This window comes from Vigna umbellata, chromosome 1 (assembly GCF_029865625.1).
Source record: "Vigna umbellata cultivar VRB3 chromosome 1, Vumbellata_1.0, whole genome shotgun sequence".
NCBI lineage: Eukaryota > Viridiplantae > Streptophyta > Magnoliopsida > Fabales > Fabaceae > Vigna > Vigna umbellata.
Window position 1 is genome coordinate 22,349,396 of NC_142165.1, and position 72,089 is coordinate 22,421,484.

The 72,089-nt window shown below is 31.5% G+C and overlaps 4 protein-coding genes across 5 annotated transcripts; all 4 read left to right on the forward strand.

The window, feature by feature from the left end:
* The first annotated feature begins 3,813 nt into the window (after positions 1 to 3,813).
* LOC124827907 (pleiotropic drug resistance protein 1-like) lies at positions 3,814 to 12,184 on the forward strand. 2 transcript variants are annotated; one of them, XM_047301083.2, is made up of 24 exons: positions 3,814 to 4,259; positions 4,550 to 4,670; positions 4,761 to 4,849; positions 4,962 to 5,046; positions 5,163 to 5,322; positions 5,447 to 5,523; positions 5,592 to 5,645; positions 5,742 to 5,832; positions 5,929 to 6,230; positions 6,326 to 6,607; positions 6,757 to 7,073; positions 7,148 to 7,308; positions 7,382 to 7,485; positions 7,584 to 7,740; positions 7,845 to 7,949; positions 8,041 to 8,201; positions 8,392 to 8,724; positions 9,156 to 9,446; positions 9,548 to 9,631; positions 9,734 to 9,867; positions 10,145 to 10,372; positions 10,469 to 10,640; positions 10,832 to 11,086; positions 11,639 to 12,184. In XM_047301083.2, exons 1-24 carry the CDS (start codon positions 3,940 to 3,942, stop codon positions 11,894 to 11,896), a joined length of 4,341 nt encoding a protein of 1,446 aa, XP_047157039.2. In that variant the 5' UTR covers positions 3,814 to 3,939; the 3' UTR covers positions 11,897 to 12,184. The 2 variants fall into 2 exon arrangements, with proteins under 2 accessions (XP_047157039.2, XP_087956664.1); XM_088100538.1 differs by having other exon boundaries at positions 4,550 to 4,849.
* Positions 12,185 to 14,612: 2,428 nt separating this feature from the next.
* LOC124827906 (pleiotropic drug resistance protein 1-like) lies at positions 14,613 to 24,037 on the forward strand. The gene is made up of 24 exons (XM_047301082.2): positions 14,613 to 15,038; positions 15,744 to 15,864; positions 15,946 to 16,034; positions 16,154 to 16,238; positions 16,377 to 16,536; positions 16,629 to 16,705; positions 16,813 to 16,866; positions 16,946 to 17,036; positions 17,127 to 17,428; positions 17,516 to 17,797; positions 17,975 to 18,291; positions 18,682 to 18,842; positions 18,924 to 19,027; positions 19,131 to 19,287; positions 19,373 to 19,477; positions 19,572 to 19,726; positions 20,007 to 20,339; positions 20,457 to 20,747; positions 20,868 to 20,951; positions 21,342 to 21,475; positions 21,901 to 22,128; positions 22,425 to 22,596; positions 23,164 to 23,418; positions 23,628 to 24,037. Exons 1-24 carry the CDS (start codon positions 14,719 to 14,721, stop codon positions 23,883 to 23,885), a joined length of 4,335 nt encoding a protein of 1,444 aa, XP_047157038.1. The 5' UTR covers positions 14,613 to 14,718; the 3' UTR covers positions 23,886 to 24,037.
* Positions 24,038 to 32,973: 8,936 nt separating this feature from the next.
* Positions 32,974 to 34,169, forward strand: LOC148204922 (uncharacterized). Its single transcript, XM_088103458.1, has 2 exons — positions 32,974 to 33,853; positions 34,129 to 34,169. The coding sequence occupies exons 1-2, from the start codon at positions 32,974 to 32,976 to the stop codon at positions 34,167 to 34,169; spliced, it is 921 nt and encodes a 306-aa protein (XP_087959584.1).
* Positions 34,170 to 45,358: 11,189 nt separating this feature from the next.
* On the forward strand, positions 45,359 to 48,256 carry LOC124827904 (putative indole-3-pyruvate monooxygenase YUCCA4). The gene is made up of 4 exons (XM_047301081.2): positions 45,359 to 46,251; positions 46,733 to 46,981; positions 47,090 to 47,212; positions 47,736 to 48,256. The coding sequence occupies exons 1-4, from the start codon at positions 45,634 to 45,636 to the stop codon at positions 47,949 to 47,951; spliced, it is 1,206 nt and encodes a 401-aa protein (XP_047157037.1). The 5' UTR covers positions 45,359 to 45,633; the 3' UTR covers positions 47,952 to 48,256.
* The last annotated feature ends 23,833 nt before the right edge of the window (positions 48,257 to 72,089 follow it).

Consider the following 72,089-nt stretch of genomic DNA (forward strand, 5'->3'; position numbering starts at 1 on the left):
ACACACATTACGTATTGCTTGCATAAGATAAGGAGAATAAACATAGTGCATTCATGTGGGGTTCTTGATAATGTTTTTCCTCTTCTTTTTCTAACAATGCTTTTGGCATGTTATTGTTCTACTTGAACAATAATTGCCTTTCACATGAGAACAATGGTTTTGGAATCAAAAGATGAAAGATGCACTTTTTATGGAACACTCACTATTATAACTACTAGAATTTGTATGTGCAGTGCGAATCCACGTAACACAATTAAGATGAATAATGCACACCATGTGTTCGTGTTATGTATCCTGAAAGCTTTTAGACCTTTTAACTTTCTCATAGAGTTTTGGTTTTCTTTCTTTGTAAGGTGTACCAACCTCCGTGAAACCCTTTTTCTTGCTTGTAATGATGATTAAGGGTTCATTCTCTTCTCCAATATATTGTCTATTCCTCTAACAACCTTCACACTTCATGGATTTGCCTTTTTCAAATGGTCTTTCACATGTTTCAAGAGTGTCTTTCTTTCTCTAGAAAAAATGAATTTTAGCCAAAATTAAAGAAACAGAACAAATGGGTGAAGATCACTACTGGATTAAAGATACTTATTGTCACATATTTCTTTTCTTTTTTTTTTCTTTGATGAAAGAGAAAGAAAAATCAGAAAAATATATACTACAAAATGAGTATGTGAGGTCCTAAAACAAACAAGGAAAAAAAGTGGTACTACATCTTTGTTGCTTTTTTTACATGCAACTAGCTGTATCAAATTAATTTTTATGTTTGACCTATGCTAAATATTTAGTTATTAACATACTAAGGGCACCACCATGTAACCTCCATGCAAATCATTCTAAACATACTAAGGGCACCACCATGGATTCCCTCCTTGAGGATCATGGAATTACGTCCAATAACATAGGGCACCACCATGTAACCTCCCTTTGAGATCCATGGAATTACGTCCATCAACCATACTGTCCCTTTGAAACTTAACTCAAGACATGAACAACCAAATACCATAATACTATCACATTGAATACAAACATATAACCTCATTGATCATACACTATCATAGATACTTCTACACCATTCTAATAATCAAAACACAGTTCAAGGTTATCAGAAAACAAGAATAAAAAGAATAAAAACAGGTTCTAGGCAAGCCGCTCAGCGCACCAAACTCGCTGTGTGAATAACAGAAACAATGGATTTTACTCACTCACATTCGCTCAGCGCACCAAGCCTGTGCGCTCAGCTAAAGTCCATTCGCTCAGCGCACCAAGTCTGTACGCTTAGCTAAACTGAAAATTCTGCTACACATTATCAGACCCTAAACCCTCGCATAGCACCCCAAATTCGCTATTCTAATTAAACTAGCATTTTCCTAGGCAACCACCATTTGCGCAGCGCCCAGATTCGCTATGTGAATCACCAAACAAAGAGCAACACCCTCCAGTCATTCGCATAGCGCACCAGCTCGCACGACGAATGAATCAAACAGAGAGCACCCTCGATAAGGAATCGCTATGCGAGACAATTCACATAGCGCTCTACATCATCTGAAGGACGCAAATTCTGCAGAATTATGCACTCACACACCCCCTTACCATTTCTAGGCCTTTTCTCCAATTTCTAACACTCCTAATTCATGTTTTACACCTAATTAAACTTGTCTAGATGTTCCTAAACCCTCCTAATACAATTTTAAAGTGATTACAACTCAACTTTTACTCCTCAACATCAATTTCCACAACTTGAGGATCACAAACTCAATTCTAACACTTTGCACCTATTTGGACCACTTTGGTGACTCAAACAAGTTACGGTATACTGGTTAAGTATGCCCCAACAGCCCAAAAACACTCTAGATCTCAAATGCCCAAAAACACTACCTCACTTCCTCTCAAAATGACCTAAAACCCTACTATAACACTAAGTTTTATATCTAATCAATGTTACAACAGATTCTCACCCCAAACACTTCCAACATGATTAATTACAGCAATTAGATAAATCCAAAACAGTTTACAATCATCACATTCCAGTTTCATAAATCGTACAGTCCAACACATGCAACCCAACCCAAAACCAAAACACAACACCAACAGCATAGCAGTACAAGAACTCAGTATACATACACCACATGCAAATAATTTAAAGAAATATCCTAGCTCCCCTTACCTCAGAGGTCTCACAGTACAGCTCACTGAAACGCCCCAACAGCTCACACAGCAAAGCACTCAACCAAAATCCTACAAACCACCAAATTGGTGATAGGAACAGCTCTTAGAGCTAGGATTGAGTGGAAAATGAAAAAGAGGAAAACACAAGACACATGCAACCAGCAAAGATTTCATGTGCTAGGTCGAAAACAGTGGAGGAAAAGGAAAAACAGCTTATCAGTTAGAATGAAGAAATTGATCGGTCAAAGACGGAGTCCTCTACATCGTGGACGCTTGGGCACCACCTGATCGAAAATCAAATGGCTTAGAGAAGAGAAATGGTAGAGAGAGAAAGCAGAGGAACTTGAAGAACTGAGTTCTAGAGAGAGATAGAAGGATTTGGCTAATGAACCAGGATGTTCTAAAATTATTTTTATACTGATAAATGTGTGTTAACATTAAAAATCTGGTTTCATTAACGTAATACACCTATCAGCTTTCTAATTCTAATTTTTCATGTCCCCACACAATCCTTACCCGTGAAATTGTTATCTCTAATAATTATTTAAACGTAAATTTACTTTTATAAAAATCAAATGATAATAAAAATCAATTTTTAGTGCCTTCTATTAAGTAAGACCAAGACATTCTCCCAAAATAATAGAATGGAAGTAAGGTAGTAATGCTTACCCTATCTTCTCACATAAATATATGCAAATACCAAGTTTACAATTTTGTTTACCAGTTATTCAAAATGTATGGTAACTTTATTTAATTATTAATTAATATAATTATTTCAAAAGTTATGCTGAAAATAATTCATAATTGATTGATAATATATTAACTTTTAAACTCAGTAGTCATAAATAAAATTGAAATTAAGAGTCAAGAAATATAACAATTTTTCATCTAAAGAAATGTAATAATTATATAAATATTAACAATAATAATAAATACATAAGTATAATATATAGAAAAATTAGATAAAAAAAGTAAATATATAATTAATATAAAAAAATAGTTAGTGGTATGCTGAACTTAAATGTAATAAATAAAAGAAAAATTTAAAGAAAATCACAATTAAAAAGGTACAGAATGATTAATAGGCTAACATAAGTTGTTAATACTCTATTTCTTATGAACTACTACTTTGGTATGACATAATGTCCTTAATTATTTTAAAAATAATTTAGGTATATATTATAAATATTAGCGAATTCTGACTAAAATGATCTTATTTAACAAAATCATATAAAATGTTATTTATTCAATTGGCATTTTCTTGTAGATGAAACTCTTCTATTTTTTATATTAAAATTTTATTAAAGAAAAATATTTATTTTAAAATAAAAATAGTATTACTAATTATTGGTGATCTTTTTAAATTTGAAATAGGAGGAAGTTCACATTTAGAAAAATTAAGGTGATATTTGGAAAGTGAATATAAAATGTGTAAGTAAAGTGATATTCCAGCATAAAGAGTTCAGCACACTTTTACTATTACACTCAACAACAAAATTTTTGCACCCACTTTACATCTATTAGTTTCCCTTTTAATATTATTCTTTTCTTATAAATATTTTTACAAATAAAAATAAGTTAACTTTTTTCAATAAAATATCCCTTAAAATAGGTTGTGAAGTGCTCCTGAAAAAAGACATTTTCAGAATACTAAGACAAAATACATTGTTGAGAGGGAACAAGAATGATCCTGTGACATGAGATTGAAGAGCAAGAAGATGGTGAAGGTTTGGTATTTCTGAAAGCTAAGTTCTGGTTTGTCTGAGATCAATGGAGGGCAGTGGCATATCCACAGTTGACAGTGGAAGAGGCAGTGGTTCTAAGATATGGAGGAACAACAGCATGGATGTTTTCTCAACTTCTGAACGTGAAGATGATGAGGAAGCTCTCAAATGGGCAGCAATAGAGAGACTTCCCACGTATCTTCGCATTCAGAGAAGTATTCTTAACAGTGAAGATGGCAAAGGGAGAGAGGTTGACATCAAGCAACTAGGCCTCACAGAGAGGAAGATTATTGTGGAGAGGCTCGTCAAGATAGCAGAAGAGGACAATGAAAGGTTCTTGCTGAAACTCAGGGAGAGAATGGACAGGTTAGAGTCTTGTTTTTGTGAATCAAAGCACCAGTTTTTTTGCAGCATGCATTCAAACAAAAGCTGAAAACATGGCCTATTGAAGCATAGTTTCTTTTTGAAAATATATCTCAAAAGGGTCGCAATATTTGTATGTAACTTTCCTATAGTACCAAGGATTGCCACAAAACTGTGTCAGTAACTACAATTTAAAGCCTTAGTTCTTGGTGGATTTGAGACTATATGATGGTTGAGATTTGAGATGCTTGTGATTGTGAGTTTGTGACTGATCTGTTGGACTGAATATGCAGAGCTGGGCTTGATATTCCAACAATAGAAGTTAGATTTGAGCATGTTAATGTGGAAGCACAGGTTTATGTTGGAGGACGATCCTTACCTTCAATGCTGAACTTCTTCGTTAATGTAATCGAGGTATTTCGATATAGCACATGCTGTTTCTGTAGTGTTTTTGGTTTTATCTCAGGTCGTTTAAACATGAAATCACCTCTTCCTTTTGCCAAGGGATTCTTACATTGTCTTCACATAATTCCAAGTCCAAAGAAACGGTTACATATACTTCAGAATATCAGTGGAATCATAAAGCCTCGAAGGTGAACTCATCATCACTCATTGTTTTTTTCATTGTATAATTATGTAGTGATTTTACTCAAATAGCACCTTTCAACCAAAAGTTTTAGTGTTTTGATGATGAGTCTTTTGCAGAATGACATTGCTTTTGGGACCACCAGGTTCTGGAAAGACCACATTGCTGTTGGCATTGGCTGGAAAACTTGGTAAAGATTTGAAAGTAAGAAAACCAACTTTAATCATGATAATTATGAGAGAATAATTCATATAATTCACCAATTATTATAACTATACCTTGCATTTGAGTAACTGACATAATTGGTGATGGAACCTCAGCATTATGGGAGAGTCACATACAACGGACATGGGCTTGAAGAGTTTGTGCCACAAAGGACATCAGCTTATATAAGTCAACATGATAACCACATTGGAGAAATGACTGTGAGAGAAACACTGGCTTTCTCAGCTAGATGTCAAGGAGTTGGACAGAATTATGGTTTGTTGCTTCATTTTCAGGAATAAAATCATAGTTTAAAAAAGCAATGCAGAATACCTTTTAACCGAATCTTAACAATCTTAAATTCTCTAAATCAGAGTTTTGAATTTAACTTCGTTTGCAGAGATGTTGGCTGAGCTACTAAGAAGAGAGAAACAAGCAAAGATTAAACCAGATCCTGATATTGATGCCTATATGAAGGTGAGAAAAAAAAAGTTTGACAAAGAACTTTGTTTGAAATTCTGAACACATAGGATCATATTGTGTAGGCCGCAGCATTAGGAAGTCAGAGAACAAAGGTAGTCACTGATTACATTCTTAAGGTAAAAGAGTTCAGATTCATCAAATAAAGAAAATATTGATGGTTTCTGAAGAAACAGCATAATATTTTTCATGTTTTCCCTTTTTAAATGATGTAGATTTTGGGACTTGAAGTGTGTGCTGACATTATGGTAGGAGATGGAATGATAAGAGGTATATCAGGAGGGCAGAAAAAGAGAGTCACAACAGGTAGTATATGTTTATCAATAACAGCATGAAAAATAAAACAAGAATTGGGAACCTATAAAGAGTTTGATTACTAAAAGTTTCTGCGTAATAATGAAGGGGAGATGCTGGTTGGACCTGTAAAGGTGTTGTTCATGGATGCGATATCAACTGGTTTGGACAGTTCCACAACTTTTCAGATTGTCAACTCGATCCGGCAATCCATCCATATTTTGAATGGAACTGCACTTGTGAGCTTATTACAGCCAGCACCAGAAACTTATGAACTATTTGATGATATAATACTATTAACAGATGGGCAAATTGTGTACCAAGGACCAAGAGAAAATGTACTTGAGTTTTTTGAATCTATGGGTTTCAAGTGTCCTGAAAGAAAAGGAGTAGCTGACTTCCTACAAGAAGTATGAGTGTGATTCACTTGGTGTTGGTTTTAAAGATTTTTTTGTTCGTATTTTATGGATTGAAGGTTAATTTTGTTCTTGTGGGGGTGCAACAGGTTACATCAAAAAAGGATCAGTGGCAATATTGGGCACGTACAGATGAACCTCACAGCTTTGTCACTGTCAAGGATTTCGCAGAAGCATTCCAATTATTTCACATAGGTCAAAAACTAGGAGAGGAGCTAGCCACTCCATTTGATAAGTCTAAATGCCATCCAAATGCATTGACCACAAAGAAGTATGGTGTTAACAAGAAGGAGCTGCTGAGGGCTTGTGCTAGCAGAGAGTTTATGCTTATGAAGAGAAATTCGTTTGTCTACATATTCAAAGTCACACAAGTGAGAAACATTCAAGCACTAATTTCTTTCATATTATCTGATTTGAAACTAAATTCAATCACAAAATAGACTGCTTCAACTTTTATGTATCCTTTTCTTCTTTTCTTTTCCTTTTGGAACCTTATGCATGTCTTAATCCTTGTTTTCAGCTCGTCTATTTAGCTGTCATGACAACAACATTATTTCTACGAACTAAGATGCATCACGAGACCGTGGAGGATGGAGGAACTTACATGGGTGCTCTTTTTTTCGCAGTCGTGGTAGCGATGTTCAATGGAATATCAGAGCTAAATATGGCCATTATGAAACTTCCTGTCTTTTACAAGCAAAGGGACCTTCTTTTCTATCCTGCATGGGCTTATTCTATTCCACCATGGATTCTCAAAATACCAATAACCCTTATAGAAGTAGCTATTTGGGAAGGAATCTCTTACTATGCCATTGGCTTTGATCCAAATTTTTTAAGGCAAGAAGCCACAACATCATCAATTAAGCTTCTGGTTATTCATTTTGGAATCTAATGAGAAGTTCTACTGGCAGGCTTTTGAAGCAGTACTTGATACTTCTGTGCATTAATCTGATGGCATCTTCACTGTTTCGGTTGATGGCTGCATTGGGAAGGGATGTTATAGTTGCAAACACCGCTGGAGGATTTGCATTACTTGTAGTTCTGGTTTTGGGAGGATTTGTGATTTCGAGAGGTAAGAAAATTGTAACTTGAAATTTGGTTTTTGTAATGAAACCTTTTTATGATAAGTTTGTTCTTTGTGGCAGAGGATGTGCACAAATGGTTTGTGTGGGGTTACTGGTCCTCACCTCTGATGTATGGACAGAATGCCATAGCTGTGAATGAATTTCTTGGTCATAGTTGGAGAAAGGTAACATATTTGTTTGCAATGGTTAGCATATTTCATGAGAAACACTGAGCCTTGGAAAGTTAGATATGTATTTATGAGATGATTTGTTGATGCTGTAGGTTACTCCTAATTCCAACGAATCGTTAGGAGTTTTGATACTGAAAACTCGTGGCCTTTTCCCAGAAGCTTATTGGTATTGGATTGGAGTAGGAGCATTACTTGGTTATGTATTTCTGTTTAATTTTCTGTTCACCTTGGCTTTGCAATATCTTAGTCGTAAGTAATATATATTCATACATCTTTTAACTGAGAAATTTACTTGGATGCTTTTATATAACCACAGACTTAATTTGTTCTCGTTGAATATGTTTCTTCTGCAGCATTTGCAAAGGATCAAGCAGGGCTATCCCAAGAGACATTGCTGGAGAGAAATGCCTCAACAACTGAAGAGTTAATTCAATTAACAAATGGAAAGAGCTCCTCTGGTGAGTCCTTGAGCACAAGTTACAGTTTCTGCATTTTCAGCTTGTGCTTTGGTAATGAGGTCATAACATATTGAATGTGATGACAAGTCAGAAATAAAGACGTTAGATGAAAGAAGTATGTCATCCAGGTCATTTTCTGGAAGAGTAAGTGATGACAAAGCCAACAGAAGTGGAAGGAGGGGTATGGTTCTTCCTTTTCAACCTTTATCCCTCACTTTTGATGAGATCAAATATTCTATAGACATGCCACAGGTACTTTGTTTTTAAGTGTAATCTTCCCATTTATATGGTATTGTTTCTATTTAAAATATATTTTTGAGCATACTTTGATTATTTTTTTGCTCCAAGTGGACAAGGAACTTGCTATAGCACTGAACTTAGTCTGATCTTTGTGGAAAATAATTAGAAATGTTGTACATTTTGACTGTTATATTGATTGTAGGAAATGAAACAGCGAGGAGTTTTTGAGGAACGTCTAGAACTTTTGAAGGGTGTTAGTGGTGTCTTTAGGCCAGGAGTACTAACAGCTCTGATGGGTGTAAGTGGTGCTGGTAAGACTACTTTGATGGATGTTCTTGCTGGAAGGAAAACTGGTGGATATATTGAAGGGAGCATCACAATATCTGGATACATAAAGAGGCAAGAAACGTTTGCACGCATCTCAGGATACTGTGAACAATTTGATATCCACTCACCTAATGTTACAGTTTATGAATCTTTGCTATATTCGGCCTGGCTTCGTTTACCTGGTGAAGTTGATGGCGCAACTAGAAAGGTACAACTTTCTTCTATCTAAATTGAAACATGAAACTCATTACTTAAGACCTGAAAGAATGATCAGGTTCTCTCAGGAAAACTTGAAAACTTCTAAGTATAGAGAAAAGAAGAAAGAAAAATGAAATCAACTTCTCCATAGACTAAAATTAGTTTCAGAATGCTAAAATTAGCTTATAACTTCTATAAATCAATTCGTGTATAAACTGATTTGTAGAAGTTATAAGCTAGTTTTAACATATGGAGAAACTAAACTTAGTTTTTCTTCTTAATTTTCTCTTTTAGAAGCTTTTGTGAAGAAGTTTCCTCAATATTGACCTTCTCTCTTCACCGTATCTTATTACTTGCAATGGTTTGGAATACTTGTTGTCATCACATCATGCATGAGGACATAACATCTTGTAAACTTGAACTCAATTCAATGAGCTGTAGATGTTCTTGGAGGAAGTCATGGAGCTAGTTGAGCTTAACTCAATAAGAGGAGCACTTGTTGGCTTGCCAGGAGAGACTGGTCTTTCAACTGAGCAGCGCAAGAGGCTTACAATTGCAGTTGAACTTGTAGCCAACCCATCAATAATTTTCATGGATGAGCCAACCTCAGGCCTTGATGCTAGAGCAGCTGCAATTGTAATGAGAACTGTGAGGAACACTGTGAACACAGGACGAACTGTGGTTTGCACCATCCACCAGCCAAGTATTGATATATTCGATGCATTTGATGAGGTAAGTACTAACTAGTCTTCACATTGAGATAAAGTTGTGTAAGCCACCCTTTTGGAAACTATGTTTCAAAGAATAAAGTATTGCCATCTTCACTTTTTCAGCTGCTACTTTTGAAATTGGGAGGGGAGCAAATATATGCTGGTCCATTAGGCAGCCACTGTTCCCATCTGATTCAGTACTTTGAGGTGAATCTTTGGTGTAAATGAGATTCAACACACATATAGAGATAAGTTGCTTCTGTAGCGTTGTAAATCTGGCATATTTACTGTAGTTCATGATTGATATAGGCTATTGAAGGAGTTCCTAAGATCAAGGATGGTTATAACCCTGCAACCTGGATGTTGGAAGTTACATCAGCAGGAACAGAAGCAACTCTTAAGGTCAACTTCACCAATGTGTACAGAAACTCAGAACTATATCGGTTAAACTTCTAACTCATACTGTAATCAGTAGTTGTTTGGTTTCTTTTCACTTTTCCTTTTTGTGTTTCTAACTCTCACTATCTGTTTTAATCTTCTCTTGTCAATTTTATATACCTTACTGTCACTTTTTTTATTGTGGTTCCTCTTTCCAAATCTTTGGTTAGAAAGTGAACACAGATCTGTTCTCAAAGCAAATGGATTCAATTGTTGATGATTTTAATGTAGTTGTTTTTCAAGATTTTGATCAATCACTCACTGATGCTTCCAATTGTATAGGAGAAACAAAGAATTGATCCAAGAGCTTAGTATACCACCTCAAGGTTCAAAGGATCTTCATTTTGATAGTCAGTATTCACAGACTTTGGTGGCACAATGTAAAGCTTGTCTATGGAAACAACATTTATCATACTGGAGGAATACATCATATACAGCAGTTAGACTCCTATTCACAATACTAATAGCATTGTTATTTGGGATCATATTTTGGGACATTGGCCTGAAAAGGTATGAGATAAAATAAACAAAGTGATGCGAAAATGAAATTCAAAACAAATAATATCACCTAGATGGTTAATAACGGCATGATAATGAAAATCACAGGAGAAAAGAGCAAGATCTTTTCAATGCTATGGGCTCAATGTATGCTGCAGTTACCTTCATTGGAGTACAAAATGCTGCCACAGTGCAGCCTATAATAGCTGTAGAGAGAACAGTTTTTTACAGAGAGAGAGCTGCTGGAATGTATTCAGCTTTGCCATATGCAATTGCACAGGTAAAGTACTAACTTGATAAAAAGTTTGAATTTAGTAAAATGAGTGTTTATAAATTATCTTTGATCTTCTATTCTAAACTACTTTTCTTTTATGTATACATATCTGTCATACTCCAAACTCCAAAGCCACAACAATTGATTGATCATTGAACAGTAAAAGTTGAACTCTAACAATTGTTTTGTACTTGCAGGTTATTATTGAACTTCCCCACATCTTGGTTCAGACCCTGATGTATGGGATTATAGTATATGCCATGATGGGATTCGATTGGACCACATCAAAGTTCTTGTGGTTTCTTTTCTTCATGTTCTTCACTTTCTTATACTACACCTTATATGGTATGATGACCATGGCCATCACCCCCAATCCACATGTTGCTGCCATATTGTCCAGTTCATTCTTTGCAATATGGAGTCTTTTCTCAGGCTTCATCATTCCCTTATCTGTGAGTCACACAACCATGTTTACAATTTTTTTTCTTACATGTCACTGCTCACTCAAACAAAATGCCACATCCTAATGATTACTTGGGTTTGCTTTCTTTTATCAAACACCCTGTCCGCATAGAAGTTGTGAATTTAAAGTAAGAATTTGAAGCATATTAACATGCAATTCTACTGGTATACACAATCCAATGTTAGAATTCTAAGAGTGAGTCCATGAATAGAAAAGAGAAAGTAAAACATGTGAAGACCCATTAATTTATTATCTTAAGGTTTTTAAGTAAAAAATAGTTTCAATCCCTTGTATGGTTAGGTTCAGATATTATTGGTGTTGTGTTTTCCCAGTGAACCTCTCCTTGATAGATCCAAGATCCAATACCACTACAAAATTGCGTAGAGTCACTTAAAAACATGTGAAATCCACACCTTTTGTGATTTCTGATCAGTTTCAACCAGTAAGAGATTCTGCATGAAGAGAAATGAGTCAATGGTGAACATTTTTCTTATTTATTTTTTTCATTTGCAACTAACTTTGAAAATGAACACAATTACAGAGAATACCAATATGGTGGAAGTGGTACTATTGGATTTGCCCTGTTGCATGGACCTTGAATGGATTGGTGGCTTCCCAATATGGAAATGACATGCACAAGCTTGAGAATGGCCAAAGGGTTGAAGAATTTGTGAAGAGTTATTTTGGGTTTGAACATGATTTTCTTGGAGTGGTTGCAATTGTGGTGGCTGGTTTCTCCCTTTTGTTTGCACTCATCTTTGCCTTTGGAATCAAAGTATTCAACTTCCAAAAAAGATGAAATCATCACAATGCTTCTCACTCTAAATCATACAATCATACCCAATTTTTAAGAACATTTTAGCTTGTGAAAGAAAAGGTATTTATGTACATTTGTCAAAATCCTAGATCATCTTTTCCTCTAGAATTTGCCCTAAATCAATAGTATTACATGATCTTATATAATGAGTTGTTGTTAATTTTGTCATCATCTTGTAATTTAGTATATTGCTTATAAAGAACAATTATTGTATCATATGTCATGAATATTGACATGAAAGCATTTAATTTTAATTTTTATGACATATCACTTTCGAAGTTGTACTTTAAAATAATATTCTCGTCTTAATAACTTCTTTTATATATTTAATTAACCTGACTTTTTATGTTGGTTTTGTTGAAAAGGAAGTGGGAATCGGTACACCCAATACCTTTTGCCCCAATCTTTTCATTTAATTTAATATAGTTGAATTTAAATATAAGAAAAATAAGTTATGCATAATAGATTTAAATATGAATAACCATATTTAATGGTATTATTCTTAAAATACTCATGATAACTAGGATAATTAAAAATAGACATTTTTTTAATTTAAATTAATTAAATTAAATAGTGTAATATTTACCACTTTTGAAGTATCAGTTGTTAAAATAATATATCATAAAATCACTCTTGAAATAGGACTTTAATGTTTGTATTCTTTCTGTCGTTAACTTTATTGTTTATATTCTACAAGAGACTTTTAATTCATATTATTAAAACACCAACATGAATAAATTCTTTCACATTATTCTAAAACATGGTTTTATGTTGGAAATTCAACACAAGAAAATACTATTGATAGCCATATCAAAACAAAATTTATTCAACAAATTGATCAATATATCTCCTACTCTATTCCTTGTTGGAAGGTTTGAAAAATTTTGATAAAAAAAGGTTGAAAACTATTAGTGAGGAGATAACAAGTTGAGGTGGCTTGAGACACTAAAAAACAAAATTATGAGTATATATATTGGAGATGACTACAAGTTTAAGAAGTTTAACCAATTGTTTTTAAATTTTAATATTCATATGTTCCCACTTCCATGAATAAAAATAATAGAAAAAAATGAAAGGAGACCCCAGAAAACATAAAAATTTTAAATTAACAATTTAAGGATATCAAAAGTTTTCTTAAAAACAAAGAGAGAATTTATTTAACAAAACATGAACTTTAATTTTCAAGAGATATCCTCAAACTTGTCTTGGTTGTGTGCTTCGATCTGAGTCACCACTTAACAATATTTCATGATAAACAAAGTCCTAAGTTATTTATTGACAATACATTTCCATTTTGTTCTAAAATTCAAAATATTTTTAATAAATTCATATCAACTATATAAAAATTATAAAATGTTTAGTCTTTTGAAATCTAAATAGTTATATTTAGTTTTTATTTTTGTATTTATTTATAAAATGTTTTATTCCGATTGTTCTCAAAATAATGACGTACTTTTACTTTTTACAAAAATATTATAGAGTTTTGTAGTTTTATTATAAATACTTTTTAAATAAAAAATAATAAAATTATTATTATAATTATAATAATAAATTTAAATAAGTTTTATAATTTTATCGTAGGTAATATTTATTTATTTTAGATAATTTTGTTATTATAAATATTCATTTTAGTTTTAATAAATGAATAATTTTAGAAAAGAAAACGGTCAAATGAAAAAAATAATTAAATTAAAAAAAGTCACTTAAAAAGTAAAATTACACCTAAATATAATAGTATAGAATAGAATAGATAATTATATTAATTTATCTTTAAAAATCGAATATCATTTACTTTTTAATAATTTTTGTAATCTATTAATTTAAGAACAATAAAATAAAAAGGCTCTATTAGTATTTACTATATTATATAATTTATTAAAATAGATTATTCGAAAATTAAAAGTTATTTATTATCATTTTTGTACTCTAAGTTTAGTTACAAACATTACATAAATGATCGATAATTCAAATTTATATATATTAACAAATATATATTTTTGTCAGACTTCTTTATACGTTTAGTTTTTCCATTTTTATTTTCAATTTTATTCACAAATAGAGTTAACCTAATTATTCGTTCTTATTATAAATAATGAAAAAAATTATCATGAGTATTTGTATTCAATCTTTAAAAAGGTTTTTCATTAACTAGTTTTAATCCAAAAAAGTGCCCACTAATTTAGTTTAGAAATTAGCATTTGGTTTGAAATCAATGAAAGCATGAATATTCAATTTGATTCAATTACATCTTTGATCGGCACTGTGTAAGTATATCCAAGAGTATAAGACAACATATCATTGTTGAATCAGTTGAGTTCTCACTTCCATAATTTGAACTGTGATTAAAAGAAACAATATAGAGTTATCAAAATTCTGATGACGTTGCAGGAGATAATCATGCACATTTCTTAAAGCTGAAAGAGTTTGAGAAAACTGAGTTTGAGTGTGGAAAAATATAACCATAGTTTACTACTACAATTTTGTATCTTTGTCCACCAACAACTTGTGTTATTGCCAAACACAAAATGACAGATAAAGTCTTTGACAGTCACGCAGTTTTACTGCTATAGTGCAACTGCTACAGATGCCATGCTTTGTTTTCATCTCTCTTTTCCTTTATCCATTCAATCATTAAGTGTCAACCCATCTTTAGATCCCTCTATAAATTCCAACAAACATGGATTCATTCTTCAAAAGTCATTCATATAAGGTTGAAAAGGGCAATCTTGTGTCCTGAAAAGTGGGAGCAACGTTATGGTGTAAGGTTTAGTTTTGTATCACTGGTGTTTTTTTGTGTGAGATCAATGGAGGGTAGTGAGACAGAGAGAGTAGAGGGTCAACGAGTGAGAGGGTTTGACATGTGGAGGAACCATTGCATGGGGGTTTTCTCAACTTCTCAACGAGAAGAAGATGAGGAAACTCTCAAGTGTGTGGCAATAGAGAGACTCCTCGCAAGGGCATGCACCAAGAGAAGTGTGGTCAACCAAGTTGGAGGGAAAGCAGAAGAGTTTGACACCAAGCAGTTGGAGTTATCAGAGAGAAAGAGCCTTCTAGATAGACTTGTGAAGATAGCAGAAGAAGATAATGAGAGGTTCTTGCTGAAGCTCAGGGAAAGGATGGACAGGTGAGTCTCTCCAGGATTCATGATTGACACTACCAATTGGATCATATGAAAATGTTTTCAGTTTGTTTTTATTTCTTTCAATTAAAAAGTTGTTCATGAAAAGAAAATAAAATGAATTAACTCATTTTAACTAAGGAAATAAACTTCGACTTAGATTCATTTTACACGTATATTTTTTTTATTATAGAAAGTATCATATCGACCAGAAATAAAAATCAATTTACAATATATAAGTGGACGTAGACTTCATCTTACAAAAGTAATATTGTATGAAATTCACTTCTTAAGGTATTATAGCAATGGATCAGAGTCCATACTGGTGAAATTTATTGTTTGTTAACTTTGTTTCACCAACTATCTAATTTATACTCTCACGTTCAATATGTATATAATATAATATGTCTTTCTGTTTTCACATTTTTTTATAGAAAACAATAAGAAAAGCAGGCTTATTTTTCCATTTTCATAGTTTCTTATGTAAATTTTTGGAATCAAGGTGAAAATTTTGTATTAAAATTGAAACATAAGCTAAAATCAAAAAAAAATTTCTCAAACTCTAGAGAAAGTTACCTCAAAAGAATAACTAAATTGTTTGTGTGTAACTTGGGAGCTGAAGCATACTTCTTTGTGAAGCATCCAAATCCTAAAGTAATGAATAGGAAGATTTGATTGAGATATATTTGCAATGTTAAACTAAACTCACAGAGTTGGGCTTGAAATTCCAACAATTGAAGTTCGATTTGAGCATATAAATGTTGAAGCACAAGTTTATGTTGGAAGCAGAGCATTGCCTACAGTACTCAACTTCTTTGTGAATGTGCTTGAGGTAATTCAAATCTCACACATGGTTCTTTTATTCATATAATGGTTTTTATCTATTTATTTTTTCGGTCTTTCTTTTCTTCAGGGGTTCTTAAATTCTCTTCACATAATTAAAAGTCCAAAGAAACCGTTACACATCCTTCAGAATGTTAGTGGAATCATAAAGCCTAAAAGGTGAATTCAAAACAATCTCCTTTGTTTGTTTTTGTGCAATTTTTTTACCTTGCTGAAAAAAAAAGTCATGTAAATGAACAGCTAGATATTTTCTGGTTCTGATGATGAGCTTTTTGCAGAATGGCATTGCTTTTAGGACCACCAGGATCTGGAAAAACTACATTGCTGTTGGCATTGGCTGGAAGACTTGGTAAAGATTTGAAAGTAAGGAAACCAATTTTAGTACTAAAACTTTTGATAGAAGAACTGTTATATCTCTCTAATTATATAGTAAGTAACCTTAGTTTTAGTTGAGTAATTCCTGAATTATATTAATTAATATCATTTGAGATGAAACCTCAGCATTCTGGGAGAGTAACATACAATGGACATGGTCTTGAGGAGTTTGTGCCACAAAGGACATCAGCTTACATAAGTCAACATGATAATCACATTGGAGAAATGACTGTGAGAGAAACACTGGCTTTCTCAGCAAGATGTCAAGGGATTGGAAAGAATTATGGTAATTGTGAACAAAAGAATGCATAAACCTTTTAAATATATCTAAAAAGTGTAGTGTTCTTAATCAGAATTTTGAAATTTACTACTTTACAGAGATGTTGACTGATCTGCTTAGAAGAGAGAAGGAAGCAAACATTGAACCAGATCCTGATGTTGATGCATATATGAAGGTGAGAAATAAGATAGAAAAGAAAGCCTTGAATCTTTATGTTTGAAATGGAGAGCACACTGAATTTTGAAGAAGCTTCATTGTTTCATTACTTGTTGTTCATTGTAGGCAGCAGCACTAGAAGGACAGCAGAACAGTGTGGTCATTGACTACATTCTTAAGGTAAAAGTACAGACTCATCAGATATAAAAGAATAGTGAAACAAGAAAAGGTTCACATATTCTCTTATGGAATATTGCAGATTTTGGGACTTGAAGTGTGTGCTGACATTATGGTAGGAGATGAAATGATAAGGGGAATCTCAGGAGGGCAGAAAAAGAGACTCACAACAGGTAGACTCTATTTGGCAAGAAAAAAAATGACAAAATGAAACTTATGAAATGATGTTGATTGAATAAAATTGCTTGATGAATAATGCTTAGGGGAGATGATGGTTGGACCTATAAGGGTGTTGTTCATGGATGAGATATCAACTGGTTTGGACAGTTCCACAACTTTTCAGATTGTCAACTCTATCCGGCAATCCATCCATATTTTGAATGGAACTGCACTTGTGAGCTTATTACAGCCAGCACCAGAAACTTATGAACTATTTGATGATATAATACTATTAACAGATGGGCAAATTGTGTACCAAGGACCAAGAGAAAATGTACTCGAGTTTTTTGAATCAATGGGTTTCAAGTGTCCTGAAAGAAAAGGAGTTGCTGACTTCTTACAAGAAGTATGAGTGTGATTCACTCAATCTTTTCAAAAATTTCTTTTGCTTTCATAAAGATAGAGTAAATTTTTTTCTCTTCATGTGCAATAGGTGACATCAAGAAAAGATCAATGGCAATATTGGGAACATAAAGATGAACCGTATAGCTTTATCACTGTCAAGGATTTTGCTGAAGCCTTCCAGTCATTTCACATAGGTAAGCAACTTGGAGATGAAATGGAAAATCCTTTTGACAAGTCTAAGGGCCATCCAAATGCATTGAGCACAAAGAAGTATGGTGTTAACAAGAAAGAGCTGTTGAGGGCTTGTGCTAGCAGAGAATTTTTGCTTATGAAGCGAAATTCCTTTGTCTATATATTCAAAGCCACACAAGTGAGTAACATTCAATCACTGATATCATTTACATAATCTGATTTCAAGCTATATTTGGAGTCCAAAAATGCTGTTCAATTTATTTGTTCGTGAATAAAAGGTTAAATACAGTGTTCTTTTCTTCTTTTTTATTTGTGTTTTATGTGCCCTTAAGCATGCCTTGTTCTGGCTTTTCAGCTTACTTATTTAGCTATCTTGACAACAACATTATTTCTCCGAACCAAGATGAGTCACTATACCAAGGAAGATGCAGAAGCTTACATGGGTGCTCTGTTCTTCACAGTCACTGTTGCAATGTTCAATGGAATATCAGAACTGAATATGACAATCATGAAACTTCCTGTCTTTTACAAGCAAAGAGACCACCTCCTTTATCCTTCATGGGCTTATTCTCTTCCACCATGGATCCTCAAAATACCATTAACCCTTGTAGAGGTTTCCATCTGGGAATGTATCTCTTATTATGCCATTGGCTATGATCCAAATATTCTCAGGCAAGAAGAAACTAAGGACTTGTCTGATTCTTATTAAATTTTTGTTTGAAAAAGAAGACGATTGGAAATTATTTAGCAAATCAAGTCTTGAAATTTTTTCCTAAAACAAGCGTTTTGGAAACCAAAAAAGGAATAGTTGGAAGATATTTTCTCATCCGTTTTTTTGTTCTCTCCAAAAGTTTTGTTCAAGTACTCAAGAAACAATCTTCTAGAAAACAGATGTGTCCTTAGAAGACACATTTTCATGTGCTCGAGGGACAAATAAATTTTAGAAAATAGAAAATTGCTTTTGAAAACAATGAACAATTAAGGCCTAAACCATTTGTCCTCACCCTTCTACTATCCTATTACTCACTCACTTTTGGAATGTAATGAGAAATCTTATTGCAGGCTTCTAAAACAGTACTTGGTAGTATTTTGCATTAACCAGATGGCATCAGCACTGTTTCGGTTGATGGCTGCACTAGGAAGAGATATTGTGGTGGCAAACACTGCTGGCACATTTGCACTGCTTGCAGTTACAGTTTTGGGAGGATTTGTGATTTCCAGAGGTGAGAAAGTGGCAGTGCAACCTAAAAGTTGGCTAATCTAACTAACGTTTCTTATCATAAAACTTTTATCTTTTGAATCAGAGGATGTGCACAAATGGTTTCTGTGGGGTTACTGGTCCTCACCAATGATGTATGGACAGAATGCTATAGCTGTGAATGAGTTTCTTGGGAATAGTTGGAGAAAGGTAATGAATACCCTTTGTTTTTAATGGTGAAGAAGTCCTATGAAGAAGAATGAGCTTAGGAAAATAATATTTATATAAGATAATTGGGTGAGATATTTTTCAGGTTAGTCTTAATTCCAGTGAAACATTGGGAGTACTGATACTGAAATCTCGTGGATTTTTCCCACAAGCGTATTGGTATTGGATTGGAATAGGAGCTTTGATTGGTTATGTTTTTCTCTTCAACTTTCTCTTCACCCTGGCTTTGCAATATCTCAGGCGTAAGTGCCATCTTTGAGCTGTGATTTTTAGTTGGACTTCTTTTCTGATAACAAATGCATTCTGATAATTGAATATGTTGCTTAGCATTCAGAAAAGATCAAGCAGGGCTATCCCAAGAGAAGTTGCTTGAGAGAAATGCTTCAATGGCTGAAGAGTTCATTCAGTTACCAACTAGAAAGAATTCTTCTGGTGAGTCCTTAAGTTCTAAGCTATAAGTTGTTCTGTGCTTGTAACTTGAAGTTTGGAATTCAAGCCATAAATAACATAACATGACTATAAACAGATACAAAGATGGACAAAGAAGCAAGTCCACCATCCTCTGGAGAATTTGGTAAAAAGAACATAGCCAGTGACAGTGGAAGGAGAGGCATGGTTCTTCCTTTTCAACCTCTATTCCTCGCTTTTGACGAGATAAGATATTCTGTAGACATGCCACAGGTACCTTTGTTGAATTTATGTTTCAATTGACTTTTCTTTTTATACATAATTAGTTACATCTAAGAGGTTAAACTTTTCATTTAGTCCTTGTAGGTATCACTCATTTAGAAATGTATAAAAAAGCTTATGTTTTAGTTCCTATAAGGGTGTATAAGGATTGAACTCAACTTTTTAAGATAAAACTTTTTCAGATAAAACTTAAGAAGCATAGTAATAGAACATAGTATCTTTACCAGTACTGGCAACGCTGTATGAGGACTAAAACAGAACCTTTTTATAGGAAATGAAAAGTCAAGGAATCAGTGAGAATCGTCTAGAACTTCTGAAAGGTATTAATGGTGCTTTTAGGCCAGGGGTGCTAACAGCTCTGATGGGTGTAAGTGGTGCTGGCAAGACTACTCTACTTGATGTTCTATCTGGAAGGAAAACAAGTGGATACATCGAAGGAAGCATCACAATATCTGGATACCCAAAGAAGCAAGAAACATTTGCTCGCATATCAGGATATTGTGAACAACTTGATATCCATTCACCCAATGTTACAGTTTTTGAGTCCTTGCTATACTCAGCATGGCTTCGTTTATCTCCAGAAGTTGACAAAGAAACTAGAAAGGTAGCTTTAAGACAATTTTCTTTTCAAAAGAGGCATGAGTTTGATGATTTAAAACTGATTCAAATATCATAATATTGTTCAACAATAACAACAGAAGGTTTTATTTCACTTATGCAGATGTTCATTGAGGAAGTTATGGAACTTGTAGAACTTAATTCATTAAGAGAAGCACTTGTTGGATTGCCAGGACAGACTGGATTGTCAACTGAACAGCGCAAGAGGCTTACAATTGCAGTTGAACTTGTAGCCAACCCATCAATAATTTTCATGGATGAGCCAACCTCAGGCCTTGATGCTAGAGCAGCCGCAATTGTGATGAGAACTGTGAGGAACACTGTAGACACAGGTCGAACTGTGGTCTGCACCATCCACCAGCCAAGTATTGATATATTTGACGCCTTTGATGAGGTAAGAAGTCTTACTGTTTGGATCAATTGCATTCTAAGTGTGATTTGATTCTTCAAAGGTTCTTACCATGTTACATATATGAAATAAGAATTAAGTACTTTTTATTATCCACCTTTGCAGCTGTTACTTCTGAAATTGGGAGGGGAGCAGATATATTCTGGTCCAATTGGCAGCAACTCTTCCCATCTGATCCAGTACTTTGAGGTGAGTCCATGTCAATAATTTCAATAATTAAACTTTTAAAGACAAAACTTTAAAAAATTTCACATTATAAAGATATGATAGGAGATTTAATAAAAACATTCTCAATAAGACATATTATCTAGCATATCTGTGATCATATAGGATTTGTTTCTTATTTCTATAATCATAATAGATACTTATAGTATAAGTTTATGAGCTTATAGAAAGTCAATGCAATTATCCTTATTAACATTGTGTTGGAGTCGTGTCAAAATTATGTCAGAGACAACAAAAAAGTCTTTTAAATTGGACACAGACTCAGGAACGAGTCGTATACCTTTTAGTGTAAATGAGATTGAACATACTAGTTGCTTCAATAACATTAACATATTCACAAATTGATTACTATAGGCTGTTCAAGGAGTGCCTAAGATCAAAGATGGTTATAATCCAGCAACCTGGATGTTGGAAGTCACATCAGCAGCAAAAGAAGCAAGTCTTAATATTGACTTCACAGATGTGTACAAAAATTCAGAGCTACACAGGTTAGACTCCTTAGTTGCACCACTATCACTGATAACAAGTATATGAACAACAAATATTTGGGTGGAAATAAGCAATAATTTTGTTTCTTTAGATGTCTTGAGCCAAAGCTTCATAGTCCATTGTTCCATACCGATGAAAACATAAGGGTTTTTTTTTTCTCACAAATTATTGCAAAATGTCATCTTATTTTACCTTCTTTGATTCTAAGGTTTTGTACAAGAAACATGCTGTTGTTGTTTTCACTGTCTCCTTACAATAAGATGACACATTTGTCAGTGATTGTGAAGACAGGAAATAAAAACAAAATCGTTTTCTCCAACCAAATTGTCCTTTTAAAAGTTACATATTCCTCGGCTTAGGATGTCAATGCAAAATGTTCTGAAAGATCATGAATAGGTTCTGATGCTTCCCATTTGTTAATCAGGAGAAACAAACAACTGATTCAGGAGCTTAGTGTACCATGTCAAGGTTCAAGAGATCTATACTTTCATAGTCAGCATTCACAGAGTTTCATGGCACAACTCATAGCGTGCCTATGGAAGCAACATTTGTCATATTGGCGGAACACATCATATACTGCAGTTAGACTCCTATTTACTACAACTTCGGGCTTATTGTTTGGGGTGATATTTTGGAACGTTGGCTTCAAAAGGTATTTGGAAAACGAAAAGCACATCACAATGACTAATTAGTTTAATTCTGATATAATATTGGTTCAAAGATCTCACTTGGGTGTTCAGTATAGATTTTGAATCGAGTTTGAGAAATATCCAAAACTAGTTAACTTTTGTTCTTTGTAGACCCCTTTTAAATTGATGACAACAAATGCATAGTAGTACTTTCAAAAACTAATTAACTTTTATTGGTTCGTTCTATTCCTACTAAATGTAAAACTAGAGAGTGAAAATGAATTTCAAAAGAAAATTTTCTTGAAATAAAAATTTGCAGGAGAAAGGAGCAAGATCTTTTTGATGCAATGGGTTCAATGTATGCTGCTGTTACCTTCATTGGGGTTGTGAATGGTGCCTCAGTGCAGCCTATAGTAGCAATTGAGAGAACAGTTTTCTACAGAGAAAGAGCTGCAGGAATGTATTCAGCTTTACCTTATGCTATTTCACAGGTATTATTACTACACCAGTTGGCAAATAGTTATCTCAAAATAATAAAGAGTCTTAATTAAACACAATAGCTTACACATTCTTAATTGATGACATAATACCACTGAGACATAAGCCTAACCTATATATAAGATATTGATACCACCTCAAATCTAAATTTAGTTCATCTACTAAACATGAAAACTTAGACCCACACGCAGATTTTCAACATTAATTTAGTTCATATACATGTAACACATTCTTAGTTTGGTCTTTACATAAAGAAACTAAATTAAAAAAGCATCACACATATAAGAAACAAATTAAAAGTGTGTTAAGTTTACAAAGAACACATTAAAAATATGCAAGGAGTTAACTCCGATACACAAAATGAGTTCATAATAACTGATGTGATAAGTTTTTATTGAGAATATGATAGAAAGTAAATTATATGCTTAACTTTGAATTAAAGTACCAGGTAAAATTACTTTAAGTCTAAAGTAGATCATACTTTCTGACTTGACACAATTTGTGGTACACATCATGAAACTTTGTAGTTGGACTCAAGGCTTGTATATGATCAATTGCAGGTTATTATAGAGCTTCCTCACATATTGGCTCAGGCTCTGATATATGGTATGATAGTATATGCCATGATGGGATTTGAATGGACAGCATCAAAGGTGTTTTGGAACCTCTATTACACCTACTTCAGTTTCTTATACTACACTTTCTATGGTATGATGACCATGGCCATAACTCCTAATCCACACATTGCTGGTATATTGTCCACCTCATTCTATGCAGTATGGTGCCTTTTCTCAGGCTTCATCATTCCCTTATCGGTATGTTACAACTTTTCCTCTAACTCTGATGTTTATCAAGATAGTTGATAGGTATATAAAGTAAACAATCTTATACACATTACATTGCTTGGATGATGACAATTTAAAAAAAAATGGATATAATTTATGCATTGTGATAAAATTTTACAACTCATGTAGCATTTTTTACATAACATGAAACTCATTCTAGGAACAAAACTATAATGCAGAGAATACCAATATGGTGGAAATGGTACTATTGGATTTGCCCTGTTGCATGGACCTTGTATGGATTGGTGGCATCCCAATATGGAGATGACATGCAGAAGCTTGAGAATGGCCAAAGGGTTGAAGAATTTGTGAAGAGTTATTTTGGGTTTGAACATGATTTTCTTGGAGTGGTTGCAATTGTGGTGGCTGGTTTCTCACTTTTGTTTGCACTCATCTTTGCCTTTGGAATCAAAGTATTCAACTTCCAAAAAAGATGAAATCATCACAATGCTTCTCACTCTAGAGCTTTTGTGCATCCATTTGAAGCATTCTGGTTATGGCTGAACTGAATTTTGCAATTCATTTGTAAGATTCTTTCATAGTATGTACATTGGTCCACTTGTATTTCAAATTTTAAAACATTTTAGTTTGAAAAATAAAACATGTACATTGTTTCAAATCCTAAGTTGTTCTTTTAGGTGAGCCACCATTTTAATCTCTCAACACATCATGTTAAACTAATTGATCAACTTCAGTTACATTACAGATAACAAATTACTTATTGATTTAGTAGATTAGTAAACAAAAAGATAGCTGCATTGATGCTGAAATGGAAAATAAGAAAGATTTACATGATTAAATCTCTGTAAGGTTCAATCAGACAGATTGAGTATTAAAAGTATAATTCAAAAAAAAAAAATTCACATAACTATTTTGTTATACTTTTTGATTGATGAGTTCTGATTAGGGCAAAATTTAAAGCAAATTAATAAATTTAGATCATCCATGTTTTGTTGATAAAAACGAGAATTTAAAATTTTAGGTAAAAATGCGTATGAACAGAAATATTTATAATAATAATTAAAAATAATTTTAACAATTAAAAGATGATGATACTAGATTAATTAAAAAAAGTATTAGACAACTGTAATTATAAATTAATTTAAAATACAAATAAAAAGTATATTCAAGACAACAACTAATGGGCCAAGTTTCTGGATTCGAAAAAGACACTTTCTTCCTGCGTCTCTGTGAATTTTCCCCCTGCACCCTCAAATAATAAAATTCTTTTTATTTTCTTTATATTTTTTGGATTATATAATTCAGAACTTATTTTCGAAAGTTAAAAATTAGGTTATGTAATTTAGAAGTTATATTTTTGTTTAAAACAATATTTTTAGAATCAAAAATGACTTTTGAATTGTATAATCCAAAAGTCAAATAACTTCCATATTCCATATTATGTGATCCAGAAACTACTTTAATCCTCTTCAACTTTTGAAAATTATTTTTGAATTATAAATTTTATATAATTCAATTTTTTTTTATAAAAAATATAGCTTTTAGATTACATAATTTAAAAGTTACTTTTAACTTTTAGATTACATCATTCGAAAAATTTTAAATTTCAGGATACAAAAGTTATCTTTTACTTTTGAATTACACAGTAAAAAGGGCAAAAACAGAATTCTCTTTATATAGCGGTGTAGGGTAAAAATTTGTGGAGGTGCACGAAGAAGCTGCCTGCGTTTAGAAGATAAAGAAGTGCAATGGCTCGTTTTCAATTGGGTTGTCACTCTTTAACCTTCTAATCTATAGGTCTATTTTAATGGTGGAATAGTCCAATATTGAAATTAAAATGAATTTTAAATTAATTTATATTAATTGAATTTCAGAAAAAGGCTTAATAATTTTTTTATTTACAAAATTAAAGAGTTTTTGAGTTTAGTGCCTATGAAAAATTTCCTTTCTTTTTCATCCTTATAAAATTCAAAATCACTACTTCTTTGCTACATAAGAAATATGTAAATTTTGGTGATAGTCCCTAAAATATTTTGTGAGGGCCTGGAAAATTATAAGGCCATTGGGCCCTATGTGGGGCAGACAGGCCCATCTGACTAAGGCCAACCTAACCTTATGAAGGGCTCCTCAGAATTTTCATTTCTTCTGAACTCTTTTCTCTCTCTCTAAGACTCTTTGTCCTAAACTCTTCTCTGTCTTCTCTCTAAATTTCCAGCTCTCTAAACCGTTCAATCTTGGGTTGGAAGGTGCTCAGACGTTCACCACACCGAAGACTTCCTTTTGAACCGATCGTATTTTAGTTTGGACCGGTAAGTCATTTTTCCCCTTCTCTTTCACTATTTTTGAACCTAGGGCATGCAACGTTACTGGTTGCACGTTACCAGTGGGGTTTCGTTTTCATATTTTCTGCCAAATCAAGCTCTAAGAGTTGTTGTTGTCCCCACTATGGTGGTTTGTAGGGTGTGGTTTAGTTCTCGTTTTGTGAGATACTGTAAAGGGATGTTATTGTGAGCGTGGCAGTTTCACTCTGAGGTAAGGGGAGCTAGTTATGTTTTGTTTGAACTGTATGGTGTGTATGCTTGATAATTTGTGGTTTATTACTGTTAAGTTATATTTTGTGGTGAGCATGTTGATTTGTATTGGTGAAAATGTGAAATTTGTGTGACCATGATATACTGATGTTTATTGGACTTGGATGAGTTGGTTGGCTGTAAGCAATTTTGGGGGAGAGGATTGGGAATGAGAATTCTATAATAACATAACAAGGAGTAATAATAAACTGTACAGGTATTGTTTTAGCTTACTGAAAAGGGAAGTGAGATAGGGAAATGGGGAATTTAGAGTCTAAAACACCATAGGACAGTTTGGATGACTTAGATAAATAACTTGGGACTTGTTGAGAGTATTGTGTTGGTAGGATAGAAGAATCTTAAAAACCTGAGTTGGCACATCCCTGATCATAGAGCAGCCCTGGCCTGGTCCAGTCAGTTGTGACTAGTCATATGTGCTGGCGTCGAAGGTGAGACTGATGCATTCAGACATTTGATTCTTCTCTGGTGACCAATTGGGTTAGGGAGATGTGGTTGAGGTGGAAATCTTGTGTTAGTCATGTTAGATGAGTAAAGGGTTAAGAGAGTATTGTTTTTGGTCATTTGAGAGGAACTGAGGTAGGGAGTTTGAGCATGGGTGGTCTTTAGTGCAATTGGACAGTGTGACTAGCTTGTATGAGTCAATTAGAACAGGTTAGGGTCATAAAACTGAGTAAAGTAATGTTTAAAATGGTAAAATCAAAATTGGGTCCTTGGGTTAATGAACTTGGAAGTTTAAGTTGAAACCTTGGTAGTAATCACTTTAGAATCATGCTAAGAGTGGTTATAATCATCTAGACAAGTTTAATTAGGTGTGATACAAGAATTATGAGGGTTAGAAGTTGGAGAAAATAAATGAAAATAGTAAGGATTAGTGTGAGTGTGTGATTCTACAGAATTCACGTTCTGCAGATTATGCAGTGTCGCTATGCGAGTTGTCTCGCATAGCGAGACCCTGAAAAGGGTGCTCACTGTCTTGGAAATTCGCTGTGCGAGTTTGTGCGCTGTGCGAATTTCCAGAGGGTGATGCTCACTGTTTTCGGACTCGCCTTGGCGAATCCTGTCGCTATGCGACTAGTGGTGGTCTGGGATCACTGCCCATTTAATTCGAAGAGCGAGTGGGGTGCGTAGCGAGAAGTTTGAAGTCTGATGTATGTTGCGAATTAATTCGCCATACGAAATAGGGTGCGCTATGCGAATTTTAGCTGTTCCTTTGTCAGGAAAATTCACCCAACGCATCCAGGGGGTGCGCTATGCGAATTTTAGCTGAAAAACACTCCCCTCGTCAGGAAAATTCGCTCAGCGCACCAAGGGTGGTGCGCTATGCGAATTTTTGTTGTCTAGTCTTGCATCTTGGTGCGTTGTGAGACCTGGTTCGGTGAGTTTCATATTTTTCCACATCTGTTTGAGCTATTTGATGTTGTTTGACTGCCAGGATGTATGTATGTCCATATATTTGAATTGTGTGGCTTGAAATGATGTAATTGAGTATGAAGTGGACATCTCAGGGTGAGATGATTGATAGTGATGTGTGGGGTGTTGTTGTTGTTCTGTATAACTGTATGGAGCTTTGAACTGGTATGTCTATCCCTACACTCGAAGCATTGTTCATGCTCAAATAGAGGAGAGCAGTGTAAGTGGTGAGAGTAGAGGGAGGTCCTCGTCTATAGTCTTAGAGTTTAGACATAGACAGATTGGGGGATTTACCTTGCATAGTGTTGGGGAGTGCCAGCTGAACTACGCAAGTGCAAAGACGACCAATAGTTCGACAATTATACTAATCCGGATGAGTCGCGTGAGTGTTTGAGTCATGGTTTAAAGTGTTATGTATTAACTGTTTTATATGTACTAAGCATGATGATTATTAATTGAGTGAACAGTATGATTATTGCCTGTTTATCTAGCTCACCCTTGCTTTTGTGTTGTGTGCTGCTTGTGTATGTTTTTTTTTCGATGATCATCCACTTGGATGGGAGCAGTTGTTGTTGAGGAAATACCTCTGGAGCAAGAGCTGGAGGAGAATGATGTTGCTGTCTACTTAGGATTTAGATATTTAAACCTTTGATATTAAATACTCTAAACTCTCTAAGTTTAAAACTCTCTATTATATTTTGGATGACTGTAATTTCGTATTTAATTACAAGTCATACTCTAACTGATCTCTTTATTGAGAATGTTGACTCCTAAATTATATGATGTGATTACTATATTTTGGGATGTCACATTTTTCGTCAAAGTTAACTCTTTAAAAATTTAAATTATTATTTTATTTTATGATATTTATTTTAAAAGAATAGATGAATAACATTTAGGTTACCAATCTCAAGAATTTCTTTCGAAGTAATCATACACACACTGTATTATAATATTAATATTATTCTCTTAAAATGATCATTTATCCTTTTATTCAAACATATAAATAATTAATTACAGTTATATAATAGTAAAAAACAAAATGATATTTTGAAAATTTAAAGAAACAAAAAAGAAAATAATTTTCAAGACAAAACCAAACTTTACTAATTGATTAAATAAAGTCAATTTAACTTTTAATAACTTTTAAAACTCAGCACGTGGTAATACTTTTCAATGACTTTCACCTTGTTATCTATAAGGACTGATGAACTATCTTTATCACCATTCTTTGTTCATTTTCAATAAAAATAGTAAAAATAATTTCTTATTTTATTTTTATTATAATGTCATTTTATATTAATCACATAAAGAAACAAATTAACGAAACAAGATAAGAATCACATAATTCAGTTAAAAAAAATTAAACAAATATAAAAAACTTAAATACTTAATAGATTAAAAAAATTTAATAAAAATTCAATCAGAAAAACAAATTTATTAAAATTTGTGACTAAAGTTAATGTTGTGAGTGAATTAGGTGAAGTTCTTGGACAAAATTCATAAATGTTGATGGTTTACATAAATTAAGAAAAAGAAGAGAAAAAAGGTATTAAAGATGTTTATGGGAATTGAAGGATGCTCCCATTAAGAAAGGTGGCATGCATGCATGCCTGAAATGGCAGGAACAAGGAAAAGCAAGAGAAGTCAGTTATGGAAGATGAAAGAATTAAATTGAATGATGATGATGATCATCATCATCAGCAACGTCAACAACACTTTTTCCAACTCTTGCTAATTCTCGGAACACTCCCAGATCATCCTTTTTCCTTTACCACAATCTTTCTGCATTAATTCCTCACTTCTTTATAATTCTTTCTTTTATTTTATTATTATATAAAATTATTCATTTTTTTATTTTCATGGTGTGTGTACTCTAGCATGACAAACCATTCAGTAACCAACAATATTTATAGATATATAATTTTAAGATAATTATAATTAACAGTATCTTTTTGAAAATATTTTAACATTATTTACATATAAATAGTTGATGTTCGTATTTATGATTATTATTATTGATTGTGAAATAATTTTGGATCAATCACAACATAATACGTAAATAATGTTAAAATGTTAAAATATTATTATCATTATCCTAATTTTAATGGTTAAAATCAAAAATCTTAAAACTGAAAATCTTAACGATTTTATTCTACTTGATTGATTCATGGTAATGTATGTTCTAAATCCAATTTACTTATACAAACTTTTAAATAATAAAAAAATCATACTTACACACCTACTAAATAAACTACAAAAGTTCATATTATTTAAACTTCTTAAACTCTTTCACTAATTAACATCAGTTTTAATGCTAGTTATTATAGTTAATCAAGCTCTATTAGAAGGAAATAAGTAATCTAAACTTATACTGTATTACAAAACATAAACAACTACTTATTATATGATTACCTATGTACATAAATATTCAATTTATTTGAAACCAATATACATAATCACCAAATTAAGAGTTTTTTTTTTTAAGATGTTATTATTATTGTTGGAAAAAGAGAATGTGGAAAATATAAACTAATTAGTAAAACAAAAACTCATATTCCTTAGAATTTTTTGTTTTTGGTGTAAATTCATGCATTATCAAAATCATCGTGGATCGAGAAGTTAGAGTAAAATTTCTAGTGACAGCACATTCTGGGAATAAATGAAAACATAAGATTTTAATTTGTACAAAATTTTCATTTTAATAATAAATACCAATCAATACTATATTATAATTATATATTGTTATAATAATAGTAATTATTTTGAAATGAATAAATAGTACAAAGTACTAAGTAGTTGTCTAGTTCAGTAATAAAAAACATCTTTAAATTGTACTTTTTTGAACGACAGTTTGCTATCAGAGAAATTGTGAAGTTAAAACATCTTAGTTCAGTGAATTCTTTTATGGGTATAAATTAAAGTTTGCTAACATTTTACTATAATTAGATTAATTTTCTAATATATATTTTGTGGATATTTTATTTTATTTTATTTTTAAGAAGTATATTTTATATATAATTCAATCATATAAAAAAATCACATATATATTTTAAATTATTTTTATTTTTATGTAATATGGAATCTCTAATACATTTTTTATATTAAGACATACCTATAGATAATGTATACATTCTATATGAGATGATACACTGGAAGAATAAATAATAAATTTTATTAAATAAATTAACACGATGATGTTAATGATGTAGAAATGGATGGGGATGAGTTTTGAAAAGTAAAAATGATGATGTATAGATTGGTGTGTATAACGAGTCGTCCTTATGGCACAGAGGAAGTGTGATGTTTTAATCATAACAATTAGGTTGATGTGACTGTATGGATTACCTATATAGTTTTGCAGAAGCCTGAGAGGGAGTCAACAAAAAGCTCGTTTCCCAAAAATATAATACATTCTTTTTTATTACACACATCTTTTAATCATTAATCAAAATTTATTCAAAAACTATAAAATTATAAAATTAAATTGGTGAAAACAAAACAAGTGATGCATGCATTTGTACCTTTTTTTTTCTCTAAATAAATTAATAAATAAATAAATATATATATAAATATATATATATATATATATAAATAAATATATATATATATATATATATATAATAAATATATATATATATATATATATATATATATATATATATATATATATATATATATATGAAAGAAGGGACAAGTTACTTACTTTGAGACATGGGAAAAAAACAGAGTGGGGGACCCTTTTGAATACATGAGGACTTGTTAGCATCAATGTGGCAGAATCAACTATGGCTAACAACTACACTACGTTTATGTGTTCAGTGTCGCAGCATATATTCCCCTTGTAAATTCCTTTCACATGTTTTTTTTTTTTTTTTCATCTCTTCTACACCCTATCCATGTCATGCATGCATCAAATTGCTTTTTTTATGCTTTCTTCAATTACCAAACTCTCATTCAAATTCTTATCAATGATTGATAGGATCGTTGTTCTTCTTCATATAAAATAATCATACACTATAATATATCTTAAGAATTTTTTTGTCTCGTTTTTGTTTTATGATTTTGAATTGAATGTATTATATGTAAATTAATTTTATATATCATTTGTATTATGTCTCTTTGATTCTAAAGTCTCATGGTCATCGTTACACTTTCAATTTAAACCCTTTTTTGGAAGCAAAATGACATAACTTGGTTGATAAAACAATTATATAAAATGAGAGAAAGTGAAATCACAACACCACTTTCTTTTGTCAGTCAAAAGGTTTGCTCTTTGGATTACTTTGACCCAATTAGGGTGGAACATCAAGTGTACTTGTTTGTGTTTCTTTTATAAAACAAAATAAGCGCTTCAATTTTATAACAAGAAAAAAATAATCATTAGTACTTTTGGTTCTTTTTCTTTTAATTTGGTCTTTAAAATTTAAAAAAGATATTTAAATTTATGAATACTCATAGAGCATATCACAGTTTTTTATTTGTTTGTAGTTTTTTATTTTAGTGAAGTTGAAATGTTTATTCTTATAGTCTGTTTTTTTTCATGATATGTGAAATGTTGTTGTGCAGAAGGAGTGTTATTAGTAGAACTTCGTTATTGTTTATAATGTTTCAATTTTTCTTCTCTACTTTAATACAGAGTTTCATTATTTTTGTGAATTGTTTATCACACGAAGACATTAACTTTAACATTGTTCGAAATGAACGATTTTACTGTAAGACAAAGAATGAGGGGACGAATATACAATATATGTGTAGTTTGCTTCAACAGATATACGAGTATTAGGAATCAAACTGATTCCTTACTGTCATAAAGACAGTAACTCTTTCTGTTTCAGTTAGTTAGGTTTTTCTGTTTCTTCTTGTTGTTCAACAGAGCTCTATAAATAGAGCTCTCTCCTTTTTACTTTTGTAAGTAACAGAACATACTCATATTTCTCTGTATCAAAATATTCAAGACTTCATATAATAAGAAAAGGCTACGTTTTTCTTACCTCTCTCGTTGCCCTCTTCATCTTTGTCTTCTTCGCCGTCGCCAACTACCGCCTCCGGAGCCGCCGGTTTGCACTGACGCCATTGCCGTTTGGAGGAGCTTCCAGAACGCTCTGTTCTCTCTCCTTTTTCCCTCGCACCACACACACACTGCTTGCGTGGCGTTTTTCTCTCACCTTAAGTTTTCCCAGCCGTAAGCCATCATGGGCTGGGCTACAGACTTAGAGAAACAGTGCTGGGCCAGTTCAAATATGGTATCAGAGCAGGTCTAGTACCTGCTCTGCTTCCGTTGCCTCTGTTTTAATTCTTGGTATCTTCTTGGACTGTTTCTTGGGTTCTTTTCCTCATGGATGAAACCACCAACCCATCCAGCCCCTATTATTTGCACCCAGGTGAGAACCCGGGTCTCACTCTCATTGCACAAACTTTGAACGAGAATAATTACTCTTCATGGAGCAGAAGTATGAGGAGAGCCTTGCTCTCCAAGAATAAAACAAAGTTTATTGATGGGTCCATAAAGAAACCCCAGAAAACTGATGCACTGTTTGATGCATGGGAAAGATGTAATGTGATGATATTGTCCTGGATAACAAAGACCCTCTCCCCACAGATTGCTGAAAGTGTCATATACGTTGAAGAGGCCAAGGAATTATGGGATGAGCTGAAAGAAAGATTCTCCAAAGGAGATTATTTCAAGATTTCTGACTTGCTACAAGATATACATTCTATCAAACAGGGAGAAAGGGGAGTGAGTCAATTCTTTACTGATCTGAAAATCCTATGGGAGGAGTTGGAATTTCTAAGACCCATTCCTACTTGCACATGTAAAATTCCCTGTAGTTGTGATCTCTCAAGAATCTCCTTAAAATATAGGGAGATGGAACATGTGATTTGTTTCTTGAAAGGATTAAACGACTCTTACAGCACAGTTAAGACACAGATTCTTTTAATGGATCCTCTACCTAATATCAATCGGGTCTTCTCTCTTATTATGTTGCAAGAGAGACAAGAGAAACACAACTCTCCCGAGGTCAAGGTTCTGGCAAGTGCCACTGATAAGAACAGTCAATGGAAGGGCCAAGGAAGGGGTTCTGGATTTCGTGGTCAAGGTAGAGGAAGGGGCAGGAATCCTAACTATGGCAAGCAATGCTCCTTTTGCAACAAGATGAACCACACTGTAGATGAGTGCTACTCTAAGCACGGATACCCTCCTTGGTATAAGAAGGGTGACAACAGCCAAGACAAGAAGACAGACTGGAGTTCTGCAAACGCCTGCCAGAACAACACTGAACCTGAAGGAGTTCAGACCACACATCAAACCAATAATGGCGACATTTTTCAGTCCTTCACAGCTGAACAGATGCAAAAACTTCTCAGAATGATGGACAAAATTGATGAACAACCTCACAAAGTTAATCAAGTCCAGAGAAGTGACACTCAACATAAACAAGGTACCCTTTCCTGGATCATAGACACTGGTGCCACTGATCATGTGACACATGATAGGACAAATTTTGTCACTTTTTATAAAATTAAGCCTATTACTGTAAAACTGCCAAACAATACTGTTCTAACTGCTGAACATGCTGGAACAGTACAATTTTCCAAGAATTTTGTCATTTTTAATGTCCTCTATATCCCTGAATTTTGCTTCAATTTAATTTCTGTTCAAAGTCTGATTAAGGACTTAGATTGCAGCCTAACCTTTTCCTCTAAGACCTGCCAGATAAAGGAGAATCATACATTGAAGATGATTGGATATGCTAATTCTTGGAAGGGCCTCTATTACCTACAAGCTTTTCCTAAATTTGATCAAAGATCTACTGCTAAGACTGTTTTTTCTTTTAGAAATCTTGATGTAAACCTGTGGCACTGTAGATTAGGCCATCCAGGAAACAAGGTTATGAAATACATATGTGAAAATTTTCCCTATATCAAGGTTGACACTAACATTGTTTGTGACACTTGCCACTATGCTAAACAACGAAAGTTATCTTTTCCTAAGAGTGTTTCTGCCACCACTGATTGTTTTGAAATTGTGCATTGTGATATTTGGGGCCCCCTTAATACTGTTTCTGTCCATGGTCATAAATACTTTCTAACCATAGTAGATGATTACAGTAGGCACACATGGATTTTTCTAATGAACAACAAGGGTCAAACTAGGGAATTATTGCAAAACTTTGTTATTAAAATTAAAAATCAATTTAACAAATTAATCAAAACTATACGGTCTGATAATGGACCTGAGTTTAGTTGCGTGGATTTCTATAACATGCATGGGATCAATCACCAAAAGAGTTGTGTTGAGACCCCTGAACAAAACTCTGTTGTTGAAAGAAAACACCAACATATTCTAAACGTTACCCGTGGCCTTCTCTTTCAATCCAACCTACCTAATGCTTACTGGTCTTATGCGGTTGGCCATGCTGTTTATCTAATAAACAGACTGCCTACTATCACTCTTAACCACAAAACACCTCATGAACTTCTCTACAAATTACCTCCCACCTATTTAGATCTCAAGACCTTTGGCAGCTTATGTTTTGCCTCAACTCTTGAAAATAATAGAGGAAAACTCGACCCTAGAGCTAGAAAAGGAATCTTTTTAGGATACAAATATGGTGTGAAAGGATACATTGTGCTTGACATAAATACCAAGGAGCTCTTCATAAGTAGAAATGTCGTTTTTCATGAAGACATTTTTCCCTACAAAAATGTGCAAGGCAGCAGAGCAGAATGTGATGTTGAAAGAGACAAGGCTGAGACTTTAAATGACCTCCTGAAGGACCAGTATCCCACTGGTGATGTCAGACATGATGAGTTAAATATTACTGATCCAACAGAAGTGGAGCAGTCAGCAAAACAGTCTTCTGATAATGAAAATGACAGTGATGCAGCAGGAAACAGCCAGGAAAGCCAAAGACACAGAAGGTCTAACAGACCCAGAAGAACTCCTACATACTTGAAGGATTATGTTCACCAGGTGAATCAATCCTCATCTGTTAAGAATTGTTTTAAAACTCCCTATCCTATTTCTGATCTGTTGTGCTGTGATAATCTTTCAGATAAACATTTAAAATACATTATGACTGTCACTGGAAACAAGGAACCCAGATCTTACAGTGAAGCAAAAGGGATGACTGAATGGGTAGAGGCCATGCAGAGAGAAATTAAGGCTCTGCAAGACAATGATACATGGGTTTTGACCCAGCTGCCCCCAGGGAAAACTGCAATAGGGTGCAAATGGGTATATAAAACGAAATTCAAGGCTGACGGCAGCATTGAAAGATACAAAGCTCGTCTGGTGGCTAAAGGTTATACACAACAGGAGGGCATAGACTACCTTGACACCTTTTCCCCTGTGGCCAAACTCACTACGGTCAGATTGCTAATTGCCCTAGCAGCTTCCAACAGTTGGTTCCTACATCAACTGGATGTTGATAATGCTTTTCTTCACGGAGACCTTAATGAAGAGGTCTACATGGAACCACCCCCAGGATTAAACATATACAATAAAGGACAGGTTTGCAAGTTAACCAAATCTTTGTATGGCTTGAAGCAAGCAAGCAGGCAATGGTTTGAAAAGCTTTCTTCCTTCCTAATAACTGCCAAGTTTGTTCAATCTAAATCTGATCATTCTTTATTTACTAAAAGAACACCTACAAGCTTTACTGCTCTCCTTGTGTATGTGGATGATATTGTGTTAACAGGGAACTCTATGATGGAGATCAACCACATAAAGGAGCTTCTTCACAATAGGTTTCGAATAAAGAACCTAGGAGAACTGAAATATTTCTTAGGGCTGGAAGTAGCCAGATCTAAGAAGGGTATCCATCTATGTCAAAGGAAATATGCCTTAGATATATTGGAGGAAACAGGAATGTTGGGCTGTAAGCCTTCGTCTACTCCCTTCCTTAGTGACACAAGCTCCTTATATAAATTGGACAGCTACCTGGATGACCCAGGTCCTTACAGAAGGCTAATAGGGAAGTTGTTATACCTCACAAATACAAGACCTGACCTGTGTTTTTCAATTAATTTACTTAGTCAATTTGTTCAATCACCTACTCACTATCACTATCGGGCCATCCAACATATTCTCAGGTACATCAAATCTAAGCCCTCTGAAGGGTTGTTTTTCCCTGCTGACTCTCCTATACAGCTAAAGGCATTCAGTGACTCTGACTGGGCAACATGTCCCAACACCAGAAGATCCACAACAGGGTTTTGTATCTTCCTTGGATCTTCACTTATCTCCTGGAAATCTAAGAAGCAGAGAACTGTCTCCAGGTCCTCTACTGAAGCTGAGTATAGAGCTCTTGCAGCCACTGTATGCGAGATACAGTGGCTCAGTTATCTCCTACAGGACCTTCAAATAGAAGAGTCAGGAACCCCTGCCTTGTACTGCAATAATAAGTCAGCAAGGCATATAGCTCACAACCAGAGCTTTCACGAACGGACCAAGCATATTGAGCTTGACTGCCATGTTGTCCGTGAGAAAGTTCAGGAACAACTTATAAACCTCCTTCCCGTGCGCTCCGATGAACAGTTGGCTGACATCTTCACGAAGTTCCCCCATCGCGTCAGATTTAGATCTATTATTCCCAAGCTTGGACTGATGACTATCCACCGTCCAGCTTGAGGGGAGGCTATTAGGAATCAAACTGATTCCTTACTGTCATAAAGACAGTAACTCTTTCTGTTTCAGTTAGTTAGGTTTTTCTGTTTCTTCTTGTTGTTCAACAGAGCTCTATAAATAGAGCTCTCCCCTTTTTACTTTTGTAAGTAACAGAACATACTCATATTTCTCTGTATCAAAATATTCAAGACTTCATATAATAAGAAAAGGCTACGTTTTTCTTACCTCTCTCGTTGCCCTCTTTATCTTTGTCTTCTTCGCCGTCGCCAACTACCGCCTCCGGAGCCACCGGTTTGCACTGACGCCATTGCCGTTTGGAGGAGCTTCCAGAACGCTCTGTTCTCTCTCCTTTTTCCCTCGCACCACACACACACTGCTTGCGTGGCGTTTTTCTCTCACCTTAAGTTTTCCCAGCCGTAAGCCATCATGGGCTGGGCTACAGACTTAGAGAAACAGTGCTGGGCCAGTTCAAATAACGAGGATGGAATAACAATAAATTGTGAGATATTATGCTTTTTGTTCACAGTGAAAGTGCTGAGATTTGGAGTTATTTATGTTAAATGTCACTTTTGACCTCTACTATTTCCAAAATGCCTAAGGGTATTCGATTCCAACTACACGTATTCGGTTCCAGTCCAATGATATTCGATTCTAGTTGCACATATTCGATTTTAGGTAAAGCATATTCGGTTTCCATCCAAAGGTATTTGATTCCAACTGCATGTATTTGGTTCTACGCTCGGCGTATTCGGTTCCAGATGCTTTATATTCGGTCCCAGCATATCATGTTATATTACAAGAGTATTTTGGCAATTTTCAATTTTTACCAATTAAATCACTTTTTTTATTTGTTACATTCGTCAAATCCTACATTAATTTTTACAAATTTTAATTCTAAATTCACTCTCACTCACCTCCAAATCCCTTCAGAAAACTAACAATCACCTTACTCTCAAATCCTTTCAAATTCATCTACTCTCTCACCCCAAATCCATCCTTCAATGTGAACACAACCTAAGGGTATGTTTGCATGAGCTAATTTGTGAAGATGTACTATAATGAAGAGGGAATTTGCGAGTAACTCTTGTGTTAGCATGTTGCGATTTCAATGGATGCGAGAGAATAAATTTCCATGATGACATGAAAATGTAATCTTCGTCAGAGGGGATTTGAAGATAAAAGTTATACATTTACATTATTGTCCTTGTAATATATGTAATGTTGTTATGTCATATATATATATATAATTAATAATAATACCAATAATTATAATAATATTATGAATATCTTTTAAAACAAATTAATTTTAACTAATCTAAAATTTAATTAATAATATTTATTTTTACTTAGATATATAATTTTATATTACTATTATCATTAAAGGTAATTTAGTATTTTTTATTTTTAATTTATTAAAATATTTTTTTAATCTATCACATGAGTTAAATCTTATAAAATTTTCACAAACTTTGTTTCCAAATCCATTTGAATCATCTCTAAATCTCTTTAATAAAACAACACACAATTTACTCTCAAATTCATCTACTTCCTTTTCCTTAAATCTTCTTCCTCAAGTAAACACATCCTAAGGTTGTGTTTGCTTGTGAAGAATATACTGTTCAGCATGATTTGTGCAGACGGATTGGGAAGCAAAGTCATGTTCGTTTGCAAGGATTTGGAAGAAGGGAAAAGCGCGGATTTGCAGGATGTATCACTTTTTGAATCATCACATATGTGCAAGGATTTATGGTGATTTATGAGTAATTTACATGTTTGTCCTCCTTCCATTTGATAATGGAGTAATTCAGTATGAGTAATCAAATTTTGAAAAAAAAGACCAAAATCCACATCTTGTATTCAGACAGCACATATTCAAATCCAGACCAGTGTATTCAAATTCTGTAGCATTATTTAAATAATAATAATAATAATAATAATAATAATATTAATAATGATAATAATAATAATAATTATTATTATTATTATTTCAATTTACTAAATTAATATTTTTTTACATTTTAATAATTAATTTTAATTTTTTTCTTTTTATAAACATTTTTACAATTAAATATAACATTAACAAATAACATTTTATATTACTTTAATAACTAGGGGTATTTTGGTAATCTTTAATTTCTATCAAATAAACTAATTTTTTAAATCTGTTACATCAATCAAATCCTATACTAATTCTCACAAACTTTACTTCCAAATCCACTCTCAATTACCCACAAATCCACTCAAAAAAACAACAAAAAAATTACCCTCAAATCCACTCAAATCCATTCAAATCATCTCTCCCAAATCATCTCTTCCAAATCACTAAAAAGAACAAAACCTAAAAGAAAATTAATCAATAGAATATCAACAAGTAACAAAGAGTTATACTTAAAAGTAAATTTTGAAATTTTAACAAAGTAGTGATAATTCTATAAATATGATAAGATTTTTTATGTTAGTCCATTAAAATGAATATAAAAAAGAAAGTGCAAATAATTATAATTTTATAACAAAAAAAATAACTTTATAAATCAGTTATACTTAGTATCAACATACAATATAAAAATGATAACAATTTTATAATAAAAAATAAATATTTTCTATATTGATTATACCTGTAAGTTATAAGTGAGGTGAATTGAAAACTTTTTAAGTAGATAAAGGATTATATAAGAAAAACACAAAAAAACATATATTCCACCGTGCGAGTACGTGGATATAATTTTTAAAGTAGATTTTGTACCTAGTGAATCTAATTACCTGTTCCTATAGATCCCCGTATCCAAAATGATATCATATATGGTATTTTGGTGGTAGATTGAAATCTAGCAATGTACACGGATTTCATTTCGTCATTTATTATTATAGTTTGGTTATTTATATCTGCATGCTCTTTCGCTTTTCTTCTCTGAACATCTACTAGCTTAGATTAATAGGCTTTATATTGTCACACATGTATAGCCACATGTTTCTGGCTTTTATCTATACTTTTTCATCTTTTTTCATTATTTAGATCTTATCTTCTAGCTGCCATGCTCTATCTTACGTGCATGCAAGTTGTTTAGGATCCTAGGTTCTGAATATGTGTGTATCTATGATGTTTGTCTTGTTTTCTTCTTTTTACCATTTATGACTATGTAGATTCTTTTTTATGTGTCTCCACTAAAGAGATTAGGTAGAGATGAAAAAACATATATAATTTATTTTACTTTTTTGTTACTATTTTATAAAATATTAAAATATTTATATAGATTAAATATAAGATTAATTCAAACTTATAATTTTATAAGTCAATTTTATACAATTGAATCAAACATAAAATTCACTTTTTAACATAATATTAATTTAAATTTGAAAAGATTTAATATTGTGAAATCTTTCTAAAATTAATGTAGGTTTGATAGGCTATATTTTTCTACCTTATAATAAACCTACTTTGTATATTATAAATCAATAATATAATAAGAAAGGTACTTCTCATATATTGTATACTTAAGTATCAAAAAATCAAATAAACATGGTTCACTAATTCACCTCTTCTTCTTGGTGTTCTCTTTATTTCTAACATGTTTGTTCTAACTTTATAGAGTTTGTTTTATTTTTCATATATGATGTACTAATATTGTGTTTCTAGGTATGACGAGCTTTGGATCAAGAAAGAGTGGACATAATAAATTTGTGACTCAGTTTCTTGATGTCGATTGTCATGGAGATGTTGGTGGTTGGGATTGATTCTCGATCAGTTATACCTAAAGGCCCACATGTAGAAAAGTTTTAGAGTTACTTGGGCATGCTAGCCAAAATGCATGTCTTTATTGTCATTGCCTCTTGGGATGACGTTCTAAAGATGAAGAAGAAGCTCTTATGGAAGGATATTCTTGTATGTTTACTTAAAACAAATATGGTTTTAAATATGTTTTACTTAATTCATTAACATCTTTTTTGTTTTCAATAGAAAAATTTTAACATTTTGAAATAAATAAGGAACAAGGTCTCTTATCCCACATAGATAATAAATGGTCGGTGATGCTCCAAGGCAGAACAACATGTATGGTACTCATGACAATGATGAATTCATTCTTGATATTAGTGAAACTCTATCTTTCTGATCAAATATGCCAACCTTGAATGTCGATAATGAAGTAGATGACGTCCATGCCATATGTGATCATCCCCACAAAGGGTTGTGGGAGGACATTCAAACTTGACTATATAGAAATTCAAATTTTGTATGTATTTTAATTTTAATTTTATTTATTAATTCTTACTAACACTTAATTAATTGAACAAGGATATATATGGTGACTCACCATATGATGACCTTCCCACCTTCATAAGGAGGGGACAAGATTCATGTGCCTACCAGAAAAAAAGGATAAATCTGGAAGTAGGTAGAATGAGTTGAAAGCTCCACACAGTGTTGAGCATATGTTGTCCATTCGTTTTGATATGCATATCATAAACCTTTGGGAGAGAATAACACGAAATTCATCTGTTAAATTTCACTATATCCACCTAACTATGATACTAAAATCTATAATAATATAAACATTTGAAATTTTGCTAAAAATAATAATTATATATATTATATATATATATATATATATATATATATATATAATTTAACTCTTTCCTTAGTAAACTTAAGATTAAAATGCTAAGGTTACATTATAAGATTAATGATATATCATTAGTGAAACAAGTAAAGTCCAAAGAAAAATAGTACTATAAATTTTAAAATAAGGACATGTTTGGTCATGGATTTGTTTCTAAGAAATAACTATTTGTTTAAACTAATATAAGGTGCTTTAATTTGAAAACTTTTGTTAGTACAAAAATAATCTAAGTATATGCCAAATGTATACTAGTTAGCTAAAATTGAAGGTTTAAAGTGCAACAAATACCTAAAAGCAATTTTTTTTTTGTTTCTTTCTTTTGTCGTATGGGGGTTTAAACTTTTTTAACCTTTTAAATGCATTAATGCAACACGGGAAGAAAACAAAATGTGTTTTCTTGGATTTAGCTCCAAAAGGTTCATTTTATACTTATCATTAAAAAATTGTACATGGAACCTTGTACTTTAAATATAATTTCGCATAAAAAAAGTTAATAATGGAAGATGCTAATGTCTTTTTCTACCCATTACTAGAATCCACCTTTTTAAACAAAATTACCATTGAACTAAAAGATTTGGTAAATGACTGAAAATAAAGTAAGTGATATTCAACTTTTATTATAAGACTTCAATTTAATAAGCTAGGTTACATATTAACAATTAATTTCGGTCATACAAATGCGTGTAATAAGTTCATCTTAAAACATTTCTTTTAGTGTGATTAAACTTACCAATAAGTAATTATTTAAAAATACATCTTTTAAGATTAAGCAAAAAACATAGTTAAAAGAAGAGAGCTACCAACATATTTTTTAACATTTTCTTTATGAAATAAACTTTATTAAAAATTACAATAAAAAATATATTCAAAAATATTTTTCACTGCACAATTTTTATTTTTTTTATTTTTCAATTTATCGACTCGTTAATACCCACCAAGTTACTCATATCTTAAAAATAGTTCATCTCTCGCCACAATCTCAACTACACTTTTTTTTTTCTTTTTTATGTGATTCCATTCGAAAGTTGAAGATTTATTTCAATAAATTAAATAACTTTTAAGATATATATTTCATCAGTTATGTTTCTTTTTATTATTTTTATTTTTATTTATTTCTTGACATGTCAGAGTGTCTCATTATTAATTTTAAGTGTTTAATAATGTACATCCTAACTTATTAGATAATATTAAAAAAACATATTTTCTTTTCACTTTTTAGTTTCATTTTATTTAAACAACTATTATTTTACTACACAATTTTTATTTTTTATTTTCCATCAACTATTTAAATTGTTTGATATCTATCAAATTTACTTATATCTCGAGGTACTTTCTCTTTTCACTATTTGAAAAATAATGTATTTTCTCTTTCAATATTTAAGAAAATAATAGATGTTACAATTGTCATGAAATTTTAATTATGTTGTTGTATAATTACTAGACATTTAGGAAATTATTACGTGGTACTCTATTTTAAGATTTTTACAATTATGATTTTTTTATATTTAACATTAAAAAAAGTGTATGTTCTTTTTGATGTCTAACATTAAAAAAATATGCATCTTTCATATATTAAATCCTTAAAAATATTCTAGAATAAGATATTTGATATTCAACAAAAATTATGTTTTATTTATTTTTTAAACAAAAAAGTTTAATTAAGTTTCAAGTCTTTTACGAATATTGAAATTTTCAATTGAGTTTTTATTAAAACTTTTTTTATCTATTGGATAGACAAAATTTTATGTTTTCCAGTTGAGTTCAGGTTGTGTAATTTTTCTGTAACATGAATGATATTTTATTTTGTTATTAGTACCCTTAACACCTTAGCTAGATCCACCATTTTTTTAAAGTTATTTCTCTTACAGAAAAGTCAGGATTAGTGTTGTTAGTGATGAAATTATTCTATATATTTTTTTTCGTGTGTAAAACAGAAACTATCATTCAATACTTTTTGACCCATAGAGAATGAACTATATAATACCTTTGTATAAAATTTAGATATTATTTTGAATCCAAAATTATTGATCAAAATTTCTCTTACTTATTAATCTTCAAGTAATTAATATGAAAAAATAAATAACTTTTATAACTTTCATTGAAAACATGTCACATAACAAAGGAATAACTATGGTTACTTATATCAAGGATAGTAACAACATCCATCCCTTAGTCATTACATATGATAACATGAAAGTCATCAAATTATTATTAACATGTTTTCAATTAAAAAAATATATAAAATCTAATAAAAACTCAACCAATAAATATATATATATATATATATATATATATATATATATATATATATATATATATATATATATATATATATATATATATATATTGGACTAAATCCTAAACCCTAAACCAAAATATATATATATATATATATATATATATATATATATATATATAAAATTAAAAAAAAAAATTAAGGTACACACTTACATCCCCATATCACCCTATATTCAATACACAAACTTAAGAGAAAAAGCAATAAAATTGAAAGTGTAAATTAGAACATAGGAAAAAGTATCTAAATATGAAAGATGAAAGGGATTTAAAAATCTACCTGACTCCTGAATATGATAAGAAATGGAATCCTAAGATTGAAGTTTTGTACCGATGTGGGAGTTTTACTCTAACATGTTATTGTTATAATTTGATGAAAAACATATATAAAAAGCGAAGTAGAAAAAGGAGACTGTTGTCGCACAAAGGAAGTATCCACGGTGTTTCCCAGCATGCAGCAGCAACTTTGATTGTGCCTACCATTCTCACTTTCTTAGAATCTCCTCTTCATCTACCACAACACTACACATACACTCTCTTTTCTCTTTCTCTTTCTCTTTTCCTCTTTGGAACCTTCAATGCCTCCAACATCTCCATTCTCCATATGTCACACTATCATCACCTTCCACTATTTCTAACTATGCTTTTCTTAATCTATATATGTGTACACATTTTAGAGACTATACAAAGAATTTGGATTCTCTTTTCAAGCTTTTGCTATTCTTTCTGTCTTTTATGTCGATTGATGTTGATGTTTTAAAATATATTAATAAAAATTAATGTGAAAAGAGTAATTCCAATTTGAGTTTTATTAATTATTCTACACTAGCATGATGTCACCGTTAAGATTATTTTAACCCAGTGAACACACATGCACAATATTAATTAGTATTACTACAGAACTACCACCTTGAGCAGTCATATAATCACAGTTACCAAAGCTTGAAGCTTTTACCATCATCTCAGTAAAGAACGTATAAAAACATTAATGTCTTTGTTGTAATTTTGATAATCCTACCTTATTGAAAAGGGATGCCTCTGAGGATAGTCCTAGATAAAATACAAGGTTTTAATTGTAAAATAAAAGGGGGCCACAGAAACTACAGAGTCCTGACAAAGCGTGACAAAGTTAAAAAACAAGACAAACAATATTCATTCCATAGTAAAATCAAACTTTCAAAAACTATTCCCAAATATATATACATATATAATAATACCAACATGCATCCTTCATATAATTTATATTTTTCATATTGAAGAAACCATCAACCAATTATATATATATATATATAGTGTATGACATTGGCACCCATTTTTTCACCTATGGCTTCTGAGACACACACACCCTTCTGCCTAGAAACAAGAAGAAAGAGCCTGGAGAGAAAGAGAATCAAATCCTTTCCTTAAACTTTACGCCTCCATAACACACCAACAAGAGAAAAGAAAAACAAAAATCAAACACTCTCTCTTCTTCTCTCTCTCTTTTTCCCATGCATTAAAATCTTTTACAATTTTCACTTTTCCACTTTCCCACCTCACACTCTTTAAATTCCCACAAGAACGAGGTTTGGCTTCACTTTTCAGTCACCACTTCAAAACTCTCACCTTTTGTTCTTCTTGTTGTTCCCTTTTTCTCTCCCTACAACAGCAGCACACAAACACACCTATCTATTTCTACATGGGTTCTTGCAAACCCCAACAAGAACATGTTCATGGGCCTATCATCATAGGTGCCGGTCCTTCAGGCCTAGCCGTGGCTGCGTGTCTCTCGGAGCACAAAGTCCCTTTCGTGATTCTTGAGAGAAGCAACTGCATAGCCTCTCTTTGGCAACACAAAACCTACGACCGTCTCAAACTCCACCTCCCAAAGCAGTTCTGTGAGCTTCCCTTGAAGGGTTTTCCCCACAACTTCCCCAAGTACCCCACAAAGTACCAGTTCATATCCTACATGGAGTCCTATGCCTCACACTTCAACATTCACCCCAGGTTCAACCAAACAGTCCAAACTGCTCACTTCGATAAAGGGTCTCAGCTTTGGCTGGTTAGGACTCAGCACTGTGAGCTTCTCTCTCCTTGGCTCGTGGTCGCCACTGGGGAGAATGCTGAGCCTGTGCTCCCTAGAATTCATGGCATGGACCATTTTTCTGGCTCCATTGCTCACACCAGTGTCTACAAGTCTGGCTCTGAGTACAGAAACCAGAAGGTTCTGGTCATTGGCTGTGGCAATTCAGGAATGGAAGTTAGCTTAGACCTTTGCAGACACAATGCCTCACCTTACATGGTTGCAAGGAACACAGTAAGTTCACCCTCCTTTCTACTCATGAACTTTTCAATCGGCACCTGACACAAATATCAGCACAACCAAATCAGTTTTCAAAGTTAAAAACATAACCTTCTACAACTCAGCTTTTGACACAAGTTCATTTTTTTTTACAGTAAAGGTTTATGAAAAAATGAATCTTCTCTCAATGTATTACCATGTTGTGTTGTGTGTGTTTTTTGTATTTGGTTGACTCTGTAACTGTTTATTGAAGTGAAATTTTTGGTTTTGATTAAAAAACATGGATAAAAATCACTTTTTGGAGATGGACTAAAGAAGGTTTTTTTATTTTTTATTTTGGTTAAATGGGTGGTTTTTAGTGTTAATGATGAGTGTGTGTGACTGTTCCAGTCTGAAATTGACGTCATTTATGTTTTTTTTCCCATTTGGGTAACTAGTGATCAACTTTGAGGGAGTGGTCTTTGCTCACTTTGTTGCATGGTTTAAATGATGCAAGGTGCATGTGCTTCCTAGGGAGATGTTTGGCTTCTCAACGTTTGGCATAGCCATGGCTCTTTACAAGTGGTTTCCCATAAAAGTTGTAGACAAAATTCTCTTACTTGTGACCAACTTCATGTTGGGCAACACCAATCACTATGGCATCAAAAGGCCCAAAACAGGCCCAATAGAGCTGAAACTAGCCACAGGGAAAACCCCAGTCCTTGATGTGGGTCAAGTTGCACAGATCAAATGTGGCAACATAAAGGTATATGCTTTGAAGAGTTGGTGCAAAATGAAATGACCCCATTTGGTTGATTCATGAGAATTATGTTTGTGAGTGTTAAATTTTGAGAATTGATGATGATGGATGCAGGTGATGGAGGGTGTGAAGGAGATAACAAGAAAAGGTGCCAAATTTATGGATGGACAAGAAAAGGAATTCGATGCTATAATCTTGGCAACAGGGTACAAGAGCAACGTGCCTACTTGGCTTAAGGTTAGAATTTTATCTCTGTTGTGTTGCGTTTTTAGCGCTATCTTATTATCATGAACCACTCATGACATGTCGCTGTCTGGATTTGGGACACATGCATACTGCACAAACCTACAAATCTCTTCTTTTCTTCATTCCAAAGCTGAAGAATAAAATCACTTCCTAACCTTTGCTTGGTTCTACCTCTCCCTTTTTCTTCATCACAAAACCATTCTACTAAAAACAAAAAACTCTGCTCTCATAGTGACGTGTTTTTGATGTGAAACATCATCACCAAATATTATAAAAAATGGATCTTTCTAATAAAAGATACGCATAGAGAAAAGTAATAGGTGAAACTTTTGCTTCTAATTATTCACTAATCAAATTCTGTGTTTTGGGTAAAGGGTAAAGGGTATGCATGCATATTCCTAAAAGTTATGTTGCAAGATTCTATTTTAGTTATGGTATTTATTTTTTTGTCTTGTGGGCGATCATATATATGTATATGTATGAAAAACTTGAACTTTTTTTTTTACTATTTTAGGGTTGTGATTTTTTCACTGAGGATGGAATGCCGAAAACACCCTTTCCCCATGGGTGGAAAGGGGAGCAGGGATTGTATACGGTGGGGTTCACCAGAAGAGGCATTCAAGGAACATCGTGTGATGCAATCAAGATCGCTGAAGACATAGCCTCACAGTGGAGAACCGTAGAGAACAAGAATCAATGCAATTCACATATCATCCTTCTCACTTCATAAGACTCCAAAAAAAATCCGACTTTTTTTTATTGAGAAAAAAAAAGAAAAAAAGGAGAAATACCAAGTTAGGAATTACTACCTGTGCAATTAGGCTAGTTTTTTATTTTTTGTTTTATTTTAATTATTTTTGTTATTACCTTTTTACCCCTCTCTTTAGCTGGCATGTACATGCAATTTTGTATCTTTAGGAGCATACGCTTTTCTAACTACTAAAAGCTTTACTTGCTTTGTACAAAACAGTTTCATAAATGGGATGGTATCTTGGTTAACAAAGTGTAGTTGTATAAAAAAAGTTGTGGATTGTGAAATAATACTATATATGTTTCTTATTATAATATCTTTTTAATTTTTTATATTCAGTTTCATTTCTTTTAGTACATAAGAAGGTTTGTGAGATGTTTCAAGAAGTTTATAATTATTTATAAGACTAATTTGAAAACAAAATGGTACCAATTGAAAAGTTACTTCGAAAGGTGGAAAATTTTCAAAAGGTCAGACATAGTTAACATTAAAAGAGAAATACTAGTGAAATTAATTAATTAATTAATTTAGTGGCACAATAATAATAATAATGTAGTTTGTCTTGTTAGAGCATTGATCTTTCCGAGTCCTAACAAATTAATGTAGTTTATCTGAGTACTAACTGCAGAACATATACTTCTATCAAAACATAACAAAAGTTATTAATTCAATTGAGGTTGATTTTAACAACCTTCAACCGAGTTCGATTTGTAATACATAAAACTTATACAATACAAATTAATTCACCAATCTCTACATACAATATAAAATAAATAAAAAATTACTCCTAATTTTTTAATAAAATTATCTAATTTAACCTAACTTGTCTAATTTTTCAAACAATACGATAAACCCAACTATACTATTTATGTTAGAGAAGATAGTCTACCCATTGTTATATTTTCTACAACATATTATCATGGTACAATGGAGTTTCATTTTGAAAAAAATTAGGATAAGTTAGATCAAGAAGAGGTTAATTGGGTTTGAAAGCTTTCTTAAAAACATTAACATATTCTTAAACTCTTACATAAACAAGTCTAATTAAAAAAGGTTAATGCTGTTAATTAATCGATATTAATAAAGATAACATGCAAAATAAATAATAAAAAAAAGTAAAAAGTTATATACTAGTTTATACCACAATAGATCCTTCTTTGAATCTTAAAATAACTAAAATCAATTATTTTTATACATCAATTACAAACATACGACATATATGAAACAAAACTCTTCAACACATTCAAGGAGACTAATGTTGTGTCTGGGTTTGAAGATGAATTTGATGAGACACATTTTTAAATAATATTTGTTTTAAATGCAAAAGGAAATAACATTTTATTTTCTCATACTAGACTACTAAACATAGTTTATGTGTATAAATTTGGGGTGCACGTGCGTGGCACCTGATTTTGACAGAAAGATGACAAGTTTGAGACAGAGAGGTGCAGCCATTTTGGTGTTTGTTACTGTGAGTATGGTGGTTTTCATACAAATCCTTTCGTCACACTTTCAATGCTTCAAAGAAAACTTTCAACAGTGAAAACCATTACTTTGGGAAAACGTGTGGGAGAGAAATATCGCTTCTTTCGGAAACTGGATTTCCAGCCACACCCTTTTATTAATTGCCTTCCTAATTCCATACCAACCTCTTTTTCTCTCTCTTTTCTTACTTTTAAACAGACTCAAAATTCTAATAATTCTAACATTCGCCTAAATCTCATATGTAAAATTACATATTCAAATCTATTATGATTGTAATTTATGTATAAAAACTTTCTTATTTTATAAAAAATATATAATTAGTTCCGTATAATTAACATATTTCCTTTTTGTATCATAAAAATCAGTGTGGATATAAAACCTTCAATTATGGATCTTTATTAATAGTTAATATAATTAAATGTGTTTATTAGAGAGAAACATGATATTAAATATGTTTTTATCCTTTAATTTTAAGTGAGAATTGAATTTATTTTCTCTTCAAAACTTTAAGTCCTAAACATTGAATGAAAACGTGTCAAAGTGTAAATAACTTAAACGTTATCAAAAAAATATGTTTCAAATGTTAAATAAATTTAATACAATTTATTTAAAGTGATTAATTTTTAAATTTAAAATACTAAATTTGATCAAAATTTTGAAAAAAGATTAATTTTAATTTTCATTAAAGGAAAAAACATATTTAACCATTAATATTAATTTTTTTAAAACACAGATTATGATTACTAAATACCAAATATACACTAAATTATATTAATTATTAATATAATTTAAAAAAACAGCAAAGTAAAAACATTTTACGGTAATGTTTCTATTATACTAAAAATAAAATATATCAATATTTTTATAGTCAACCAACTACTTTTTCTATGTTAGAAGTTTATTACAATGATTGATAATATTAAATATTTTATAAATAAAAATAATTTTATTATAATATAAATGAAATCATTATGATTAAAAATTATACTCACAAACATTCATAAGACTATGTTATGATTTTCCTTTTCTTCGCCTTTATCTAACTTTTTAAATATATTATTAAATCTATTACAAATATTTATCTTATTTTTTTATATATTTTTTCTCAATCAAATAATATTATTATTTACTTTTTTTCTTTCTTTTTCATTTTTTTTAATTCTGGAATCTATTCTTTAACTTAAACATATTTAGAGTAGTATTACATATGTTCATGTACATATTTTCCACTCATGCTTAGATATACTTGACTCTAATGTGAAATAATACATAAGCTCTAGAGTAAGAGGATTGAATAGAGTTTAAATTTTTTTTCGCAATTTAGTGTTAGACGTTGTTTGCAAGAGTTAGACGATCTGCAAATTTTTCACAATTTAGTGTTAGAAGTTGTTTGTAGGAGTTTGATGGTCTGCAGAGTTGAGCACTTAATAAAGAGTTTAGAAAGCGTTTATAACATAACAAAAGATAACATATGGAAACTTATTTTATATTGGTTCACTCTAACTATGCAATATGGGAACTCGACAGAATGGTCTAGAAGGGTTTGTTTTGAGTTTTTTAATTTTTAAAAGGTTCAAAACAGTGAACACCATTAAGTACGTGTTTTTAGGATCATGGGCATAAGGGTGACCAATTTTGGTCTAGTTTAGGTGTTTAAATAATAAATTAATGAGGTTTAGCCTCGTAAATAAAACTTAGCCACCTTAAGGGAATTTTTAGAGAAAGAGAGAGGGCTTTCGGGTTTGTCACGCCAAGGTCTAGAAGTTAAAAGGGTTAGAGGTTGAGTGCAGATAAAGGTTTGCTTGGAGTAGAGGAAAAATGAGTTAGCCTTCAATGTCTATGATTGAGTAATTATGTGTGAGTACATGTCTATTCTATTTTTGTGTACGACGTGAGGCTTGGTATGATCATCATGATTGTCAAGTTGTTTTTCTCAAGCCAAACATTATTGTGTTGCACATGTTAGATTGAGTGAAATAGGTTCGTAACCTTATATGATTTTAATTAGGGATTTGTGTGTGTGTGTTCATGTCCATGTTACCTTATGTGTGCCACGAGGTTGTATGATACTACTCATAATTGTCGAGTTTGTTTTATCCAAATGTTATTGTATTGCATGTGTTTTATTGAGTAATGGTCATCCTTGTATTCATAATTTTATCTGAATGGTTTTTTGGGATTTCAGGATTTTTACGAGTTGCATGAATAAGAGACGTGGTTTTGTGTATTATATGATTTTTTGTGGATTATTGTTTTCTATGATTGGGTTGTGTTTTAGTGTAATGTATAATCTCAGGTAAGTGCCAAGCTGTGTAGGAGTGGTTTTGGGTTATGTTAGGTTGTTATAAGGTTAGAATAACACGTGTTATGGGTTTGTCGGGTTACGTATGTGTAATGATGTTGATATATGCCTAGACAGTCTTATTTTGGATAATTATTATGTGGTTGAAAATAGGGTCAAGTTGTTTCGGTATGTATTGGGGATGTGTATGTGTTTCTATAGTTGATTTCCATATTTCTTACCTTGTTATCATAATGTTTTATGACTAGATTGAAGAGTATGTGATGATTTCATGTATGACCGAGTTGTTTGATTCAGTGTCAAGTTGTTTGGAGTGTTTGCAATGTTGGTTGATTTGTTTTTCCTTACTATTTTCTATAAGTCATGTTGCTACGTTGACTATGTTGAGACAATGGAGTATATGTCATCTTAAGTACTCTTTAGCCGTGATACGATAAGGTCCTTGCATTGGTGAGTAGGCCTACTTTGGTGAACAAGTAAGTCCTACGTTGGTTCGTAGGCCTTATTTTGGTGAACAAGCAAGACCCACGTTGGTGCATGGGCCTCGTTTTAGTGAACAGAAAGGTCCTACATTGGTATGTAGGCTCGGTTTTGGTGAACTGATCATGTGTGTTGGAGTACGGAAGATGACATACAGTGATAATGATTGGTGGTGGTGACGTGATTTGTTTGGACTAGAGTTTGGATTAACAATGTATTATTGTGTTGTGAATTTTATTTGATATTATGAGCTTATAGTTTAATAGATAATTGTATTATAATATGTGTTTTTTATGTTAATGATGTTAGTTCACTCTTGTATTTGTGATGATTGGTTTCCACATGCAATGATCAAATTTATATGGGATATGGTGTTATAGAGGATGTTGTTGATGATGTTGATGCTATGTAGATCGAGAGGCGAGTGGAAAATTATTTTCAAGATTTTCAAAAGTTATTTTCTTTAAATAAATTATGTTGAGGACTTTTAGTACGTTATTTAAAATTGTATTGAAATTGATTATTATTTTCGCAAGTTTTATTAAATTTAACGACGACGTAATAAAGTTTTAAAATTTTCACTATGTCTGTGATGGTATCAGAGTTATATTTTCCTAATCAATACGTGTTCTTTTACTTATAGGTGACATCTTAAATCGGAGTGTTACAGTTCACTCCAACTGAATTATGCCCAGCTCTCCTTTGAACACTCTTAAAGGATTTTACTATCTTTAAAAAGATACAATCTTAAACCTCATTCAATCAACCGACCAGAGAATATAATAATTATTATAAATTTTATAGGATATGAAAACCTTATAAAACAAAGTCACAAAATCACACATGCGAACCTTACTTTCTTTACTTTCTTTATGAATGACCTAGTAAAAGTAAAGATGACATGCACACTAAAAACAAGTCTATTTTTACAAATACATAAACAATTAATAAGCAAAAACAAACAAATAGAAAATAAAATGTCACTGGGTACATATGAGAATTCTATAAGAAAAATATTAATTTGAGGACAACATTAAATTAGAAGCAGTTTAGTACGAATGAATAAATGAATTATATTAATTTGAGGACAACATTAGATTAGAAGTAGTTTAGAACGAAGGAAGAGAAAAAAAACAAACATTAGATTAATTATAGTTAATATTGCCACTATTTAATGTGTGATAATAGGGCTAAGAGTTTTAGGGGATGAGAAGAAGGGATTGGAGAGAAGCATACTATTATGCTAGTATTATAGAAATTACTTTATGCAAACTCATTTTTACATACATGCAACTTTCACTTATTTATTTAACACAGATTATTTCGTGGAGGTTAAAATAAACATTCTCAAATTAACATAATTTAAGATGTGTTAATATGATTATGTAAGGTGAAATTTCATCACATTCAAATATTTATTATTATTATTATTATTATTATTATTATTATAATAATAATAATAATAATAGTATTTCAATTTTTCTTTATAAAACTTTTTTTTATTAAAAATCACTTATATAAATAAGAATTGGATTGTTCGGACAACTGGAATTTGTAAATTTAATTTTGAAGTCAAAATTTATGTTTTAGTAGTTTATTGATATGTTATATATATATATATATATATATATATATATATATATATATATATAATCAAAAGAAAATTGGTGAATCAATCAAATAGTTCGTCGAGTAGTTAAGATTTTCATTCTTTAGTTTTTGTAAAATTTTAACTTTAAATAATTTTGATCACTTTGATAGATTCAAACTTTGAGTAAAACAAGTGTGTACATTCATGTGCTTTAAGTTCCAATCAAACAAAAAATAAATTCTAAGTGAGAAGATACAAAATCAATCAAACATAAGACTAATTTATATTAAAATTTAACATTATTTTTAATATATAATTTTTATAAAACCTTTCTCTAATATATTATTCAATTCTCTTACTTTTATTAAAATTAATATAACACCTAGATGTATACTTAAACTTCTAACCATACTTTCTTATTTGAATTCTAAAATGGAAAATGTTAAAACTAACTTAAAAGAAAAAGAAAAAATATTCGAACACATCAGACGAGGACAATGTGTTGATTTGATTTGATAGCTTCATTTCTTAACTCTCTTTCATTGCATGCTTTGATGACGTCATCTTTATTCTAACTCTCCCACGCGATTTCCCTCGCGTCATCTTTCTTCAACAACTCTACGTTGATTTGATCGAAACACAGTGTGATGAGATGGGATACTTGAATACTCGTGACTTAATCGAAACATTAAATTATTAAAAATAAAAAAAAATAGAGGGATGATGCACACGCGCGCTGTGTGGTGTGAAATGATAATATAAGAATGAAAATGTAGAGAAAAGAAAATGATAGATAGGTGCAGAGTTCGATGCATATAAGAAGAGGGAGCGTATCTATGCAAAGTAAAGATTGGCATGACATGACATGCATGGGCACTGATGGTATCAGATGAGAATCAGACAGAAACCTAATGCATGCGAAACCATCATCAACCATTAATCTGTTCTATTATACTCTGTGTGTGTATGCAGTAGCAGCAGCATGCATGCATGTGCATCCTATGCCCTACTTCTTCTCCCTTCCATCAACTCTGTCATTCTCTGCAACTTCCCCCACAAACAAACAAACAAACAAACATCTTCTCCAATCTCTCAACACTTCATCAATTTTTAAACATAATAATGGAGATTCAACTCTAATTCATATAAAAACAACCTTTACTTTCCATTCCAAAAATTTATGTAATTAGTTTATACGATATTCTTTTACTCAATTTTTTATTTTATTTAATATAAAATTTGATAATATTTCGAGTTCAAAATCTTAAAATAATGAAGTTTTTAAATAATTTTAAAAGTTAAATATGTTTTTAATTTTAAAATTTAACTTTAAAATATAAAATTAATTTTATTTCTAATTTTAATATATTTTGATTCTCAAATTTTAAAAATAAATAAATATAAAACATTAATTTTTATATTTATTAAATATTTTAGATTATATTTAAATTAAAATATATCAAAAATATAAATAATTTAAATATGACTCTAAAACACATTTATTAAAAGAAAATAAATTATTAAAATTGAGTTAATAAAAACATACTTCGATATAAATAAGTACCTTGTTGAAAGTCTGGTATGAACTAAAAATAAAAGTAGTATAAATATCATCTTATATAAATTAATTTTATGAGATGAGTTAAATTTAAAATTAATTTTGTAAGATTAATTAAATTTAAAATATAAAAAATTATTTTAATCTAATAATATTAATTGTATTTGATAAATTTGAGTTAGAAGAAGTATAAATATTATTTTAAAAGTTTTGAAATGAAAAAAAAAAATTTGTAAATAATATGTTTAATTTATGGAAAAGTGTTGTGGGGGGAGTGATGGATGATGAGGTGGGGATGACAGGGGATTACAGGGAAGAAAGAAGGGTCCCTAAAGAGTGAAAAGTGATGTTTTTGCAGAATGGCTGACACAAACAAACAACACACAAAGGAGAAAGACTTGTCAATGCACCTCCCTTCTGTACCCTCACTTCTCTAAATTAATATTTTCTTTTTTTTTCTTTTTTATTCTTCTCTCTCAATCAATTAAATTGCTTCATCAAATCTTATACTATTCATTTCAATGTGTAATTTAAATTTACAAATACAATTATTTAAATTTAAAATATATACATGTAGTTTTATATATAATTATATAATTATCGGCCTATATTTTTATGTAAGTTAATCAGAACTTAAAGGGTTATTTTTACTATTTTTTAATATCACAAGCATATGTTCAATTTTTAATAAAATTATGTTTTTTTATAGAGTATATTTTGTTTCTTTTTTTGTCCTTTTATATGTTTGGATCTAATTAGTTCCCATGGGATTATTTGGATTTAGATTTTTAAAAGAATTCAAAATTTTAAAATGAATCAAAACCCACAAAAGATTATTAGTTCAGATTTTATTTTCTTATAAATTTTACCCTGGCATTAATATTCTCGTTATATTTAGATTATCCAACATGGAAAGGATAAGGATGAAAAATTAATGTATTATTGAGTGTAAATTCCAATCAGAGTTCAATCATTATTTGTTCATAATGACGAAGAATGTTTGGGACATGATAAAGATTGAACTTCGTTTGTATTATTTAAAGTTTTTTGAAGTCTTTTCTTTTCAATCTGTTATATATATTATTAAAATATTCAAAAATAAATAAATAAAATCTTACTATCGATAAAGTACAAATTTAGTTTCTCCACGTTGTACGTACAAATTTGAATTTAAAATCTTATTTAAGAAAATATGTAAGTAAAAGTTCATTTTATTTTCATGTCATGATTATAATTATTTTGTTTCTGGAAGTAAAAGTTTTTAAGATTTAGAAAATAATATTTTAAAAGTATAATAAGTTAAAAATAATAAGATTTTATTATTTTAATATTAAAAGGTTTAATATAAAAAGAATTATGATAAACGAGTTTTATTATTTTAAATTATTCTATCTCTTTAAAAACTACTCTTTTAGAGTCATGTGTTTTTTTCTTAAGGATACTTAAAATTTTATTTATCTGTTTGAAGATCAGAGACCGCTCATGTGATCCTCGTAGTGAGACCCTCAAGTTTACCTGATCAGTTTTTCAAAAAGAATAAGTTAGTTTTTTGTCCCATGTATGGTCTGACCAGTGGTTTTAACAGAGTACCATGATCATGATTCTGTGGTCTATAGGTGCAAATACAACTCTTTAAGTTTTGAAAGTGACATAAAGACTTCTAGAACAGTTTGGTCTTCTAAAAAGGTAAGAGAAACTAGTTTTATTTGATTTTATTTCTTCGGCAAGTTATAATTAATGTTTGTATGGTGAAATATTGATTGAATTGTCAAATTGCATTGAATTGAGAAATCTAGTATGTTGAATTGTTTATATATGTTGTGTATTGATGTGAAAATTGATAAATGATGAGGTGAAATGTGATTTCTGATGTAAATATTCTATGTGACAAATTTGAGATACTAAATTGGATGAAATATGAGTTGTCAAAGTGTCATAAGTCCTTGTTTTGTATTCAGCGAAAGAAATAAGTAGTTTTTGGGCTAAATAGAGGGTTTTGAGAGGTGAAAAGTTAAGATAAAGGTTATATTGGAAATAAAGTGTTTTAGGATTGGTTTAAGGGGTGATTAAGACTTGTTTTAGTCATATGTTAGCAAAGTTCTGATGTAGAATTGGTTGTTAGCCTTTAGAGTGTTTTTTGTATGGCTTTTGATTCAATTTTAGGGATTTTCACTAGTGAGATTCTGAATTAGATGGTCTGGAATAAATGTGATGATTTAGGAACTGTTGTTAAGTCTTGTGTAAGTTGTTAGTTTCAGAGAATTGATGTTGAAAGGTATAAAATTTAGTTTGAGTGGTTTGAAGTAGTTAAGTTAGCTTGAGATAGCAAATCTGAGTTAGAAGAGTGTTTTTCAATGTTGTTTAGTGCATATGAGATCTTAAGGAACATTAGAATGGGTGGAGAAAGTGTCCAACATGAGGCTAGAAGTGTATCTATGAGAGGTTAGTAATTGCTCTGAAAAATTTCACTTTTCATGGAAAAATTCACAATCTGTTTGTGTTCTTCTCTGGTTTCATTTTCATACTTCTAAAGTAAATCCACAAGTTGTGGAAAAAGCTTTGTTGAACTTGTTGGTTTGCATTTTGTTCCTCTCGAGACAACTCCACAGGTTGTGGAAACTTTCACAGCTTAGTTGTGGAACTCTTTGATTTTAACTCTACATCTTGGACATTAATTTCTTCCAAAGTTGTGATTTTAAAGTGTATTTCTAGTTTCTTGGTTTTAGTTATATTAACTTGTTTTCTTGCTATTGTTGGATTCTAAGTACTTTGTATATATGTGTAATGTGATATGAGAATGAGAAAGGTGTGTTGTGATATGGATCTCAAGGAGAGATGTTATATTCTAGCAAGTTGTAAGAGAATGCTTGGTAGAGAGATCGTAGTAAGAGGGTATCCTGATATTTTATCAACCATTTAACTCATGTAAAGTTGAATGTGGTGGTGGAGAGAATGGCAGGAGGTCTTTACCCTAGCACTCGGTTTTAGGAGTAGAAGATTTACCTCATGGTGAGTAGGTCAAGTTACTCTTGTTTATAACTCTGCAAAGTATAAATACTACCATAAGTGCATGCCTTCAGTAGTCCATATCAGCATTATATCCAAATAAATGAGTATGGTGGTCTTGTGGTTGTATGAATTGCTTGTTCTTGAATGTTGTAAATTGTTAAACCAAATTATTATATGATGTTTTATTTGTACACTAGCTTACCATTGCTTTTTGTGTTGTTTGTCTCCGTGCATGTTTCTCTTTTGCGATAATTACCTAAATGGTGTGAACTTAGGGAGACATTCTTTTCCGTTGTTCCAGCGAGAGGTGAAGATGTTACAAATGAGTAGTAAGATGGTTCTATAGGTATAGATTTTGTCATTGTAGAAGCTTTAGTTTTATATAATTGTTCTATCATCATTTATGTAATGTTTTATCTTAGTAGTACTATACTATTAAAAATAGGATGTTGCAGCAGGTATATTTGTATACGAGTTTATAGTTATGTTTTTATTATTTAAAATATTTTCTTATAAAAAATAAAAATTATGAAAATAAAATAGGATATTATCCGTTATTTATTGTGAAAATGACACATGATAAGAAATTATGTTGTTTAAAATTCAGATATTCTTATGTAAGAAAATAATAACTTTCATAAAATTATGATATAAAAGTCAATGAATTTTAGATTTTTATGCACCATTCGTTTTAACTTTATGCAGTGGAGGTATCATTAATGTCATAACAAAACAAACAATTTCAAGTAACTTCTTTTTTATTGTTAATTTTCCTGTAATGTCAACTTCTTTGAAACAATTGAGTATCAAATCAACTTCCTTTTGAATCCACTACCTACGATTCAATTGATGAAATATTTGAAAAACACAATCTAGTCCCCATGATATGAATTTTAGACAGAGGAATCACCATAGGGTTATATTGTGTTAATTCACAAATACATGGTAAACCATATGTTTGTCTCATAACGCAATCACAACTTTCACTATCAAATTCTATATGCTAAATTTGATCGAACTCTTGAGCAATGAGTCCCAAAGCATATTTTGATACATATCCAACCAATATTTTATATCTATTTAGCTTAAAAGTGTCACTCATACAATTTAGACTTTTTTTTTCAAATGACAAATTCATTTCATTATGTTGCAAGATAATGACGTTATGAATTACAATCCAACACAAACAGAGGTCTCTATACTGCTTCCCAATACTTTCTTCAGGTTTTAGTGAGCAGACTCAGTCCCTGATTCAAATAACATGAACAATATCATAAAACATCTAACTAAATAAAATAATATTTAAACATACATGTTTTATGTTGTATTTTCTAAATGCATTACTTAGTTTATGCATACCTTTACAAAGTATTTCTTATACGGAATGATCCAAGAGTCATTGACATATTGAGATAATAAAGGTTATGAAATATAAGCATGATGAAGGTGATTAACACAATCATTAAACATTGAATCATGTTCACAATACATGACATTTTTCTATGCTTCTATGACAACATTTATGCCTCAATAGAATTGAGTAACATTTTGCACTTCACTTGTACATTTTTCTAAATATGGAAGCGACATAAGAGATTAAAACATTCAGGGAATACAATGACAATGATATTCATCAAAGCTAGGTCTTTGTCACTAACAATGACTTGTGGACCATCTTAGATGTCATAATTAATCCTCTTAGCCTTTTAGGAGTTTAAATGAAATTATTTTTTCGTTCACTTAATAAAAATATAAAGGCAGCTAAGAAAGTCAACCTTATTGGTGTGACTTCAACTATCTCAAACAATGAAAACTGATATTTGTTGGTTTTGTGTGTGTTATTCATGAAGAAAATAATATTAAATGCATTCAATAATTTTACTATATCAGCATGTGTCCAAAATATGTCACTTACCACCTTAGATATTCGTCTACACATTTACTCCAACTGATGTATTTATCACATTCTAACATCATCATTAGTTGTTGTAACTCAGTTCTCGAACCTCTCAATGATCATTTATAAATGTATCTTGCATTATATATTTGTTTGATTATTCTCACATTACACTCATTATTTTCTTTGAGAGTAAGGAGAATGTTTACAAGTTTCCCTTGACTCTTAGTCATATCATCAAACAATGAATATTCAATGAATTTTAACCTCCCAGCAAAAATGTGACCAACTAAAGTTTATGACAAATCATAGTTATGATATCCACACATTACCTTCAATACTCACCGTCTCATTAGAAATTGGTTTGCCTCTCAATTTAAAAGGACACTTACATTTTTTTGTATGGGATATACTAGGTTGAACATTATATTTATATTTCTTGTACTTTTCATCCCTTTGATATCCTAAAAGTACATATGTTATTTTGCCATGTTGAACATTAATTTTATCAGATCTTATAATGACAACAACAAAACCAAAATTAAAAGCAATCTCTCAAATTCATTGAATAAACTCATCATGTGTGGAAAAACTCTGATTAGTTGTAAAGTTATTTGTATAATCTTCCGCACATATTTCATTTGTAAAAGAAGATAAATTTGACTTGAAGTTAGAATTTACTTATAATTTCTTCAAACTTAAAGGATAATCTTTCATCTTAGACTATAATCATATATAACATGACATCACCATTGAATATTGTTGGAAATCCAAGTGTGAGTCTAAGTCCCACATCAGATAGAAATGAGAAAGTAGAACAATATATACAGGTGAAAGACCCATTAACTCATTGCCTTAAGGTTTTGGGTAAAAAGTGATGTCGATCGCTTGTATAGTTGGTTCAAATGTTATTGATGTTTGTGTAACCCACATGAAACCTCCTCCTCGATATATTTAAAAACAAAAAAGAAATTACGAATTTCAAAATTCGAGAGAAACCTTCACAGGAATTCGAAATTTGATTAGTTTCTTAAATCAAATTTCAAAATCTCATGACTTTCCTAAACTAGATTTCAAAATTCGATTAATTTCTAAACCAAAATTTGAAAATTGATGACTTTCCTAAATGAGATTTTAAAATTACATGTAAAATATAATAAAAAAATATCAAATTTCAAACAAAAGGAACGAAAAATTAAAATAAGACAGAAACTGATAGAATATCTATATTTGAACAAAAATGAAATGAGATAAAGGAAAAAGTAGAGCGAAGGAAAAGAAGTTCAACATTTTTGTTGAAAGAAGAAAAAGACGAAGAAGAGAGAAAATGCGTTGATTCGAAAATGACTTTGGAGGCAAGCTTGTCATAAATATAAGAGTCCACTATAGTGAATACGTTTAAACACTAATTATTACTTACCTAATTTATTTTATTTTATATTATATATATATATATATATATATATATATATATTTATATATATATATATATATATAATATATTTCGAAGGAAAAAATTGGAATCACAAAAAACTTTGGAGATGAAAAAAAAAATGGAGGTGTAAGAAGAAAACCCGTAAGGACTTTCTCATGCGCTATGTGACCACCGTGATTTTCTGTACATCATTCTCTTGCACCTTTCTCACCACAAAGGAAAAGAGAACTTGTTCTGGAACTTATTTTATATGTTTCGAAAAGTTTATTAAAGATAGGTTGTTTTTTTTATAAATTTATTTTTTAAAAAAACTCATTTCAAAATGCATTCGAAAATTTGTTCTGAGAATTCTAGAGATCTTATTAATAAATAATCCAAAAGTCATCTATACCAAATGTAAAATGTCATTTTAAAAATTGGGAGGTGTAGTTAGAAGTTATAAGATTGCAAGAAGAAAATGACTACTTTTAGTTCCTATTGAGCCCTTAACTAGTCGTTAGTTCGCCTATGGCTTACCAGTGATCTATACTAACTAGTGTGAACTTGCTTTTTGCACCCCATAAACCTCCAAGAAATCAATTTCTTCTCTATTTATCAAAACAAGTTTACAAGTCAACGTGGAAAAGTGAATTTGTACAGTAAAACATCTTTATGGGGCAAAAATCAAAATATATTTTAAAATGTTTTGAAAATTTAATTCTACAAAGATAAAAGGGTTAAGAATTTTAAAAAGTTACTCACGGCATTCCATTGTAATGGGAGGTGGTAGAAGTAATTATGGGGTACAAGAGTAAAATATGTAAGAAATAACCGGAATTATTACATTTCTCCCTACACTACCCCAACTTCTTCTCCTTGCACCTCCCTATTTTCTTTACTTACAAAAATATCCTTTGGTAAAAATAAGTACTTTTACTTTAACTTTTCCCTTTTTTTAAAAACCTTAAATTTCTTCTTTTCTCTTCTACTCGAGCGTCGCCGTCCACCCCACCCTCACATTCACTTCTTCTTCTCTACATTTCTTTCTCTTTCTTTCTTCTTCTTTGTTTCATTCTCCTCCTCTCTTCCTTCTCCTCCTATCTTCCTTCTCCTCCTTTCACTCTCTTCCATCCACTTCACGATATTTCATTTGGAAAGATAGAAAGCTTCTAGTCTCTTCTTCGACCTTTATGGCAGCCCCTACCTCCTCCCTATGGCCGGCCAAAGCGAAACATCTATTGCTCGCGCCTCCGCTACTCATCGTCATAATGACTTGGACCGATGAGGTTGCCGGCGTCATCAATGTCGCTCTCCTGCGTGAGTCACCGCCGCGACCAAACCAAGGTCATTGCTCTCCCTTACCGACCAAGAATGTCGTCGCGAACCACTATATATGTCCACAACTAAATATAAAAGGAAAACACTTGAGACTTCAAGCCTTCTCTGATCTGAAGAAAAAGAAAAGAAAAGAAAAGCTTTCTCTCTTTCCAAATGAAAGTAAAAGAAACCCTGGTGAGTGGTTTCTGATCTGAAAAGAAAGAAAAGAGACCTTGGGCCTGAACCAACAAATCCACATCACTTCCAAAAATAAAAAATCCACATCATTATGTCTTTAAGTGTCCACGTCAGCCAATAATTGTCATGCAATTCATTGATTGGTGATGTGGACATTTAGTCGTTAATGATTTAAACGTCGTCAGCCAAAATGATCAAATTGAATATAAATTATAATATAAGGGACTACATTGAACATTCGAAAAAAATGAGTCCCACGTCAAACAAAGTTGACGAAAATAGAGACCAACAATAATATTAAGCCTTTAAGCATACAATAAATATGTATACCATTTATTTAAGAAGATGATGATTCAACCATGGTAATAAACAAACAATATAATATAATTGTACATGACGATTGAGACTTAAATATATGATTAAGCTCAACAACTTTATTCATAATGGTATTCTTCAATTATATCTTCATTGTATCGTCGCATTGATGATATGTTTATTTGTCATTACTTCATAATGGTGTTTATTTTCAGTACTTCATTATGATATTCTTTATGTTAGTTTAATGTTTATTTGCCTTTCTGGTTTCATCATTATCAATCACTTAACAAATATAATGAAAAAATTGTATGTATTGTATGGTTTATTCAACGAAACACTTGCACTCATACTTTATATAAGATTTGCTTTATTCGTGTTTTATGTTTTGTTATATTTACATATTTAGCCAAAATTATAGCATATTGGACTTTTAACCTAACATTAATGTTTCTTAATATTTTATTTTTATGATGTTTTTTAATAGCCACAAATAATATTTAATGATTTTGTCTTAAAAGCAAATATTTACTTTAACTTGAATACATTTTATTCTTTCTTTGACAAATGTTAATTGTTAAGATTTTGTTAGTTATGAAGGTTGAACTCACAACTTCTCTTACCCTTCTTTCTAATATCACCAATTTGATACTTCCATCAAGTTATTTAGTACTTAATAGACCACACTAGCCATTAAAGAATTAAATATCTTTTTCTTTAAACTTTCATACAAATAAGATTTCGTCTCTCACAAACTTTAAATTACTTTTATCCTTAAGCTTTATTAATGAATGTATGTAGTCCTCATTATCACGTTAAATATTTACTGATGTGATGTATATGTTATATATATCCACATGGTTTGCGACATGTGTTTGTGTCAGTACTCCATTGATTCTCCTTCTTTCCTTTTCCATGGCTTTTCCTCCCCTTTCTATGGTAAAATCCTAACCCCAATTCAACCCATATGATTAAGCCCTAATTTTAATTCAAAATCCTAACCTTAATTTTGGGAAGAAGAAGAAGAAGAGAGGGAGAGAGAGAGATAGAGAAGGGGGGAGAGAGAGAGACCTAATGGTGGAAATGGTGGCTATGATTATTTAGGAGATGGATTTGTGAGGATGGAATAGATAAAGATAGAGATGGCGAGGAAGATTGTAAACATGTGAATGGAGTTAGCAAGCGAGAGTGTTGTCACACATCACCATGTGAACCATCTTTGAAATCTTCCGGCCCCCACTCTATGTGTTCTAAAAAGAGAGAAAAGCAACAAAGAAAGAGGCGAGGAGGGGCTAACCACCATTCTCACATTAGAAGGGAATCACAACGATTGAGTTGATAATGTAGGTATCATATAAGTGGAGGAAGTGGTAAAAGATGGAAGGGGTAACCCTCGTACTCTTAGGATAGTCAATTACGATGGGGTCGAGTTTGTGGAGAAAGTAGCTATGAGAGTCACCTTCGCAAAAGTTGAGAGCGAAGAAGGAGAATTTCAGAAAGTCCTCATGGAGGTTAGAGAGAAAATTTGACAAAGGTAGAGCTAATATATTTCTTCGGGGAGAGAGATGGTACATTCCTTTGAAGAGTATTTTTTTTTCCTCAAAAATTATTTTTTTTATAGGGTTAAGTATTTTGTTAGTCCTAAACTTGGACATGAAATTGAAATTTATCTTTGTCTCAAACTTTGATGTATTTTGATAAAAATGTATGCATATAATTGTTTTAACAAAAGTTAAAAAGTTAAAAAATACCCAAACTTAAAAATTTCACATAATTGGACTAATTTTAGGACAAAACCAAATTTTAATTTCACATAGACCAAAAATATATTTAACTTAGGCTTAAATTTTACTATATAATTAATTTAAATACTCACATTCCCTCATGATTCAACATTATGTAAATATAAGCGTTTTTAAGAAGAATATGAAAAAAAATCACAATATTTTAAAAATTTGTGGACAAAAAAGTATAAGGTTGGTGTACGTTTATAAGAAAATAAAAAATTGGAAATAGGTACAATTAATTACAGGTTAACAAAGTCTGAAAAGAAAGACATAATTGAACTAAGTGTTTGATTTTTTATTTTTTTTAAATGTATCTAATTATAAATATTTACGATTTTAATACCTCCACGATTAAGTTAGTTGAAATATATTTGTAGGTGATAAAGTACAAAACATACAATAGGTTAAAAGTGAAATAATATCATTTTTCTTATTATTTTTCTCATTTTCTATTATTTTTAATCAATTGTTCAACTTGCACAAGAATTCTTTTAAAAATAAAAAATTACTCTAATGTTTTACTTTATTGTAAGATTTCAACAAGTCTAAACATTAACCTTGGCTTGATTTTTTTTTTAACCTTTTTCACCCTTAACGAAACTTTCCAAAATGCTTTAATTTGTTCCATATAAATCTTTAAAAAGAGGTGAAAAAAAAACACAAGTAGATGTCTTTCCTTCTTTTGTTTTTCTACTTTTACAAAATGAATGAATATCCATTATTCTTTGCTCTGCTTTACTACTTTTACAAAGTGAATGAATCTCCATTATTGAATTGCCCATTTTCCCATCTAACAATTTCATTTTCATCCTTGATTTTTTTAAATTTATTACTCAAAACGGATGATTTTTTTTAAATTTATTATTCAAAACCGATGAAATGATGAAAAAAATGGAGGCAGCGAATAAGAAGAGATGCTATACAATCTATAATCCATTTAGAGAAAATGTTAATAAACTTTTTTAAAAAATGTCACAAACTTTGTAATATATTAACTTTGAGTATTAAAATAAATGATTATGGCAATAAAATAAAAGCTCAAATAAATTTTAAGTTTATAATAAATTCTTTTGAGTTCCTAATAAAGTTTTGTGGTTAATTAACCTGTATTTTTGTTTATAGTTTTCAATTGAGTTTTTGTCTTTTATTTTTTTATTAAAATAATGAAATAATTGTTATCCTATTAACACTTTGTTAGTTTATAATTATATAAAATCAATAGAGTAACTTGTTTTTTTTTATGTTTCCTATATCTCAAAAAAAAAACTTCAGTCGATATTTATTAGTTACACATAGTGGATATTTTAATACTCATTTTTAAATAGGTTGGATACGATATTATACTATTTGATAGGCGAGTATTCGTTATCCACAAAATAATAATAATAATAATTTAATTTATATTTTTTAAATTAAATTTAATTAAAATAAAATTAATTTAATTTTATTAGGTTAAATTTAATTAAAATTGAATTTTAATTTATACTTAATTAATTTAATTTATATTATATATATGCATATATATTTTTTGAAATTTTATTTTAAAAATATATAAAATATATATATTTTAATTTTTTTTGGGTATCCGTGAGTTTTAAAATATTCAAAAGTATTTATTTAACGGATATTCACGTGGGTAGCGGACGGGTTACGAGTTAGATTTAATTTTGCGGGTCGGGTTGTGGGTAAGCACAATCTATATCCGACCCGACTCGTTGTTATCCTTACTCACAACATATTCTCTAGTTATTTCGAAGGAACTTTCCATCCAAATTTAAATCTTAATTCTAAAATTTTCAGAGCACTCTTCTTAACTAAAGTATTTCTAAACCACCTTCACATATCTTATTCCTAAGTAAAAAAATTGAAAACTCATTCCAAACATAATAATTTTTAACAAACCCCAAAATTTAGAGATGATGAAAAATAAAGCCAATAAAATCATCAAAACACAATTATTTATATGTATCCAAACCTCTTTACAAATAATAAAAAAACCGAGTCATTTAATACCAACTTAATCTTAAGAAGTAAAATTTCAAACTTTAGAATAATAATTTTAAAATAAAAAATTTAAACACCTTAAAAAAATCACATTTTTATAATAAAAAATAATAATAAACACACATGGAAGAAATTATAATCTACTTAATTTCCTCCACACTTAATATACACATTTTCTAACTTTTAGAGGAAAAGAAACTTTTATCATAACAAAACTCATATAACAATAATATGAATTCAATCCACACTCACATGAATCACAAAGATCAACTCTTCTTCCAAGATCGAATATATACAAAGACATGTTTTTCGCAAATCATCCTTTTTACACCTTCAAATTATTATCTTCAAGTACTCGGTTCTCATTTTCCAACACTCCAAACACTACAACATAGGGGGAGATCCTGCAAATAGGTTCTTTGACACGCTCAAGTCAGTAATTTGGTCAGAACTCTGAAGTCAAATCTCAATTATTACAAAAAGTGAAATTAAATTATCATTAATGTTGTATTATAGTGTTTTGACCTTGTTGACCAAGGATTCAGCTAGATGGAAAACATTTTTGTGGGTCTATCAATCGTGAAACCTACTGATCCAATTACGTGTTTCGGGCCCAATTACCTGTTTTAGGCCCAATCATGAGCTTTAACCATTTAAACAATCCATATATTCTATTATTTAGAGGACATGGGTACCAGGTATCTAGACTAGGGTACTTGGTCCCCAGTACCCGGTATGCCAACATGCTTTAGGGTTATAACCCTTAGCTAGAAGGGTCAAAGGGCCTTTAGCCCTACCTAGTACACCAGTTTCCTAGTTTTTATATGACTGCAAGGCAGGTAAACAATGCCTATTATCCAGTATGATCGAAGCGATGTGTCGGCTCCAGTACTTGGTCATGACATTTACGATAAAATCTTTTGCAAAGAAAAATTGTTATCTTTGAATTTACCCATACAAGTATAATAACCCCTCAACCTTAAGGAGCATATCGACAAAGAGATTTAAATGTTGAAGGGTTTTTGAGTGACATATTGATGTGACCTTTAGTGGCAGAGTATGGCACATAAATCGAAGCATAAGCTTCTCGTGAGGTTATTACGATTCATGAATAATGCAAGGTCCATGGGCTTTCTTGGCATGGATGTAGCCCAAGAAGTTGAATTATCCCCATTCTACTATAAATAGGGAAAGGCGAACCATAATCCATCACTCAATTTTTATGGCATACTTGTTGTCTTGTGTATGCCAAAGAAATTTTCCTTTCTTGAAATGAAGTAGATGGTCTTCTTTATTAGGTATGTTTGAGTCCTTTAGTGATAACAATGTTGGTAGTAGGGTGTCCATGTCTTCTAACACTTCATCCTTCCTAGGTTTAGGGGTGAGTGTCGAACATTTTATAAAAATTCAGTCAAATCTTACCGAGGAGCATAGTGAGACCCTTTGGAAGGCCAGGGTGATACGACTAGGTTGATATCGAAGTCCGAACTCAAACATCAGACTGTATATGGGCCTAAATTCTCCAAAATTAGGTGAGCAACATTTATATTTTCAAGCATGAGGCATTTGAGGATATTGTGTCATTGAAGAGGGTCAACGCCATTGATTGCATTTTCCATGGCAAAAAGAGTTATGATGATGATTTCTTCTATGTTTATACCAATATATTCATGCAACTACATGTTCAGATCTCATTCTTCGACTATTGAATGTGGCCCCAACGTTGCTTCATCTGAATGGGTGGGGATGAATAAAAGCCTTTAGGATCTTGTGTAAGTCATTGTACTTGGATTCGTCCCTTAAATGTCTCTTGTATTTTTACTACACTCGTTCCGGGGAATAGATAACTTGGGTATCTTTAATAAGAAAGTCGGGACTCCCTTATTTATACCATATTTAGATTCTTTCAAGAATTTTAAGAAGCAACATTTTAGAGTTGTTGTTAATGGGAGTGGCCAATCCCATTTTTATGACAAGTTGATAGGAAAAAGTTATCCTTCTATTGGATGAATAACACACTAAGGTACAAAGACTAGCGTTGAGACCGTCTATCCACCGAGGGCAGGAAGGTTGTTAAGGTGTTAGAGCAATTACCTCAACAGATGTCAGTTAGGCACCTCATTAGGATCTACTTATGTAGAAATCCTATTTCAGAGTTGAAAGGTAAGCAAAGAAAAAATATTATCTTTGCGTAATTGTTGAACTAATATGAGCATTTTTCCATGTTTGCAGGTTTCACGACTCATCGTGCATAAAAAGTTGGAGGTGAGGATGATTTATTTATCAAGTTGTAGAAACAAGTGGAAGACAAGGCTAAGGAGGCTCGACTATTCGATGTTCCCAATCTGCAACAACCTGAGGTCAATATTCACCAACCCAAGTTTGTACCAATGCAGTCAAGGGAAATGACAACAGTTATTTTTGTCCATAGGCAGCGGTTCCTAAACCGAGACATATACGGACGAGGCAAAAAGTCTACAATTTTCTGCATCGGTTGTTAGCCGAGGAAAAAAGGGGTAGGATTTTGCCTCTGTTCACAGGTAACCGATGCAGTAAGGTATTTACTTTTTTTATTTTTTTCGAAGGTCTTTTGTATCTCCCCAATACAAATTAAGATCATGGAACAATTTATGCTTGCAGATCTTTCAATTCCAGCACACTTCGAAAGTCGGTTCAACATGTTCTTTAATATCCAAATCAAAATCTAGTTCAGTCTACAACACATCTACCTAGGGAACCAACCATGTTGTCAAGAAATGCACAAGTGAGATAATGATTATTCATATTGATCTTGACATGTGAAAAGCCAAAATGGCAGGGGACAAACCTTGATGTAGTGCCACGTCCATCCAACTTTTGCATTAGTATTGCTCGAGAACATGCATTCAATGACTACAAATTTCAGAATGGTCAGCTAAAACAATTTCATGTATTTAGGATATAAGCCGTGAATGTAACAATCCTGAGCAGTGGTTCATTTTTATTTTCACATTGAATCAATCAGTATCCAAAGAAATAATATCATTGAGTTAAATAAAAAAATATTAAAAAAAATATTTTTTATTTAATGATGTGATACGTTAACGACATCCAAAATATAAAAAATTAAAGGCTTAAATGTTTGCTTTGTCCCCATGTTAAAAGTTGATTTTCAGTTTAGTACCCGTTTTTAAAAGTGCATCATACATTGAATCCCAAAGTTGTAAGAATTGTATGAATCAAGTCCCTTCCGTTAAATTGGCAGAGGAGTTAACTCCTAGTTGACTTGGCGAAAAAATCTACGTTTTTTCTTGTCTCTCCTATGCTTTTTGTGCAATGCCCAACTTTCCTTGTCTTCATCTTCCTCACTCTCCTTGCTCTTTTGCTTCTCTTACATGCAATTAATATTTTGGAGTATTTTCTTACGTATCAAAATTCGTTCGTTCTCGTTTTGATCCGCTGACATCCTGCTTCTAGGCTAATAACTAATATATAAGTTATGAAGAACCACGTATAATATAATATTTTATATAAATCATCAATTATGAAACCACCTACACCTAAATGTGCACAACCATACTTAATAAATATTTTGTTTAAAATATTCCTTGCATGTAATTTCGTTAAAAAGCAAATGCGATTAATTACGCTTTCATATTGGATAAATTTAAAAAATAATTATAAAATAATACATAAAATACATTTTAGTCATACTAAAACATACGAAATCTCATCAAATAAATAAAAAAAATGATGATCTATTTTTATTTTCCTTGACAATATATAACTAAATTTACTATTTTCGTTGATATTTTAATTTTATTTTTCATTTGGATAAAAGTGTTTTATATAAAATCGGTATAAAAATTATTATAATATTATTTTGCATTTGGAAATTTGTATGATTATATTTTAAAGCTAACAACATCATTGATTAAAAGATAATTCTCTGTTTGCACAAAAAAAACGAGAATAATTTGAGTTTGTGTTTATTAATTCTCTCCTGCAACAACATCACCATTAGATTCCAAAGCTATGTCCAACTTGGATTCCCATCGCAAACAATACCACTGATTGTAAGACTATTGCTTCTATCTATGTTGCTTCCTTCTCCAACCTACAAGACCCCATAACTCCCAGAACTGTTGATTGTTTGTTCAACCTTGGTTTTCCTTCTTCGGTTTCAATGGGTAAGCGTCGAAACATTCTTCTTGTTGATCTTTGATGTTTTTTTGGGCTTACTTAGATTGAAGCAGAAAAAGAAGGATATTTGTAAAATTGGGATGGATTTGGGTTCTGGGTTGGATTCTATGAACCAAACTACTACTTTGAATAGTGAGTGAATCTGTGCTAGTAAAGGTGAGCCTTGGAGGAAGAGAGAAAAAAAAAGTATTTAATAAAGACATAGAAAAGAGAGAAACAAGCTGGGTATTGTAGGAAAAATAGAGGAGAGAGAAAAAAAAAGTGCAAATTCCTTCGCCATGTTAGTTGAGAGTTAACTCCATTTTTGTCAATTCAACGAAAGGGACTCGATTTATACAATTTTAACAAACTTTGGGACTCAATGTATGCACTTTTAAAATCAGGTATTAAACTGAAAAAAACCCACTTAATATAGGGACCAAGTAAGCTATTAAGCCAAAATTAAACTAGTAATTGATATATATTGCATTGGAATAAATTAGATGAATTAAAAGATGAGTACATAAAATTCAAACATAAGATAATATTGAGAATTAAGGTACCTCTTATGATTGGTTTTGGTGTTACCAAAGGATGAG

Excerpts from the sequence above, each read along its gene's own strand:
- LOC124827906 (XM_047301082.2), top strand. The coding sequence starts at position 14,719 with ATGGAGGGTAGTGAGACAGAGAGAGTAGAGGGTCAACGAGTGAGAGGG. Across the intron at positions 15,039-15,743 it reads CTCAGGGAAAGGATGGACAG|AGTTGGGCTTGAAATTCCAA; the intron begins GTGAGTCTCTCC and ends CTAAACTCACAG. Across the intron at positions 23,419-23,627 it reads GCTTCATCATTCCCTTATCG|AGAATACCAATATGGTGGAA; the intron begins GTATGTTACAAC and ends ACTATAATGCAG.
- LOC148204922 (XM_088103458.1), top strand. The coding sequence starts at position 32,974 with ATGATATTGTCCTGGATAACAAAGACCCTCTCCCCACAGATTGCTGAA. Across the intron at positions 33,854-34,128 it reads TGACACTCAACATAAACAAG|ATAAAGGAGAATCATACATT; the intron begins GTACCCTTTCCT and ends AAGACCTGCCAG.
- LOC124827907 (XM_088100538.1), top strand. The coding sequence starts at position 3,940 with ATGGAGGGCAGTGGCATATCCACAGTTGACAGTGGAAGAGGCAGTGGT. Across the intron at positions 6,231-6,325 it reads TAGCTGACTTCCTACAAGAA|GTTACATCAAAAAAGGATCA; the intron begins GTATGAGTGTGA and ends GGGGTGCAACAG. Across the intron at positions 9,868-10,144 it reads AGAAACTCAGAACTATATCG|GAGAAACAAAGAATTGATCC; the intron begins GTTAAACTTCTA and ends CCAATTGTATAG.
- LOC124827904 (XM_047301081.2), top strand. The coding sequence starts at position 45,634 with ATGGGTTCTTGCAAACCCCAACAAGAACATGTTCATGGGCCTATCATC. Across the intron at positions 46,252-46,732 it reads ACATGGTTGCAAGGAACACA|GTGCATGTGCTTCCTAGGGA; the intron begins GTAAGTTCACCC and ends AAATGATGCAAG. Across the intron at positions 47,213-47,735 it reads ACGTGCCTACTTGGCTTAAG|GGTTGTGATTTTTTCACTGA; the intron begins GTTAGAATTTTA and ends TTACTATTTTAG.